General features: G+C 38.2%; 2 protein-coding genes across 2 annotated transcripts; both read right to left on the reverse strand.

The window, feature by feature from the left end:
• Positions 1-7,915: 7,915 nt before the first annotated feature.
• On the reverse strand, positions 7,916-14,167 carry LOC149817708 (glycosylinositol phosphorylceramide mannosyl transferase 1-like). The gene is made up of 5 exons (XM_089985645.1): positions 13,683-14,167; positions 11,882-12,278; positions 8,938-9,098; positions 8,781-8,851; positions 7,916-8,280 (listed from the first exon to the last, which is right to left on the reverse strand). Exons 1-5 carry the CDS (start codon positions 13,973-13,975, stop codon positions 8,120-8,122), a joined length of 1,083 nt encoding a protein of 360 aa, XP_089841771.1. The 5' UTR covers positions 13,976-14,167; the 3' UTR covers positions 7,916-8,119.
• An 18,287-nt stretch (positions 14,168-32,454) lies between these two features.
• LOC149817709 (agamous-like MADS-box protein MADS3) lies at positions 32,455-53,349 on the reverse strand. Its single transcript, XM_089984721.1, has 8 exons — positions 53,168-53,349; positions 47,392-47,470; positions 35,686-35,747; positions 35,504-35,603; positions 34,185-34,226; positions 33,861-33,902; positions 33,614-33,744; positions 32,455-32,542 (listed from the first exon to the last, which is right to left on the reverse strand). The coding sequence occupies exons 1-8, from the start codon at positions 53,347-53,349 to the stop codon at positions 32,455-32,457; spliced, it is 726 nt and encodes a 241-aa protein (XP_089840847.1).
• Positions 53,350-72,089: the final 18,740 nt, after the last annotated feature.

The following is a 72,089-nucleotide window of genomic DNA, read 5'->3' on the forward strand; positions in this document are numbered from 1 at the left end:
TCCAACCCAGCACCTTTTGTTTTGAAAAGAATTGCTCTTTGAAGAGCACAGTGGGATGAAAGTTCAATCAATCTGACCTCATCGATGTTTTCAATGCAGTTTCTTCGCTAGGAACCACATTTTTTAATGTAAAAGTATGATTTTTTGAGTCATGATATATTAATGCATTTGACACTATTGATTTTTGAAGTCCTTGAGAAACTTGCTTGAACACATATCTGCATGGTCACAAGAAAATTGAGGACAAAAAGCTTATAACAAATTTGAAGCTTTTACTAGATTGCAGTGCAGGTACAGTTGATTGTAGCAATATATAGAATGGGGTGCGGTGGACTACACCCCAAAACAGGTGAACGCTAATGGGCACTCACTTCAGTACTAAAATAGGTATTTAATGGTAGTCATGACCACTGTTAAATGCAATTTTAGTGGTGTCATATTTAGTGTTTCAGGCATATTGATTTTTCAAAATTCTAGAGCAGTGTTGTGAAAAGCGTTGAGGCGTAGCGAGGCGCTCCACCAAAATCTGAGGCGTAAGCCTCGAGGCGCAAAGCGTAAGCCTCAAAAAAAAAAAAATTTTAAACTTAAAAAAAAACTAAAAAAATGATCTAAAATTATAAATAAATAAGAAATGCTTTATTGATGAAGCGCCAACCAACACGAGTTTCAGGTAGAGTTTCCATCAGATTGGGAGCCTCCCGACATTTTGCAGTTAGAGTTTCAGGTAGCGTAGTCTGTTCGGGTGCATTCGGGTTGCTTATGCCCTTCATGATGCTGCCGGTTTTATCAGGGTGGCTGGTGTAATGCAGAGCCCATTTGATATCATTCTGCCTGAGACTGATGTGTTGTCTGATATGCTAAATGATGAGGATCCGGCTGGTTCATTTGTCGGTGTTGTCCAACAATTCTATTTGGCTTGCCTATATGGAGGAAGCAATGAATGGACACGGGTGCTCTTAGAAGTGAGATCGTTCAAAAACTCTTAATGCTGCACTGTTGTTTAAGGAAGAAGCGGCCTGATTTGATGCTGTGTAAATTGTTGGATACTATTTCTGTAGATGGAGATAAAAAAAAAGAAAACCAAAAAGATTTGAACGCTAAAACTTATTACTTGCAAGCCAAACACTTTAATCATCGCTATGATACAAATTATAACTTGGAATATGGTTATCTCAGTGATGTCTTGGCCAGATATTTGAAACATGGCTCAGTTGGCTTGCATAAAAATAGGCAAGACAATTCAAAGAAGGAAAATATTTAAGTGGGGATCCACAGAAATCCATAAAAGCTTTTAGATTGTGGATATACAATTGAACAAAGGGAAAATCTAACCAAACTGCGATTAAACAGGACGCGAGCTCTTATTTCATAGCATATACGAAACATAAATCCTGAATCTCATTAACCATCAATGCTGTGTTTGGGATCCTTGAACTAGAGATGTGTTGCGGTTTCCCCAACATCCTCTGCACACCATTCAGCAATTCTATTCCCAACACCACATTTGAAAAACATATTTTAGCAACGACAATTTGGCAGAACCATCTCTCTCTCTCTCTCTCTTCAGTTTCAACAAACAATTTAATTATAAGTTCATGTTAGACTACATAGCTTTCACTAAACTTACTGGAGGGTTTTGCAATCCTTTTTTAAGAGTTTAGACATTTCTTTATTTGTGTTAATACAGTGATAAAAAGGTGGTACTTTCAAATAAGAGATGTATGTAAATATCATTTTTTTCGACATATATTCTTTCAAAATATCATGATAAAAGCGTATCTCAGATAGGTGAAAACCAATAATAAAGTAAGCAGCAAAACAAAGAATTTATAGGAACAACTCGCAACACTTTGCCTGTGGTTTCTCTCATAAGAGTTGGAACTACACAATAAAAAATACATATTGGAGCACCACTATTTCTTCTCTGATCTTCCCCACAGCGACTGCCAGAAAACGGGCCAGTTCCTCTGAGCTTCGTTCCATCCCAAAAGGGACCCTTCCCTCAAAGGGTCCCAACTAGAGGACACAATCCCATAACTCACCCCCAACAGAGCAGAACCAAAGAAGAAAAAGGAGACGGTGAAGGGCAACCACGTGGGCACATCCAACTTCTGCACAACCTTCGGATAATAGAAGAAAGGGAAGAAGGGGAGTCCCAATACCAGAGGGATTCCAACAGAGAAACCCATTCTTCTCATCATTAGATTGGTTACGATCCCTTCTCAGCAGAGGCGATGATCGGCGAGTGGTGGCCGGCGGCGAGCAGTGGCGGTGGACGAGAGGGGACGGAGTGGAGAGAGAAGGGGCAAGGGCTTTCCCTCGCCCCGAAGCGCTTGTGTCTTTTTTAGAGACACAGGTTCTCGATTTTTCGAGAATACGGACCCGGATCCGGGTCGAACTCGGGTCCGGGCCATCCGATGTTTAATGCGCGCCTCGCCTCAAGGCGTACGCCTCAAGGCGCATGAGGCGTACGCCTTGAGGCTGTTGCGCTTTTTAAGTGCACCTCAAGGCGAAAAGGGCCTCGCCTCGAGACGAGGCGCGCTTTTAACAACACTGTTTTAGAGTTTTCAAAAATTTTGAGTTTTTTTGTTGATCAGACCTTATAGATGTGAACTACATTAATTTTTAATCATAAAACAAGTTTAAAATCATGTGATTGTTATACAGGTTTTTTAAGACCTTAAAAAATCAACTCATAAGGTACTAAAGTTTCATGATTAATTTTTTTTTTTTACTTTATGTCAAAAACATGTTTTAACACATTACTATCAAATAAACTATGTTGAACACATCCATGAAGCTTGATTGAAAAGACACAACCTACAACTGTGATTTCTGCTACGTGGGGGTAGGTGCTCCTAGAACACTGTAGCATTACTTATATAGAAAGTGTTACAATGTACAACCATTGGTGCATTGTAATATCCTACACAAAAAAGGTTTCAAGACATAATATGCCCCTAAAAGGCATGATTCTTAATTTTGACATTAGTTTTTTTTGTCATTTCATTAAAATCTATAATTTAATTGATGTATTTAAAATGACCATGCTACCCCACCAAACCTCGCTCACCTTTCCTAATCTATCCTCTTTCATTTACCCAGCCCATATCTCTTACCCACTCAAAAGAATCACAGAAATTGTTGGAACTTGCTAGAAATTATGCTATTAAGGTATGTTGAGCCCGTATCAATCAAAGTCCTTGCTCTCTTTCTAGTCATTGTTCCTCTCCTTATTTCCCAAAATCTCCAAACCAATGTATGCACTTTCTTCTACCTCTCATTGCTGGCCTTCATCTTCATTTACCATTTAAGCTCAACCTCATCCACCACCATCAAGCCTTCTCCTTCTTCACCTCCAAACAGAAGCCACTAGAATGTTCTCTCTCTTCTCAGATCTGCAGCCTACCCTGTCACATATTATTGCCTGACTGCTTCTCTGTTAAAGCAGAGGAAGATGAAAGAAAGTCTACTGTTGGCACTTCAAACTACTCCCTCTTCTGAAGTCAAGAATGCAAAACTTCAAAGTCATTTTTTCATTTAATAATGAGAGCCCCCATATCTCAATTAGTTATGATTTTTGGGAATTTTTATATGCAATTAGATTAAATGTGACAAACTGAGCATGAGAGGATTTTATGAATTACAAAAAATTCATCCAAAGAGGCTCATTTTGTTTATGCAACAGAATATGAGGGTTGCTCCTTCATAGGCATTAGAACATTGATGCAGGGGCCATCGGTTCCATGATATATGATGACATTTTTTCGATAGCAGGAGGGTGGGCAATGCGTGAGTGGATCATAAAAAATAAAGTTAAATGACTAAAAACCTATTGTCAAAATTGTAGAAAGGTGATTTTTCTTTACTTTGATGGGCATATTATGTCTTTGAACCATTTGTGAACCATGTTAACACTTTATTGAATCGCTAGAATATGAGAAACTGAAATATGAGAACCAAAATATGAGAACTAAAAATATGGACATTTCCAAGACTTTTTTTGCAAATCCAACCGTGTGGATGTGCTTGGCATGATGAATTTGCTAGAAATCAACAATTGGATAGTGTAGTTTCGATGAAAAATATGATTTTTGAATGCTTGAATATTTATGAAGAATATAAGCCAATGATTTTGAAGCCCTAAAAAATCTCATTGATGCATTAAAGTCGGATGATTCAAGAGCGTGTTCTTATGAAACTAAGCATGTAGATCACATATGTACAAAAGAGAAAAAAAATAAAAAATTCATAAAAATTGCAGTTAACACATTAATTCTCATATTTTGTTCTCATATTCTAGTGACTATATATATATATATATATATATATATATATATATATATATATATATATATATATATATATATATATATATAGAGAGAGAGAGAGAGAGAGAGAGAGAGAGAGAGAGAGTAGGTGCCTGACATTTTTTTGTGTCTGCCGCGTGCCTACTAAGCTTTGAAAAGATTGTTTCTATTTTTTTCTAAAATCTGACCATACATTTGTGATCTACATGCTTGATTTTATGAGAATTGACTTTTGGATTGTCCGATTCCAACACCAAGTTAGGTTTTTATAAGATTAAAAAATCAACTGTCTACATTTTCAAAAAACAATCAATAATTTTTTTTCTCAAAAAAATATGATCCAAAGTATGATTTCTTAGTAAATCGCCAGAACACATGGGTCTGATTTAAATAAAAACCTGAAAACTCCTATCCAAGCTCGGTAGGCATGAGATAGGCACAAAAAGGGTCAGACACCTACTCTTTTTCTTATATATATATATATATATATATATATATATATATATATTGGGAAGGGGGACAATCCAATCAAAAGAAAGACCAAAATTTACAACCAAACATGATCCTACTGTTTTCCTTCTCCAATGCTTGAGCATCTAATAGATTGGGCCTCATATATTTGTTATTTATAATTTATTTAGTAAAAAATATCTTTTTCATGAAGACTTAACGACATATAGGCATGTTTTTCGAAACATGAAAAATGGACGGCTCACAATGCATTTAAAACTTTACAATACAAAATATTGTGGAATTGTTGAATTTTAGCACTTTAAAACACACATTTAAACATTGAAAAATTCATAATCCAAAACATGTCACTCACTAAATTAATGATAAAAATCCAATATGTAAAGTCCCATTAATGAAAACTCATTGTTAGAGAAAAGAACACCGTCAACTATTTTCAGTTGTGGATTTTGGACCTTTCTTTGGTTGGATAGTCTCTCTTTCCTATATATATATATATATAGCCATATTTGTTGTAGTCGTTTACATGTACAAATCCTTTGTATTTTTTTTCATGAAATTAACCTTAATATGTGATCTATAAGCTTTTCTTAGTGGGAATAAGCTCTTATATCGTGAGGATATGATAAGGGGCAGGCTTTTATAAGGCTCCAAAGATCAAGGGCCTACAACATGTGATACTTTTCTGAGATATAAAATCATGCTTTTTCATTGAAAAATATGTTGATGCATTTGCTTGCCAATTTTATGTTGGCAGGATTCAAAATGATATTAATATATGGATACGTGCTATGTTCACTATGCTTCTAACCTATCGTTCCGAGCATAAATTCCGAGTGGCAAGACCGATTTTCCCTCTTAGACATGCCATCATCATGCAAATGCACAGGAGCACTGTTGTCAGTATCGGTATCCGCCCTGAAACGTTTAAAATAAAAAAAATTATTACGTGTCAATCATAACGTGACACGTTAAAATCATTAAAATAATAATATTTTTTTGGGTAAATTTTTATATTTTATGAAAAATTAGCCAAATCAACCCTGCGGTGAATGGAAATTCTCCCGATCCGTATCGGCACCCATACTGATAAATTTTTATATATATATATAGGTATTACACAACGCATGGCATGAGTTGGATTTTTTTTTTTTGAAAAAATAGGACATGCTAACACATATTTTTTAATTTTTTAATAAATATAAAAGAACGCTTTGATATTTTAATTTATAAAGATGTATTGTTATTGAAATGTATAAGCATTTATTTAAAATACTAAAAATTATTAGTAATGTTTGTATGTGTCCGGGTCATGTCAACGTGTCATATCGTGATCTACTTGTACCACCAATGACACGCGGCAAAAATGGCACCCCATGACACAGATGCACATCCCCTCAAACACCCCCCAAATAATTTCTGATTAGGGATGGCAGTGGACACAGCCCTGTCTCAAAATTCCACTCTCCATCTCTGCACATGTTTTGATTTTAACGGCCCTCTCTGTTTTATGTCCTCCATCCCCGGTTCAAACTAGGCGAGGGCGGGTGGCGCCCCATTTTCCCTCAGTCACCTCTAAAAAGTATTTTAGCATTTTACTAGTGGGGATCGAGGGCGGGGCACACGGGGAAAGCGTAAGTCCATCCCCACACAGATTTTGATTTTAACCTCCATCCCCGTTTCATGTCCTCAATCCCCGGTCCAAACGGGGTCAGGCAGGACAGGCCCTGTCCACTGCCATTCCTATTTTTAATCCAACAAAATTTTGTATTTTTAAGACATCCTTTTCTTTTCCCAGGAGTTGTGAGTGCACGTTTCCTTGTGGTGGGAAGTTAAAGGTTCAAAACCCAGTGATACACTGAATAATATCTGGTGGGGGTCGGCCTAACCCAGCTGGGCTTAAAACATGTCCTGCTGACTGACATGCATGGAAAGGGTGACTTATTTAGACCTCTTAGGATGGTTCACAAAGGTCCTAGGATGTGGGACTTTGATGTTGCCCTAATTCACATGCATGTGAGCTATGGTCATCTCCCAACCTGGAGTGGGCCCCCACACAGTGGTGGCAATGCCCTTCACATGGTGTACAAATGGCGTTGTGCCACATGGAAGAACTTAATTGGGCCATAACTCATTCGTGACCCGATCCATTCCTAGCAAAAGGTTTTATATTAACCAATCCAATGAGCATGTTGCTGCCATAATCCAAAGTTACAAATACTCTCACGGTTAGGGTTGCAAATGGGTTGGATCTAGGTAGAGGAATTTGCAAAATTTGGCTGTTCTGGATCCAAACTGATCTGACTTCTCAATGTATTTTGGGATCCGAAACCCAACCCGTTTGCATCCCTACGCACGGTTTCCCATCTCTTGGTCTATGATGGTTGGTGCAGTCACAGGCGGAGCTGGGGGGGGGGGACAGGACTGGGCTTTAGCCCAGTCCTGCCTCCCGAAACAGTTATTTTTTTTTTTTAAAAGCCCAGTCCTAGCCCAGCCCTGACTGCAGCAAATAGTTTGATTTGTCCATATGAAATAGATTTTTATTAATAATTGTAGCCATTTTTTTATTTTATCTCAACAAAAACAAAAATTGGGGGCGCTGCCCCCGAACCTCCGAACCCCCAACTATCACACCCATTTTTTTTTTGCTACACCCCTGTTGAAAAGGAGAGGGTACAACGGGCACCCTTGGAAGCACGATGAACTTTGAAAAAAACGTTTGGGCCTGATTCTCAAACATTTATAGCTTTTCATATGTTGCTGGTCTTTAGCTTTTTAAATTTCCCTTCTTGAACAAGCTTAAACTCATAAAAATCCAAAATCATGATTTTAAAGCTTCATACCCAGATTCAATTAGACTGATATTAATCATATTATAAAAAGGTGGTCACCATTGTAAAACGGTTAAGCACAAAATAGGAAAATAAAGAAAAGTTCAAAAGAATGCGAATCTGATTTCCTGCAAAAGAAAAATGATTTGTAAAGCAGCCAAAAGGGGTGAGTCCACCATATCAATACAACCTTTATAATTAATGCATCCATTAATGGACTTCACCTTAGCAAGTGCTTCACAGTACTGGTTGATCAATAGAGAAAATACATCACTTACATGTAGCAGTTACAAACAATAAAGACAGCTAAAAGAATGGATTGAAAACCATCTGTTTGTGTTCAATGGCCCAAACAAAAGATCTGGCAGATTTCATTACGAGCTCTAATATTAGCAGTTTAGTAAATTCTGACTATTTCAATAAAGATGAAAGCAGATAACCATGCTGTGAGCTCCGCCCATGGCAGAGAGATAATTAAACAGCAGCCCATACTAAAATATGCCTCATTCACCAAAACCATTCATCCTGGGCATCTACTACTTTAACATTGGTGGGAATAAGAGGCATGGTGCCATACAGTGCAATGAAGTCATTGAGACACTTATTTCTTGCCTTGCTGTGCCCTTTCAACCTGCTGATCCCAGATGAACCAATCTCATAAATCTTTCCTGCAACAAAATATGAAGATCATTCTATTGTATGCCATTAAACATCCACTGCACTTTAAATATCTAATGGCAACAAAGAATAACAGCATACTATAACGATGGGCATTCACAAACATGTCAATGATTAAGATTATTTTTATCTTCACTTCTATTGAGTGGTATTGCTTGATTTTCTGAATGAGAATGCACAATCCAATGGAAGTTATATTCTTTCGAAGAAAAATATGTTATCAATCAGTTCAATATACAAGTCCTAACTAGGGCTATACCTCAATGCCTTTTTCTTGCATGTAACACATATAAATCTTTCCTATAAAAAAAACACAAATATAAATCTTCCAGAGAAAGTTTGTGCTCAATCAGTGCTCTCACATTCAGTGTGAAATTTATAAGAGTGAGTGCTATAGTTTTTCAAGCCATAATATCATTATAAACTAAAGATAGGTAAAATCCAGGAAAAGAAAAAAATTCAACAAGACCATAAAATGTTCCCCTATTACCTTTGACCCAGATTGGAGCAGCACCAGTGGCATTTGCAACAAGCAGAGACATTGCAATATCTTCACAGTTCCTGCAAGTGGGAACATGTCCTAAGTCAGCTAAGTATAAAGTTAATAAACTGAAATATGAACAGGGAAAAAGAGATTTGATACCCGCCTTTCTCGAGTCACATAATCATGAATGGATGAGGGCATCTGGTACGTGTACAAGTCCAAGTAATTTCTATGAAAAAATGCAGCTTTAGTGAGAACCATACTATAAGTGCCCATCCACCAAACTGACCACCAACCTCCATATTTGTAATAAGTTGTATCCTTCTGAACATAGGACAAGGCTTATCTCAGAAAAGATACTTGCGACCGCAATAAGAAAGATGAAATTTCTTGTAAATGGAACAAAATAATTTCAGGAATGGAATTGACTTCAAAAGCTTAACATGAACAATTTTAGTATCTTTATGGTGAAATCCAAAGCCTTCCTACCAGTGATAGCTGAGGCAATGTTTTTACTTGTTCATCCATCCAGTCAAGAGACTGGATATTTCATTCCCTTCTTACAAGATCCAGCAATTTTCAACCCCAAACTAGTCCATAATTTCTCCTTAGAAGTGGTAGTGATCCAGGTTCAGAGCACCCCTTCTAAAGATGCATATCCATTGCTTTTTAGAAATTGAGGGTCACCTATTAATACTAGAACCATAATAAAGGAACATGTCATTTATTGTTTCTAATCTCTTAAAGGAAATGCCACCAATTATTCAAGTCATCCCCAAAACCTTGAAAGTTCTAAGTTCTAAATAAATTTCCTATGTCTCTAGTTATAATTATGTTATTTGTTAGTAGCAAAGTGCCAGTCTTTTAATTTCCACATTGTTCCTGCTCCAGCATTTTGGTATGTATAGAACAGCTAGCATCATAAATATCCATGTGTGTACAGAAATTGAAAACATCAATATTGTTCGTAAAGTAGGAGCAATCTAAGAATAGCTTCCTGAAATACTTGTTTTTTATCTTGTGAAAAAGAATCACAAAAGTTCTTTACAAACTTGGCTTTATCAATAGGTGAGCATGAACCATGTTTTTATTTTCACTTTTCATAAAAGTGAAACTGAATTGTACGTGTCCACAGTGTGCTGATTATTGGAATGACAGATCTATTATTTACAAGTAATATTCCAAAGACTATCCACACTCCAAGTTTCAAGTTGAAAACATTTTACGTCCATTAGATTTGAGTTACTGAATAGCAATGGTGTTAGATTGACTCGAAACAACTCGCACCTATGAGTTCCAACTCATTGACACCTGTGTTAACTTGACACTTCTGTCAAGGTGTATGTGTATGACACTTCTGGACACAACACCAACAACAAGACTCCTAGACACTTCATGGACAGTTCATTTTTTAACGTAGAAGTTTTCAAGAAAGTTGGACCACTTTTGAGTGTCTTAGACACAAAATGTCTGATGTCAGACACTTCGTGTCTACCTTAATTAAATCCTATTTTCTCTCATTTCATACTTGAAAGTGTCAAAGAGTCAAACCTAATCATGAATCTTGCCAATGATCAGCCCCATTTAAAAGGTCGTCTCTCCTCCCTTTTCATAACTTTGATGCATTTTAAATTGCGTGGCGTCACACACAAGAAGGGGGAATGGAGACTAGATCCCTTTCATTTTCTTTTAAAACAGTTCATTAACTTCATTTACTTAATTACTTCTCCCTCCCTCTCCTCCACACACACACACATCTATATATATATATACACACACACACACACACACACACACACACACACACACACACACGGGTTCCAAACCCCCCTACTTGGAACTCATGAGCAGGTTGTGTCTTGGATTCCAGAGCTCAATTCACTAGACTAAACAAGCTTTTGGTTAGTTGAGCCAAGCCGAGTAACATACCCCTCTTCTCAATTCCTAGCACTGGATAGCACTAATTCTGGGCAGCCAAATTTGCTTGGTGATAAAAAGATCAAAGAGAAGCAGCACAGAGGCTAAATCTAGTGGGATATTTTATGTTGTCCAAAGAGGGTTGTATGGAGTTCTATACTGTTTCCTACATAGTCATTTTAAATATTACAAAAAGAAGATTTACAAGTGGAAGTAGTATATTCTTCCATAGCTGGTGTCAGCCAAGGAGATCTTAAACTAATAATTCAAGCCTCTGAGACTGTGCCAAGGCAAGCATATTGATGAATATATTTGCTTCAAGAATATTTGAATCATATAACAGTTAAAAGTTTCTGAGTAAATATATGTTTAGGAAGAACAGAATTTGTAGAAATGTAGATACATCATAATCATAATAAATTTTTTTCTCATCAAACATTAGGACAGTAATTTATAAACATTATCAGGTTTATGTGCATGTAAAAAGAACAATCTCTCGATTTCTCTCTTTCATATTTAATGGCGAAGTTCTGAAGTTTTAATGCACTACCTTAGCGGACATCTTTTCCTTAAAATTTCCAAAATTTCTTCATCTCTAATTTGCATTTGATTCCAGAAGAATCCTATATTTAAATTCAGTATCTTTCCATTTGTTACTGTTGCTCTGAATTCTGCACGCTACAATGCTAAAACAGATGTACTAAAAAAATAACCGTGATCAAACAACAAGAAGCTCTGGTTTAGCAATTAAGCAACAAGGAGAAAAGTAAGGACACATGAAGATGCATGCATGAACTCTAATGTAGACACACAAAATGAGAATTAGAAAATAAAATAAAAAATAAAGTGTTCAGCATGGGATGGAAAGCATAAATCAGACAGCTTAATTACCGCAATATCTAGAAAAGTAATTTTATTCAATAAGAAAGTAGTGACATAGGTGAAAAAATCCATGTATACATATATTAAACAAAAAAATGATTGTCTTTCATCTTTACACAACAAATACTTTCAATAATAATTTACGCACAAACATCGTCAAGATACTAGCATGAGTCTCTCTTTAAGGAATTGAAAATTATCCTGCCACATTATTTTAAAATGAAATAAATGGTACATATCTATAAATGCCAAAGATGCGACAAAAATAAATGAAAAAAGAAACACAACATAAAGGAAGTACAGTGCACCTCTTCATCCAGCCAATGCATGCGGGGGACAAATCCAACCATTGTGTTCGAAGCACTTTGCCACACTGTGAATGCAAAATCCAAAGTCCCACAAGGAACAATTACATCATCATCGACTGAAAAAATTGCTTCAGTTCGGAGGTTCTTGATAGGCTTAAATCTGTTATTCAGATTATCTTCTTCATTCAGGTCAAACTTGAAATTTGGTTTGTGAGCAGTCTGAGACTTTGCCTGCACAATTTCACTAAGATACATTTTAAGACTTTCTGATGGAGGATCACTCTCACTCCATACAACATGGATTGCATCTGTAAAACTGCAGGATGCATAATGTTCGACAGATTTCTTGAGAAGTGAATTACGTTTCCAAGTGTTTATAAGTACTGTATATCCACCCCTGCAGCAAGACCAACAGACAATAAAACTTTTGCAGGATATAGTATAATAATATGATGAATAGTGGAAGAAAAAAGGCACTGGAAAAACTAATTTGGTATGATGATAATCAAAAGGCAATACTGGCAACGGTAAGAATCCCGACATTTCATCTCATAACCATACTATTACCGTAAATTCTAGACCAGTGAGGAGGAATAGCCATTTTTTGCCATCAGTCACACTCCAGAGAGACAGTGGGGCAACATTTTGGTGAAAACCATTAATTGATAATGATAGCTCAATTATTTACAAATACAAAATTGAACCTTGCTATAAATTTTATAAACCGTTTACCTAGTTTCCATTATAATTCATCCCGGCCACTGAATCATGTAAATAATCAGGAAGTTACAAAATAAATGGCCATTATAAACCAATACCAATCAACAATTCCATAATCCTAGAAGCTGAATACATAATCAAATATATATGTTCCGATGGTTCTCTATCACATTTACAATTACTGGTTAGGCAAGTTTGGCATCGTTTTCAATGAGAAACTATAATCAGCTCTCTCCTGTGAGTTAGCATCGACATCACCCCACACCTCTGTAATTTCCTAATCACTAAAAATTTCATGACCCCAACTTCAACTAATAAATGCAGGTTCAATCACTTAACTGAACAAATTAAGCATAGGGATGGAAGTGGACCGGGGGATAACGGGGCCCTGCCCCGCCTCACCCCGTTTGGACCGGGGATGAAGGGCATGAAACGGGGATGGAGGCGGGGATGAAGGTTAAAATCTATCCCAGTGCGAAGATGGAGGCGGGGATGGACTTACGCTTCCCCCCACCCCACCCCACCCCCGTCCCAATCCCCGCCTTACCCCTCCCCGTCGCTTCTCCAATCCTTCAAGGGATGACTATAGATCGAGAGGAAAGGGGGCCCACCCCGCCTCGCCCCCGTTTGGACTGGGGATGGAGGTGGGGGTGGAGGTTAAAATTCATCCCCGTGACCGGATGGAGGCTGGGATGGAGGTTCAATTTTGAGACGGGGCTGGGGTGGAGACCTTGTTCCCCGCCCCCACCCCGGTCCACTGCCATCCCTAATTAAGCATCTGCAACATCCTAACATGCAATATGGATGCAAGCAACAGTAAACACCCATCATCATACAAGTTACAGTTGTGACGAATAATCATCATCATTACAATTACAATGAAAAAACTAATAATGGCAATTGGAATACCATCCTCAAACCAATATACATCGATCAACAGGACACCCATACGCCAACAAAAAGAAAAAAATCTCTAAAACATGGCAGACAGACTAATCTAGGATACACTCCCACAGCCACCAAATTGAAGGGGGCTATCAAACACAACAAATAAGGGGGGAACACGGCGCGAAAGGCGTACATTGCAGGAGAGATGGCATGAGAGCGCCACCCCATCAGAGAGGCCGTCCTGCCGGCCAAGAGGAAAGTGGCGAAGAACATACAAATGGGAAGGAGAAACTTGACCCTCGCGGCGGGCGCGGAGCAGAGGTTCTGACGGATCCGGCGGAGAGGCTGCCACCAACGGCCATTGTGGCTGTAGGCTCCCCGGTTGGCCGCCTTCTCCTTGGCCGGGGAGTACAGAGCCCCACCAATTTCGATTCCGACGCCACCACCATTGCAGGCATTGCTATTCCCGACGTTCAAACCCATCATGGAAGACGTGGAGCATCTCCATCAAGAGTGCCCATAAACACCATCAACCGACATGCGCAAGATATCGATGATTCCTCTCTCTCTACAAAGATGAAATGGTGGGTTTTCTTCGGGTTCTTCTCCCTTTGATTCGTTTTGGGTATTTAAATTCAAGGAAGGATCCGGTGAAGAAAAGGAGAGAGAGGTGGTTTCCCTCCCTTCCCATCTGATTCTTAACCACCTATGTTTATGAATATATAGAATTGGTACGAAGTACCCATGTCACTGGAGCCCACAAATAGACTTATCATGCATCGTTTTTAATGTTTTGGAAATTTTTATTAAGTAATTAATAAGAGAACATTTGATACTGATGAAAACATGGAATTATCTTTACGATGAGGAACAACCTTAGCCAAGAAGCGTGCCACTTGATGGATCTGCCCTTAAGCAAGGCAAATCCGGCTGATGATCAAGATCATCCTACCTTACGTGTACCAGTAGAGTTTGATCCGACACCTTCATCTCAACGCCTTCACAACTATTGTAAGTTGTAAAGATTTAATCGGACTACGTAGATGCGATTTCTTTCCTAACTTTTGATCTTGTTTTTGTAGAGGTAAGCATACAATTGTTTAATCTCAGAGTTTCTGCATTAATTGAGCTGTGAATTTTCAAGCCCTTGAAAAATATGCGTATATGTTATGATTTAACACTCACTTTTACTAAAATAATAATATAGATCACATTGTTGGATAAAATTGTGTGGCTTACGTATGTTTACATTATAAAGGTTAAAGCCCATATAAAAGATACGGTTGGGTCAAATGATTTCTGATATGGTATGGTTATATTACGTGAGAGATCTCATGTGCTCTTATTTATTAATTTTTTATTTTACTATGACTTAAATTAGAAATAGACTTTAAGTGGTTATAATTAGGTTATGATTTTCAAAATCATGTATAGTGGCCGTTCATTTTGTTTTCTCTTCAAGAAAGAAAATTGTCACTTTTTTTTTCATTAAGTTTTAAAAAAAAAAGAATGCAAAGTAATTACATATAAAATATTCATAAAAGATCTATCAAAGCACCAATGAATTCAGTGCTAAACAAATTAACACTCATATAAAGTGTTTTTTCAAATTTATGAATTCATCACAACTCCTTTGGGTTTGATTTATAAAAAGAAAATCAATAAAATATATAAAAAGTGTTTTTTTACTAATTAATAATTTGCATCTTCGTCGTTGGTCACTAATATTTAAGTGGCGAGTAAGATTATTATATTTTAAAAGATGGTTGTCGTGTTGAAAAAATCTTGATTAATTTTCAAATGGTGTGGCGTTCACGATTAATACAAATTTTGTTTTTTATTACTTTGACCCATGTGGGTGATGGGATTGATGGAATCATGTATTTTTTTTCGGACGCAACCTTTTAAGTTCGCTTATTGTGCTTTACTTTATAATATAATATATTATGCAGCATGGAGTCTCCTCGTTCCTTGATGACACTTTAATTCTACGATCGTAGAAACCAGTCCCTTGTTTGGAATTTCCTGATAAGTTATAAACTTTAAAGAAAGCTATGCCATTTTTTTTCCCACCCCATTAATCCATGGACCCGAGTATAGTTTGTGAAATTTTATACCAGACCTGGACCCGGCCCCAGTTTAGACTAAGATCCTTGAATTTTGAATGTAAAAATAATCAAAAACAAGATTTTATCGAGTATGGTCCGGGTTTGGTTTATATAGTTCTTATCAAGTCTTAGTATAGTTTTTCTTATAGTGGACCTGATTAAACTCGAATCTGAACCTGATATCATACTCAAAAATCTAGTTCAAGTCTTGTTTTACTTGGGTCAGAACCAAACCCGACCCATTGACACTCCTAGTACCGTGATGTTGATGGGAGTTGGGCCAAAGAAAAGAAAAGAAAAGAAAAGAAAAGAAGTGCTTATCCTTCTCAACCATCCTGAAGATCCACATGAAATAACTGAGGACCAGAAAATGACGTCGATAGAGGGTTCAAATTGAGCAGAAAAACTTCGCTTTTGCTCTCGTGTGCACGTTATATGTTCAACACTCACTTTTTGAAATATTAAAAAATCATTTGCTAACTGTAGTAGGCCAAAATTTACACCATGAACATAGCTCATTGGTGTAAGAAAATCAGTTTTTTTTTTTTCATCAAAGCCGCTATATTAAGTTCAAACTTTTTCTAGGACCAGGAGATGGACTCGAAGGCCTTAGTCAGGTCGAGCTTTAGCATGAAGTGAGGTTTGCCGGATGCCTCAATGTTGTGGATTGCCTCACAATCTTGGACCTCCCCTCATAGAATAAATGCTCTTTGAGATTGATCGACCAAGTAGCCAATCACCCGCTTCAACTTTAGTGAGGATTCGGTACGTGGCTCCAAGAATCGAAATAGGTGTCAATGATGCAATATGCCATCTGTAGCGAATGTGCTTTGGTATCAAAATGATCTCCGATCCGATCTGCCAAAAGCATTAAGAAGAGAACAATTAGCATCGGATTCTATAAAGAATAAACCAATGTCAATTCGGACATGATCCCAGAGCCACTTGTAAAAATCTACAGGAAATGATCCGTCCAAACCTGGAGCTTAATTTAAGCTTGGATAATTCCCAAACGGCTACCCGGATCTCCTCATAAGAAAAGATCATGCTGTAAAAGCTCTTACCCAATTCTCTCTCTCAATCTCACTGCATCTACAGGGACGAGCCTTTAAGGCTCTACAGTGGTATTAGAGCCGGAGCGGGAGTTCTTACTGTTGTGCGCAGCCGGTCCGATCAGCTGCTCGTCACCATTGATAGTCGTTCATTGTCGATCACAAAAAAAAAAAAAAATAGGAATAACAGTGGTCATTATTATTATTTTTTCATTCACAGTGCTGGGTAATCTTTTTGTCTTAAGGGCACTACAGAGGAGGCATAATCAAGGCCCTTTATTGTTAAACCCTGCTCGACAACCCTACCCGGCAAAAGGCTATCCTTTTTTTTTTCTGTGCGTGTTTAAGGCTGTAGCCGGATATCCTATCACATAGTCGCCAAAAATCCGGCCACTGAAAAAAAGAGTAAAATAGATAAAATAAACAAAAAAAAAAATAGACAGTAGGTTGCTAGATTCCGACGACTCTTGTTTTCTGCAAAAAAAAAAGAGAGGAGGAGGTTGACGTCAGACCTCAGGCCACAGGAAATCTCCTTCTCCATTTTTATTGGCTGGCGTCAGGGGTGCACTGCCCTTCCTCTACTTGTTTCTGGCATCGAGAGTGGTGGTATCCCCCTTCTCCAGCAGAAAAAAGGCATCATCAAGGTTGGTGGTGGTGGTCCTCCACTACCAAGCCTCTGATCCACAGGAGCTGTAGGGGAAGTGATGGATTCAGCGACAGAAAAGGGAAAAACAGAAGAAGAAACAAAAAAAAAAATGGATTATTGTTTTTGAAACCTAATTTTTCATTTTTATACGATTTTAGAGGAAAAATTATCAATATACCCTATACATTGTTAGTAATCCTAGTCACATCCCTCCTTTATAGTTGATTTATAAAAGTGCCCTTCCATTTTTGTTTAATTATGAAACTACCCCTGATTTTAATTTCACTTTTATTGTTAAGATTTATTTACATAATTACCCTTGAGCTTTCTGTTAATTCTATATATTAGATTAAATTATTATTCTGCCCTTGAACTTTTCTAAAAGTACCTATTATTATCTCCTTCCTGCTGCATAAATTTATGAGATTCTTTTTGGGTTTCTTTTTATTTACGTTCATGTCCTTTATTTTTACAAAACAAAGGCTTTTATTTTTGGTAAATTTTAGAAAGAGACCTATACTTTGGAAAATACCAATGACCGACTCTTAATTTTTTGAAAATTATAGAAAGACCCTTGAACTTTTTGATTTAACTCAAAAAGTTATGTTTATTACTTTTCAATGTTCTATTTTTTTTTCACAAAACCGACCTTTAACTTTTCTAAAATTGAAAAAAAATGATTAGTTTATGCAATTTGCTTCATAAAGTATTATTTTGATAGAAATGAGTTGAAATTTAATTATCTTCTATATTTTTTGATAATTGCATAATAGAATATACCTATCACATACTTTTTTATTATAAATATGATATCTAGCATGAACATTACTTATATTGTGTCATTTATTTTTTTGTTGGATGTTCGACTCCTATTTATTGTTATTTGCCAACATAAAATAATTAAAATAAAAAATATCTAGTAGGGTATGTTCTACCAACCTAGCCAAGATTGATAAATTAACTGACATAAATTTTCATTTTTGAAAGAGGAGAATTCCTCTTGTTTTGCCCTTAGAGGGCATCGAGAATGCTCTGAGTATAGAAATGAAAAACCCTGGTTAACTACTTCTGAACAAGATAAAACTGCATAACTTAAATATAAAAATAATAATATGTTGGACAGGACTATCATGCTTATATTTATAAAGGATGATCTGATTAGAGTATTCGAACTTTTGCAAAATCGATGTTTGAGGTAATTTCTACAAAATATGATACTACTTCAAAAACCCATATACACTTGCTCTTAGAGCAATACAATTCATGTAAAAATGCAACAAACTGATAATATAGTTGACCATGTAAATAAAATGATGGTAATGGTGAAGGATTAAGCCATAGCTGAAAATGTAATCCCAAATCATATACAAATATCTACTATTCTGCATAGCTTCCCATCTTAGTGGAGGATAGTCACCACTGCCCTTAGGCTGAACTTCAAGAACCTGTTAGTGGAAGAGCTGCCTGCTTAATTGAAAATTGAGAAACAATATATGTAGCAAGATAAAAAGAGTGAATTACATTTCGCTAAAGATGCTTCTAATAGTAGTCATGGTCCTCCTAGACATCCACAATTTAAAATAAAGTCATTTAAAAATATTGGTAAATTTGGTAAGAAAAGGGTTTCAATATTTGGCAAGTCACAAGGAGCCGCTTCCCAGGTGAAGTGTTTCAAGTGAGAAAAACTTGGACACTTCAAGAGAGATTGTTAGAGTCGTCAAAACCAAAATAATAACAACAGAAATAACAGATCTGGCAGGCAACAAGAGAGGTGCAATATAGTTTGTGTGATATCGAAGTGTTCATATGCAGACTAGAAACTTTCTGGTTAGTGGGTGAATTCTGGAGCAACATGTCATATTGCCAAGAGCAAAGAAGAGATAGTGGACGTACAATTGCTTTTAGAGCAATACAACACTTACTCTGATATTATGGGTGTTAGGACTTATCATATTGAAACCCTAAAAAATAATATTTTGTTGAATGATGTATTGTTTATATCGTTTATGAGACAAAACCTTGTGTCTGTTCTAGCCTTGATTAATAAGGGCTTTGAAGTTAGGTTTTTTTCAGGAAAGGTCTTTATGAAAAAATATAGTTGAGTTATGTTTGCAAGGGTCTTTGACAAAGATCATGTGTTGTTTAAACTTAATATTTCTAATTTGAATAAAATTGCATCAACTTCTACTTATATTGATAATGTCTTTAATATGGATGTGAATGCATGATACCAGAAGTTAGGACATATTAGTTTAAAGAAAATGAAGAAACTTGTCACATAAAATTTAATACCTAACTTTGAAAAAATATTTTTTCATCGATATGGATCCTGTATCCATGAAAAAATGACAAGAAAACCATTTTCAACTAATGTAATTAGGGTATCCAAATTGTTAAAAATCATCCATTTAGACATTTATGGGCATTTCAGGACTTAAACTCATAAAGAAATACAATAATTTTATATCATTTATTGATGACTATTCAAGATATATATATATATATATATATATATATATATATATATATATATATATATATATATATATATATATATATAATACATTAGACAAATTTAAAGAATATCGTAAAAAAGTTGAAACCTAACTTGGAAGAAGAATTAAGGTCTTACTATCTGACCGAGGGGAGAAAATACACCTTAAATGAATTTTTTAAATATTGTAAGTTGAATGAAATCAAATCCCAAACAACAACACTTACAATACCATAATAAAATGATGTGATTGAAAGATATAATATGACTCTTATTGACATGGTTGGGTGCATGTTGTCTCATGCTTCATTACCTAAGGTATTTTGGAGAGAAGAGATTTATACAACAACATATATCCTAAATACAGTTCTATGTAAGGTCGTTGTCTCTACATCTTATGAGATATGGATTGGAAGAAAACCTGACCTTAACCATCTTCATAGATTGGGTTCAATAGCTCACATAAAGGTAATAAATCGATCAAGAGATAAACTTGATAGCAGATCTATAAGATATATATTTATTGGATATCCTAAAGAAACTGAAGGTTATAGATTATACTATCCTGATATGGGTCTAATTGAAAGTAGAGACGTTATATTCTTAGAGGATCAAAATGTGGAACCAGTTATTCTCGAGATAAATGGAGATGACCTCATCTATGATTTTGACGATTTACGAGAACAATTAGGTAATGATGAACCAACTATTAGCGAATAAGAACAATTAGGTAACAATGAACCAATTGTTAGTGATCTTTCTACTTCACATCAGACTCATGTTAATCACAAAAGGTCAAGAACTCCTCATTTATACCTAGATAACTATTATGTCTATTTGTCGAAGACACTATGTTATTCGATGGACCTTGATGACATGAGAGATAACCTGTTATATAATGAAGAAATAGAATTACTTGAATCAACAAACTTAGTAAAAACCATGAATGAGAAAATTGAGTTTATAAAGAAAAACTAAGTCTGGGAATTGACTGATTTACCTAAGAAAAAAAAAGTCATTGGATGCAAATAGATATTAAAGAAAAAATTCAAGTCCAATGAAAGTATAGATAAATTTAAAGTTAGATCGGTAGCTAAAGGATTTTGGTGTAGACCAAACTACGACAGTCAGTCTCGTGAGTATGCATACACGCAAAATGAACAATGTAGAAGCGACTATACCTAAATGAGAAATAAATTTTGAAAACAATATTTTTTTGTTATTTTCAAAAATATAAAAAAGACTACATTAAGTACTTTAAAGGACTACAATAACTAGATAGGGATATACGAGTACTTATTATAAGCCTCGAGATATTTAATATAATTTTTACTATTTTCTTTTTCCTTAATTTTTTTCAAAAACACAGTGAAAGACTGTTCTTATCTTAAAACTACCTTTTAAAAGCGGGTTTCAAACCAAGATCCAAATTCGCAGAACAATTTGCACACTTTTGCAAAAACATGAAGATCATTTATTTCACAATATATGAGTTTACAAAATACATCTTGTTTGTACATGATAGAGTTCAAAAATTCAGACAATTCACCTAAAAGCAGTCCCAGGTTCATCGTCTAAAAGTCCACGGAGCTCAGTGCTCCTCATAGATCCGTTTTGCCAAGACATCACCTAAAAAACAATTCAAGTAGTGGGATGAGACAACAACATGTCACAACATAATCTAACATTCAACACGGATCACGTGACTACCGTAACAAGCATCTAAGATTGGAAATCCTATCATAGCCAAAACTCAAGCCCTAACACGAAAAAGGTCGATCCTTTATATAAAAAACATAACCTTCAAGTTATCATACCCTCAAGAAAAGAAACTCAAAGAAGTCGACCTCATCTACATAGGAGTCAACCCTCAAAACTGAGCCAACAATGTTGAGCAAAGGGGAGTCAACCCATTTCACACCGGGGTCGACTCACAGGCCAAAGAGAAAACCTAGGAAAAAGAACTCAAGAGAAGTTGACCCTGTTGAATCAATGGTCGACACTCGACTGGAGCAAACTCACTCTAAATGAACAAGTAGTTGACCCTACAAATCCTAAGGGTCGATCCTTAGTGCAACTAAGCCACTGTCTGACACAAACAGAAGTCGACCCTCCCAACTCAGGAGTCGACCTTCGGTTTAACTGAACCACTAACTAATACAAGGAGGAGTAAACTCTCGGACCAACAAAACCACCAACTGAACAAAAAAAAGATCATCCAATTCAAGGATCAACCCTCCCGCCAAACAAAACATACTAGTTGTCGACCCTCACAAAAGTTTCGACCTCCGATTTCAGCAACCACCACACACAAGGTAAACCAGCAAGGTATCAACTCCTAACTTAGGACAAGTCGACCCTTAGGTGCCTATGCACCAAGGCCACGAACTTATGACATGTCTACCTATATACATGAATATTTTATTAAATCTTTTCATTTAATTGTTATTGCATTATATGATATGCTTTACACACATTTATTATTATGATTCTAATTACCTCTATGAGGGAAACACTTCTTGGAAACTTGGGCATCACCGAGCCATTCAAGGGATGTTCATTCATCCGTTTCATTTATAAAATTCTGGATAGTTACTGTGATGTTTGCACTGCAGTCCAAGACTCTTCATCAAGGCATTTCTTCCCCTTGGACCTAGAGTTCGAAATATTACTAGGCATACTGCAGCAGCTCCACCTCTGCCTCGAGTATCGAAATCCAGTATCCTCTAAGCATCGTGGTGGAGAACAGATCCCTTAGATCCACATGACAGGAGCTCGCTCAACTATCCCAATAATTCTTTCATGAGGTTGGTGCGTACTTGTTCATATCTAATAAGCTCACTCAAACTATAAGAAAACCAAGCGAGCGTAACACATATGATAAGCTAACTTAAACCATAAGAAAATCAGGTGGATATAACATATCTGAGAAGTTGATTCAAACCATAAGAAAACCAAGCAAACATAACATATCTGATAAGTTGGCTTAAACCATAAGAAAATCAGCCGAGCATAACACATCTGACAAGCTGACTCAAAATATAAGAAAACCAGACGAGCATAACATATTTAATAAGCTGACTCAAACCATAAGAAAACTCGACGAACATAACAATCATCCTGTGTAGCTTGTTATTAAATATTAATTAATTATGAATCATATAATACCCTCTTGGTACCATGAGCCAATGCCCACACAATCCACAAAGGCTCACTCTATCTAATGATACAAACCAATCACTATAAGCTCATAACTAGAGTATAATATGCATCATTGCATCATACCCTCGTGGTTACGACAACTCAAGACAACACTTCATGCTTCGTACCATCACAATACTAGTATCTAAACCAAGACACAACTACCGCAAAAAAAATAACATACAACTGAAAAAACATAGTTACTGACACCCAAGGCCAAAGCTCATAGTACCCCTTTGGTACGAGCCACAAGAACAACACGTCCACGTACACTCAAGTACGAACAACAAAGTGCCATACTGGTACTTGGGTCTAGGCCAAGATGAGGCACACACAACGACAATGAACACAAAGACCAACTCAAAATACATGTTTAGTACCATGGATCGATATCCAAATGAAGATGAGTCGACTCACCTGAGCATAGGGGTCGTCTCTCCTTAAACAAAACTAAAACAACACAACAAATAGTCAACTCTTTATTGTAAGAGTTGACTCACAACCTACAAGAGTCTATTCACAACACAGAAGAGTCAACTCACAACATAGAAGAATCAATCCCTAACTTCCATGAATCGATCCTCAGCCAAAAATACCTAATACGTAGGTCAAACTTGTGCATATAACCTCTATCATCAACCAGGTAGAGTCCCACAAACCGCACCACATCATACTGGTTTGGATCCCTTAGATCCCAAGCTCAACCACATCAATCTGCAAATAAAACATCAAAAGAAGCCCATTCACAAGCATTAAATTCGATTCAATCGACTCAGGCATTGCTGGGGTTGACTCTTTAAACATCATAAGTCAACTCTCATAACTCAGAGGTCAACTCTTCAAACAACTTAAGTCGACTCTCTACTGTAGGGGTCGACTCTTCAAACAACATGAGTCTACTCTTCACTGCAGGGGTTGACTCTTCAAACAACATGAGTCGACTCAACCCCATGAGAGTTGACTCCTAAAGAAGCAAGGCTAACCCTCGGGTCTAACCAAAACAACACCAACAATAGGGGTTGACTTCAGACAACACAAATTTAGGTTTTTCACTTTTAAAAATCCCAAAATATCAAAAATTACACATATAAAGCATCCAAAAATCTTCCCCAACATTCCTAGGAGTGTCCCAATCTGATCTATATAAATTTTCCCAAATTTTTAAGGATCTAAAATCAAATATAACTTCATAACATGCAAGATCATACTAAAAGCCAAAATATTAAATCATATAACCATTGATCTTATGCCATCTCCCTAACCAACATAATTCTATGCATAAAATAGTCATAAGCATGCTTCACTAAAAATTCTAAGCATAAATACATCCAAAACAAACTATAAACTCGAAGAACAAGATCATCTAAACATGGTTTAACATGCTAACATCTCAAAATACATAGAAATTCATATATTCTCCTATTCCAAACACCTACTTTCCTACGCACATGCTGCACAATAGCAAGCAAAATGAGGAGTACGAGACCATACCTTTTAATTGCCCAAAACAATGCACAATACACCCAATTCGCAGTCCATGACATGCCTTAAGCTCGAAATCCACCATGAATGTGTCTCTTCCTTCGGAAAGATCTAACACCCCAAGAAAAACTCCTCCTCCGGTCTAGCTTAACCAATGGAAGAGAGAAAATGTAAGGAAGATGAGGGAGGAGAGAGAGAGTGTGCGGGTGAGGTTGAGAGAGAAGAGAGTAAGAGAGAAAGGGTTTAGTTGATTGAAAATGGAGATTAAGGAAGAAAATCTTATAAAAAATTAAGATTAAGGATGGGTGTGAGGTGGCATGAGGAGAGGAGGTGTGGGGCCACCTATCCTTCCCCTCCACTAGTTGTCCTTAGAAAAAGGATAGAAATGCCCTCACAACAAAACATATTACCAATCATGCTTCACCTATACTAATTTTACTCTTATTTATAAATCTTATTACAAAACTACCATTCTTCGTAAAAACCCACAGTCTTTTTATAAATTTCATACATATCCCCTATGCCAAAAATACCTTTGGTCTTTCTTCAAAATACCAGACATGCCCCTTGCCCAAAAAACCATGATATTTCTCACCCATGATGACTATGTCCCCAAAGACCAAATGGGTCTAATCCAAACCCATATTCAACAATTTTCCGATCTGATTTCAATGAGAAAGCCTTATTCATAATTGTAAAACACAGATCCCAATGCAAAGTCCCATATAATATTAAATAAACCCTCTTAAAAAGGGTGAAAAAAATCTGGGGCGTTACACTTATATATATATATATATATATATATATATATATATATATATATAGGTGACTCTAGATATATATATTGATTGTTTAAATATGAATGTGATCTTTCAGCACATAACAGTTTGGGCACTTGAGTGATTAGTTCTGGCATGAATTCAGTTCAGATAAACAACAATGAGCACAACAAATAAACTCAGGAAAATTCAGATTTGGAACTTCATCAAAAGAACAGCAATGCAATTTCATAAGTTTAGAAATGAATTTTCTTTTAATGATTAACGTTCAGTCCAGAACCAAGATCTACGTAGGGCTGAAACGAGGTGGACTGACGCTGAGCTGTTTCAATGGCCAAAAAGCTCTTGTTATTGATTTGTTTGACAAAAGAATAAGATGTCATTTACCAACTTGGGGGCTCCGCTTGTATGGTAGGAGCAGCTACTGCACGTCACTTTGTGTTGGGATGTTGCAGGTTCAAAACCCACTGGTATAGTTGTATAGGGTCTGCCTAACCCCAGCTTGCCTTTCAAAATAAAAGAGAATAAGATGTCATTTATTTGAAATGAATTCAAATAAAAGGGAAGTCAATTGCAATAATTATAGTTGTATAACTCGTAAGGGTCTGCCTAACCCCAACATGCCTTTCAAAATAAAAGACAATAAGATGTCATTTATTCAAAATGGATTCAAATAAAAGGGAAGTCAACTGCAATAATTAAAATGTTAGGTGTCTTTTATTAATATTGTTTTAAAAATCTTTCAGGCACATGGGCTTTGCCGTACGCAAGCTGGATGATTGTAAGGGGTGTGAAAGGGTCAGATCTGGTTCAGATTCAGGTGAGTCCAAACCTGAATATGTGTTTGAAATGCTGGTATCAGGTTCTGTCCTAGACCTTATGGGGTGTGTTCCTGTAAGGATTACATGAACCAGACCCGGTTTATACTTGATAAAACAATAATCATGTTATCTTTTTTATATTAAAAAATCACAGGTTTTAATTGGAACTCGAGTCATACCTGGGTCCGATATGTAAAATCTCACAAATCATACCCAACTCTATATACTAATCCAACCCTTTGACTCTAACCCCGTTTTTACGAACCTCTTATTTTATCACCAATCCCTGACCCGATAGGGTTTGGTTTGGGTTTTGGTAGTTGTCAAACCTGACCCATTGACACCCCTACGTATCGTGTTCTCAATCTAGAGTTTTACTTGCAGAAAAGGCCCAGACCCGGTTATCCTTGAGGGTTTTCTTTGTTATATATATATATATATATATATATATATATATATATATATATATATATATATATATATATATATATATATATATAATTGTTTTGAGAATTGTGTGTGGATGATGACAAAGGCAAGATCTCTCTCTCTGTATGTTTGTCGCTACTGATGCCTTTCAAGCAGTCTCTTTTTTCATGTACCCAGGGTTCATGTATTAATGGAACCTCGGAGTCCGAACCTGGGTCTTAATAAGTCTTCTTATTTATCATTATACCCGGATCCTATACAGTTTAGTTCGGGTTGGGTCCAGGTAAACCAGGCCCGTTAACACCCCTAATAATGGATGCAGATACGTCTCAAAATCTCATGAATAGGGATGGCAGTGGACCCGGGGAAAGCGGGGCCCTGCCCCGCCTCACCCTGTTTGGACCGGGGATGAACGGGGATGGAGGCGGGGACGAAGGTTAAAATCCATCCCCGTCCGGGGGTGGAGGCGGGGATGGACATACACTTTTCCTTGCCTGGCCACGATCCCCGCCCCCGACCACTTTTCCCCGCAATATCCCCGCCCGCCTCATCCCCGTTTGAACTAGGGATGGAGGACATGAAACGGGGATGAAGGCGGGGATGGAGGATAAAATCCATTCCCCGCCGGGGATGGAGGATAAAATCTTGAGGCGGGGCGGGGGTGGAGACCTTGTCCCCCGCCCCCACTGCCATCCCTACTTATGAAGACAGAACATGGCCACCATGAATCCATGATTATGAGAAACTGTCCAACATCAACATCATGACCATGTTCACCATCTGAACAGGAACACATCCAACATCAGGACCATCATCAGTTGAGCGACTTCTGGTGATCAAGGTGGTCCTGGTCGTGCTTTAACATGGAAAGTGCACCGTTGTAAAATAGCGTACGATCTAAGCGACCTTCTTTCTGCGGTTTTTTAGACCTTTTCCAAAAGCATCCTTTACCTTACAGTCTAATCTCAAAAGCATCCCTGCCTTACTACACAAATCTGTTAACCACCGAGGTGGTATCCCATGTGGTAAGCTGTGGGCCCAGGATCGAATCTCTCTGCCACATGGGGTGGCTGTTGGTCTGGTAGGGGTCCGCCTGACCCCAGCTTGACTTAAAAAAAAAAAGATAAATAAATAAATTTATTTTGTTTAAAACTTACCCACATGCCATTTCATCAAACTTAACACTTCTGTCGCCCTCTCGTGGACCCTGTCTATGCCAGATTCCCCTAGATGTTAGTTGCAATCACTTCTTTTTTGTGGGAGCAGGGGTCCTAGTCTCGGAGTTTCTAGCTGCTGGTACGACGATTGTAGGGATGTCTGGCTGAGCCAGCATGATCACGTCTTCGTGCCGGGTGGTGCGATTTCTTAGGGTTGTAAATCTAAAAAAAAATCACCTCTCATTTCTTTTGGAACAAATCTCAAAGTTTTACTTCTTCGACAGTACCCAAGATGGAGAAACCAATTTGTTTCGGTTCAAATTGTCAGGGGAATAGGAGAATTGCAAATAGGGATGGCAGTGGACCGGGGGAAAGCGGAGCCCTGCCCCACCTCGCCCCGTTTGGACCGGGGATGAAAGGCATGAAACGGGGATGAAGGTCCGTGCGGGGATGGAGGCGAGGATGGACTCACACTTTCCCCCGCCCCGCCCCGCCCCATCTCATCCCCTTTAATAAAATTACTAAAATATTTAAACCTAACTATAAAATTACAAAAAAATCATGTTAATATATACCAACTTACTAACCCGAATACTAACCCTAAATCGTTTGCAGAGATTCATCGGCCCCTCAACCCTCTCTCTCTCTCTGTCCACCATCGACGACCATCATCGTTGGTGCCAAATTGGTTGTCTCTGGTTCGCAGCACTCTGAAGCCAGAGAACTATGTCCCCCAGTCATGGTCAGCAGAAAGCGCGACGCCCTCTTTGCGTCTCAGTCGGAGGTCGTGAAACCCAGTCGAAGCATCGCGGCAGCGACGATGATGACAACTTCGAAGGGGGTGATGAATCCTGATGGAGTTGCCGTGGAAGAAGCAGAGCGCGGCCGCGACGATGATGACAACTTCGAAGGGGGTGATGAATCCTGATGGAGTTGCCGTGGAAGAAGCAGAGCGCGGCCGCGACGAACTTCCTGCATAGGATGAAGAGGACTAGTGGCGGCCAGACGACAAAGATGATCGTGATTCTTATGGCGATGAACTTGATGGAGAAGTTGAGGATTTCGGGTGGTGGTGAGATCCACCGTGGGGCGGGATGGGGCTGAACGGGGCGGGGATGGGGATAATTTGTTTGAGACGGGGCCGGGGTGGAGGTCCAAAGTCCCCCCTGCCACGGGGATGGAGGTTGAATTTTTGAGACGGGGCGGGGGCGGGGGTGGAGACCTTGTCTCCCGTCCCCGCCCCGGTCCACTGCCATCCCGAGTTGCAAACTCCAATCTTTTCCAGATCTAAACGAATTAACGAAGAATTTCGGTCTTTAAAATACACAACTAATTGATAGGTTAGTTCCTGTATATGAATGATTTGCTTATTGCATGGTCACTAAATGTCTCACAACTGTAAGAGATTTTCCTCATGAAAAAAAATTGTAAGAGATGGGCGCAATCTTGGGTGCAGAATGTAGGGAGTGGGATTTAGGCCTTGTTTGGGATCTCCTGACCAGAATCCATAGTTTTCTCTCTGTTTGGGAAGAGAGAAAAGCGTCGAATCGTGAAACTGGCATGGGAAAAGCCAAAGTCAGTTTCACGATTCGACTGCCACCACAGATAGGTGGTAGTCGACAACACCCACGCCGACGCTGATCTCCTCGTTTTCTAGTGGCGGAGAGCTCAAAGATTGGGGAAGAGGACCAACGTCACCGGCACCACCTCCCATCATATCATCTGCTTCATCATCCACCTCTCACAATCTCTTCTCCTCATTCGCCCCAGAGGAGATCGGGACAAGACCCTTCTTGCCCTTGTTGAGCTCTCCCGACGAGAACACCGCAGGCATTGTGGATGCTGTGGAAGAGGGGAGCGGTGTCGGCGAAGAAAAACACATCTTTGGTGGTGGTGGTGGTGGTGGTGATGGTAATGATGGTGGGGACGAATTCTCCGAGTGGAAGCCACCCGCCGGTGGAAGGAGTTGGGGGAGCATCACGGAGGGGAGGGCGGCGAAGAGCGGATTTAATGTCGCGAGGCTGAACACGGCGAGGTTCAGGATGGTGAGCCCCCTGTTGTTGATGGTGGCTCACTCTCCGTACCTTACGATCCCGCCAGGGCTTAGCCCAACCACATTGCTCGATTCCCCTGTCATGTTTCTCAATTCCCTCTCCAGAGCTCCCAATTGTTTTGAATGATAATCTTTTATCCGTGGCTTTGTTGTTGATGAGGAGTGGCTTTCATTTTTGTTTTTCTACTTTATTTTATTGGCTACTTTTTACATATTATCTTTTTATAAATTGTATTATATACATTATATTATATAATATACCTATTATATATATTTGATGTATGTATTATATATATTATATATTTTTATATATTATCAAGCTTTAAAAAATACTTTTAAATTTTTTTTTTTAAAATGAGCTTAAAGAGACAATTATAAAATCCACATTCTCCCAAACAACTTCAAAATAAATTTGATAAGTGCTTGCCAGAATTTTGATGGTGCTCCCAAACAAGCAGGTGGAAAGTACCAAATCCATTGGATTCTACTTTCCACCCTAGCTACCGTGAAAGTTAAGATTCTAAACATGACCTTAGAAAACCCGAAAAGACAATAATCATCCTTATCATAAAAGATCATAATGATTGGAAGGAGTCATTCAATAGTTGATCTTAAATGAGTTTTCCCAAAAATCATCTTTAGCTTTTTTTTTTTTTTTTAAATTTTTTTCAAAATCATCCCTCCATAATGGGCAAAAGTGTTATTTACTCATGCCTAAATGATTACTCGAGTTAAGCAGAAGGGTGGATTTAGAATGATTCAGCAAAAGGCAGTGACAAGTTTGAGATTGAATTTAGGATCAGCCTATAAGGTAAGGATATATATAGAAAAAGACTGTCTCCACTACGTACATGTATTCAACAAGGTTTATTTGCTAAGAATCAAACCTTTGATTGCCTTGTTTCTATCTAAAGTATAATTTTTTGAATCATGAAATTTTAGTAGATTGTGAATACAAACCTTGTAAATCACATCTATGAGGTCCAATCCACCAAAAATCATAAAATATGAAAAGAAGATTATTTATACTCTAACCATTCTGTCTTTAATAGCATATATATATATATATATATATATATATATATATATATATATATATATATATATATATATATATATATATATATATATATATATATATATATATGTGTGTGTGTGTGTGTGTGTTAAGATTGGCTACAGCTGTTTGTAGGTGCAAACGATGTAGCAAATGAGACAGAACGAATTAGTGAGAACCAGTGTTTGGATCATGGAAATTTGACTTGTATACAGTTTTTCTAGTAATCCAAAAATCAACATTTATGAATGCATCATTTTTTCTCAACTCATAAAAACATACCATGCTTTTTTGTCAAAAAACATGATCAAAGAGTAGAATCCTACTGAATCAAGTATACTGGACACATCTATGAGGTTACATTGTGTCAAAACAGCTCAAATTATGAGAATGCTATGGTGCTCCCTGAGTACCCACTCCCACATACTAAAAATCATGGTTGTAAGTTGTATCTTTTCAATTAAATCTTATGGACTTACTCATCATAGTTTATTTGAGGGAATCATGCTTTGGATCATGTTTTTTGAACATAAAAATGAGATTTTTTAAGTCATGAAAATTTGATATAATCACATGATCCAAAACTTGTTTTCTACTAAATAATGATTATACATCATATTTATGGGGGTCTGGTCAACAAAAAAAAATTAATAAATTTAAAAGTCTAAAGCTTCTGTTAGGTGGGATTAGTTACTTTGGGAGCACCCTATCATTACCACATATATATATATATATATATATATATATATATATATATATATATATATAGAGAGAGAGAGAGAGAGAGAGAGAGAGAGAGAGAGAGAGAGACGAAAGTAATTCAACATTACCACTCATGAAGATCAACAAAATGTTGAACCATGAACTGAACAAGAACAAAAGCCAAAACAAATAAAGAAAGCACAAGAGAAAAGAACATTAGACAGATAAAATGGGCTCACGCCGGAGCCGCTTGCCCAGATTGCGACAAAGGATAGGTAGCATCAGCAGGAGGAAGTGGAAGATCACGCAAGATGCATACGCAAGATCGCATAAACAACTGTGGAAGGGTTGTTTGGATACATCAGAAAACTGGGGAAAGTCATGACATTGGATTCTACCCACTGGCTTTTTGCATACCAAACAAGATATGAATCACGTTGGGCAGGTTTGCTTGCATCTCATGTGATTCAGAATCACGTGAGAAAGTAAAAAATAACAGCACGTGTGATTTCAAATCCCACTGCCCCATTTTCTCACGTTTGTTTGCTCGCACACGATAAATGAAGGCAATCGGTTTCTCACCATTGTGAAAAAAAAAAACAATTCATATATGGGTCCAATCAAACTGGCCTGTTTCGTGTTGTTTTACAATAACATTATAAAACACGATTTTACCTGATCCGCTCTCCTCTTGAATAGCTACTAAGAATATGAAAAACATAATAACTCCACAAATTCTAATGCACATCTGCATATCCACAAGTTGACAAAGAGATGGAAATGAGGGGATAGTGATTGCTTCTAGTCACCATGAAAGCTCAATCAATTTACAAAAGAGGCAGCATCTTTCTTTATTATAGTGGTTACCATGGTTAACAATCCACCAGTAATCTATACCTAGAACCCTTAGAGAAAAGTTATGCATTATATATATATATATAGCTTTACATATTCAACCCTAAGCCTTTCATTTGTATATATGGATTAAAGGACCCAACCCTGAATGAAGTTATTCTCGGTAGCCACATTCCTAGCCATGCTTGCATTCTCAGGAGGAACAAATTGGTGGTACCTGTTTGAACAAGTAAATGCATTGTGTCAGATTTCTTATCAATGGCTGAACCACAAATTAAGGCCAAGATTATAAAGCAAAATTCTCCATAATGGAACATCTAGTTCAAGAGTGAATGTTCCAACAACTTAGCTGGCCAACAATGGTGAGGGCCATTGAGACGATGGGCCTTTTAATCATAAGATTAGTAGTTTTCATGGATGGCTTAATTCAGTCTCGGATATGCATGTGGCTCGGTGAGTTAACTCGGTGGTTCGCGTGGGCCATAGATTTTATTTAATTTGTTAAATAGTAAAAAAGTAAAATTTAAATAATCTTAATAAATCATAAACATAAAAGAACAAATTTTTGCCAAGTATCACTTTTTTTTTTCACAGAGAAAGATGGGGTTAGGCAAACCCCTGCCAGTTATACAACCATATCATTTGGTGAAAAGATCAGGTGCAATATGATTGCACAAATATTTGTGCATTAAGCACCTGATCACCTTCCATCTTGAGGACAGGGCCTGTCAGGTGTGGGGCCCAAGACCTGATGGAGGGCGATAGGATGCTTAATGCATAATTTTTGTGCAATCATATTGCAGCTGAACCCAACTCTCTAACATTTGGGGTTCCAACTTGCAATGTTCCAACACAAGGTGACGTGCACTAAGTATCACTTATATATAGCTAAATTCATCATCTAACATCATAGATTCATGATAATCAAGAAATCATAACTGACTTATTGCACTCATAATGATTTAAAACATGCAATAATAAGATTATTAACTATCAATGCCTTAAGAATTAAAGAGAGAGAGAGAGAGAGAGAGAGAGAGAGAGAGAGAGAGAGAGAGAGAGAGAGAGAGAGAGAGACCATGAAACTCTACCAACTCGATCGAGTCAACCATGAAACTCGACCGAATCTATACCATTATTGAGTCAACCCTGTTTTTCGACATGGAAAGTCTGAACTAGGACAACTTGACCGAGCCACGGTATGGTTAGCCGAGTTTGCCAATCGTGCCTACTTTTACTTATTCTGTGAACACAAATTAAACTAAAGCATAAGGAGAAAAAGATTGACCCAATTTGCAAGGTTGGTTGGCAGTCAATTTGGTTGGCATTCACGTTGAACGAGTTGTTTCCAACCACTACACAAGATTCCCATAAAGAAGATCCCTGGATGCCCCTGAAAACTTGTCCTTCTGATTCTAGCTGAAATACAGGACAAAAACCAAACTTTTTTGAGACTGATCACTTGACTTCGATGAGAGAACAGCCAACTAATTAAAATACAACATATTGCAAACTAATGGGATTATTCAACAAACCTGGCTTTTTAGCTGCTTGTTAACATCTCCAAGTTGGCGTTCCTAGCCGATTAAGTTACACAAGACTTCCAAGTCAGTCAAAAAAATTTAGTATATATCCACGAGAACAAAGCTTCACTAGTGAAGAAGGCATTCTTCTAGAGCGTGCTTGACCACCCAGCCTTACGTGCCCAAACAGTGATAAAGCAATGGCAGCTCCCATGTGCTGGCGGGATTTGATCCTGGGCCTTGAGCTTGACACAGGACTCCGCTGTCCACATGGGCAACCACTGCAGATTAAAGCAAACTTTTTTAACTCTATCATATCAGGATTCAAATGCATACCTTTTTCCTTAGCTCATCCATTTGTTCCATCATTATCTGTGTCTGCATTGGTAACAAAATGAATGCTCTTAAACCTTGTTATAGTGTCTTTTTTTTTTTAATTTAAGAGAAAATTCAATCTCGCGTGTTTTTCTTATATTTATGTGGATTGTATTAAAAATATATTTGGAAGGGGGGTGGTGGCGGACTTGCTTCCAAGATCGGCACCCTTTAAGGGGTGACTTGCCTCCAAGATTGGCGCTCTTAGGATGGGTGGTGATGCATGAAATTAAGAACAACAATTGACTCCAACCTCTAGAGATGAAGCATTCACTTTGGCTAGCAGGTGCCGACTATGACAGCATGCTATTGAGACTACTACACACTGATGAGTTGTGGAGCCTAATTCACTGTTTTTGCCCTTGCAGGAAGGGGGGTCCGGGGGTTCCCCTCGGCGCGGGTCCCGAGCGGGCGGGGGTCCACCCCTGGCGGGGGGTTATAGGGGGGCAGCGCCCCCTCCCCCCCCCCGCCCCCCCCCCGAAGAATTTTTTTTGGGACTTATGTTTGGGACCCAGTTTTCAGTGGATCCGACCCGATTTGGTTAGGGTTAGGGTTGTCGCCCTTGCCTTGTTTATATTCTCGCTTTTCTTTCCCCAGCTTGTAACTGTCAGTTAAGAGTAACAATATTTCTCTCTGGGCAGCCGTGGTTTTTTACTCTCTCTCGGATTTGAGGAGAGGTTTTTTCATGTAAATCTGTGTTCTTCTTGTGTTTTGTTTGATCGTTCTTGTTCTTTGTTTCCTTTTGGTTGTCTCTTGCTCGTGGTTTTCCTAACACACACCTCATCTTTGTTGAGTGTGAATGGACAGTGTTTTTTGGGACATAACTGTGCCTATACACATTTGCAGCCCACACGAGGGTGCGGGAAAGAATGACTGACTGGAAGTGTTGGGTAGTTACCATGTGAAAGCATGTCTGGGCACACATAAACGAGGTTATATTCTAAGGTGCAACCACTAACAAGAAGCTGATCCAACTCCGCATTAACAGGCTAAACCAGTGTAGCGTGAGACCTTGCAGCATTAGCAGGAACAACAGGCCACCCTCATGGACCGGGGGTGTTATCTCATCATCCATTGATGGCCCGGGGTTCCTTAATCTGTCCTGAACTTTGTAAGATTGATATGATAGTGAATAAATAAAACTGAATTTCCTTTCGTCCAAAAAAAAAAAATTTAAAATACATTATCTAAATAAAATATGCTGCGAGAATTCTTAGTGAATATAAAGGGAAAGAATAAATTGGAAACACATACAATGACACAATTGAAACAACAACTACCTTTCTTTGCCTGGCCTGAGATAGTGAAGTTTCAAGCTGCCTCTCCAGTTGTTGCAGTTCCTTGACACTCAATGGCCCAAGGTCCTCTCCCAGTAGATGCCTGCAAAAGTGTCATGAATATTTAACTATTGCAAGAATGCACAACAACGATAATAATACCTGCGCTACCTCTTATCATATACCTCTGTGAACGCTGTAAAGCTTCGTATCTTGCCTTCAGCTTCACTACTTCTTGGTACCAGTTCTGTTGTCAAAGTTGATGTGGAAATTAGATTAAGATGGTTGCAATAAATTGGAAGCATTTAGTACCATGAAACTAGAGGTGGCAGACTGGCCTGAACGGGCCCGGCACTTGGCCCTCAGGCCCATTAACAGGCCGGTTCATGAACTTGATCAGTTGAGACGGGCCGGTTCATTGAATCGAACCGTTTGTAAGAAGGCCAAACTGCACCGGCCCGGTTGGGCAGGGCTTAGGCGGGCCGGTTCATGGGATGAACCGAACCGGCAGAATTGACAAAATTCAGAAAAATTGAAAAAATAAAAAATGGACACCATGATTTTACATGAAAAACCCCAAAGAGAAAAAAGCACGGGACCAAAGTCCGAATTTCACTATGAGAAAAAAAATTACAAGTAGATTACAAATTAAAATTAGAAAGAAAAAAATCTAAAACTATAAATATTATAACTAAAATAACCCCTCAAATTAGCCGTTTATAGCTGTTGGGAGGTTTTTTTTTGAAAAAAACCGAAACTAACCATTTTATAACCGATACGGTTCACTGGATGGGTTGTTAGACAGGTTTATGGGTTGGTCCGGTCCGGTTCACAGGTTAAACATGTCTAGGTCAGTAACGGGTTTTTGGGCCGGGAGAGGGGGGGGGGCGAAACGGGCACGTCCCACTACATGGTTCACGGGTTGAGCCCGGACCGTTATTGTAGCTCTTGGGCCGTGCCAGTCCGGGTTCCAACGAGCCAGTTCCGGTCTGGTTAACGGGTCGAACCAGCCCATTAACCACCTCTACATGAAACCTTCAAAAACAACAAATGAGGAACCAGAAGGAAGATGATATTTCAGCCATGCTAAATAAGGAAAATGAATGTTTATTGATGCTTGAAATGGAATATTCTCAATTATTTCAAGAAAATAGACGTATGGCGAAAAAGTTCTATTGAACCTAACATCGAAAAAGACGTGTCAATTATGTAAAATTTATAAAGTTATTATTTTAAGATCATTATTTCAAGAAACCTCAAAGGGAGCTCTCAAGTACAGCAATATATCAATATGTAAGCACTAGCAAAAGATCACGAAACACTTAACAGGGGCCTTTAGCAACAACAGTGAATCACTTCACACTACTACTAACATTCTTACAAGTGTTAGGGGCAGATGGTCAGATGATCTGAGAAATCAGAGGGGGAATGCTCTAACATCCCCAACGTCCATTGTGGTGATCAACGGCCACCATTATGGCTTCCAATCATGATGCCATCAGCACTTTTATAATGAGCCTCACCACAAGAACTATTCAACTCTAGAGAGATGCCATTATGTAAGATTATATCTTTAAACAGACTCTTGGATCCCTTAACTTAAAAAAAAAAGTTAGATCCATATGAATACGGGCAATATATCCATTCATGATGCATAAGAGGCCCCGATCTAGACTATTTTAAAGGGTTTTTTCTGATAAAATTTTCTCTTTTTTATTTTTCATCTTTTTTCATGGAACTAGATAGTTTATTAGTTTAATTTTTCACATGCTCATATAAATTATTTATTGTTTTTGGGGCTTTGAGTTGAATCTATCGATGGAGGGAGGAAAGGATTTGGCATGGTAATATTGTGAACTGGACTTAAAAAATATGAAAAAGTATGGTCTCCACTGGATGGGTATAGGTGAAAAAATAAATATAAATATATATTTATATATTGCTGCAATTGGAGAATTGGCCTTTGCAGCTTTAATGTTTTTTTTTTGTTTATTTCCATTATCACAAAGCTGTTCCAAATTTTCCTTGGCTCCAATACGTAGAATCCATGTTGAATCACTTAGCAGGGTTATTAGGACTTGGATCACTTTCTTGGGCAGGGCATCAAAGTACATCTCTCTTCAATGATTAGCCAATTTCTGAATGCTGCGCTGGATCCTAAAGAAATACCACTTCCTCATGATATCTTGAATCGAAATATTTTTTGTTCAATTTTATCCCAATTTGTAGAGGGAGCGCAAGGAAAGAGACTACTAAAGTGTCATTTTTGTGGACTTCATGAACAATCGTAGCTCTTTTAATATTTCAGCCAATGTTTGTCTTGGGATTGATAATGACTTAGGATAAATGGATGGAAGGACGGCACAATTACTGCCACAACCCATCTTGAGTACTAATTAAAGATGAAATGTTCGATAAAGACTCATTGTTAACTTCATAAATTGAATCAAGTTTTTGAACTTCTGAAGAAGCAATAAGGAGAACTAAAAATGAAAAATAAAAAATTTACATTCAAAATTTTGAAAATAATCTATTGGCTCTATCCCTAATATGTTTCATGCAATCATAAACTATGATATGACTATAATTGTGTATATTTTTGGTTTAGTAATTTATAATTATGTTTCTTTACATATTTATTCATGTATATTTCATGTTGAGTTCTTTGGTTGTTTGCTTTTATATATCTATTGTTTTGTTAGTTGTCTTCTATTAATTACTATTATTTAGCAGTTTATAGTCGATATCTAGGTACATTTGATGTTCTAAACATCTATATGTACAGTGTTTTGATATTTCCACTTTTTAAATTTTCTTGGTATTTAATTTTTACAACTTTAAATCTTTTGTTAACATATCTCGTGATACAATGGGATACACTCATATCTTAGAACCTTTTGATATGATTTTTACAACATTGATGCATTATTCAAGTGCACACTCTAAGAACTTACAAGTAGAAATTTAGAGATCATGATCATGTTAATTTTTAAAGGATCACAGTTAATCAACTTACACTGTTTTCGTGTGTCTAACAAAAACAAATTTTTGTCGAAAGATAAGCTGGAACATCCAAGAAGTATAATTCAATCCACAGTTCAATGGAAATGCAATTGACACCTATCTTGGAACCCATCAAAATTCTACGAACTAGATAGCATATGGGCTGCGTGGGAACTTGTTTGCTTGCATTGACAGAAAATTTCCACAAGAACAGTTTTTGCATAGTCTAGATGCAGTCTTAGAGGCTATAGAGAGCATATTCCAAGCTATAGACATTAGAGAGTCAAGGAAGACAGAAAATATGCATTAGTTCATGCACTTCAGACAAAAGTTACACTTAAGGACTAGATGGAATAAAAAAGCTGGTTGGGTTAAAAATCTTACATATGGTTATAAGCATGAAAAAAGAGGAAGAGGAGGAAAAATATCGTTTAAGGCATTTACATAGACAAGGTAATTTGCATTATTAACTACAGAGCTCATTTTGCAAACATTTTCTCTATGATTTTCACTGTTTCATTGACTTGCATATTGTTAAAACTGCTACAATTTAAGATATCATGACGATATCAAGCATCATAATGACTAGTCCACCTTTATTAATCGGTAAATGACAAACTTAGCACAATTCACCATCTACAGCATGTTCACTGAACGTTACAAATACACAACTAATATAAAAGGAAAAGAAAAAGCACACTGTATGATCTACATTGTTAACCAAGATATAGTGGCCCTCAGCCTGTCATTTGCTATAGCCTTTGCGAGTTTCAGAAATAGGCTTTAAAAATGAATTGATTTTCTTGATGAATAATATGTGAACTACTAAATACATTTGGTTATCAGTATTAACTAGACATCTTTGTGCCTATGCTTGAATAAAGTGCATATGCACGCAGACATATATATATATATATATATATATATATATAAAGAAATTAAAACCTACAAAATGTGCACTGTAGTAAATGAAACATGCTATTGGATTTTCAGTGTTTTTTTTTAAATTTGACTGCACAAATGTGATCTATATGTTTGTTTTTCTAGGAATCATGTCTTGGAGCATTTGATTCTGATGCATGAATAAGTTTCTATAAGGTTTCAAAAATCAATGGCTTACAATTTTCATAAATTTTTGAGCCTCCAAATACCATTTTTTCATCCAAAATCCATGATCCAAGTATCGATTTCTAATAAATCAATCACTCTGAACACATCTATGAGGTTAGAATTTTGAAAAAAACACCAAAAATCCATTAGCATGTTTCATTTAGTATTGTGCCCATTTTGTAGGTTTCTATTTCCTATATATAACACAAAAAGAAAAAAAAAATTAGGGGACAAAAAGAGAATTTTTAGCATCAATTTAAGCTGTTTATTGAGATTTTTTTTTTCTTTTGAAAGAAAATAAGGATAACATAATCTCGCCCTTAACCATGGAAGAGGCCTAAGCTACAACCGCCAATCATCCTTCATCAAACCCATGCTAAATTAACATCTAGCCATTTGAAATGAAGCTTGAGCTTTAACTCACCTTTAATGAGAGCAACCGGAACCAAGATGGGTTTATACTAAACCCTAAACCGACGCAAGTTTCTTTCCAGCCAAATATGCCCCAAGGTGATGCGAATAGAGCACCTCCATACAAAGAGCTATTTGGACCCCATCCTATTAAAATTCCCAACTATAATAACCTCCCAGAGGTTAGAGAGGCTAATCCAATCATTCATTCTATCGCCCCATAACTGAAGCATCCCTTCTCTAAACACACTACATTCCCAAAAGATATGAAAAGTAGATTCCTCCTCTATTGCACATAGATCACACCTGATTGCAAGGTGCCAACCGTTCTTCCTTAAGTTTTCGTCAGTTATGATCTTGTGTAGCAAGATGAGTTATGCCATGAATGATGCTCTTGGGGGAAGACCACCACCGCAAAGAGATTTTCAAGGCAGCCATGGAGCCGAAGAAGACGATAACATAGAATAACTTCTAGCAGAAATTTCACCATTGGACGTGAATTTCCAAAGTAGCCAATCCGAACTTGCATTGAGTGTTCTAGACAACTCATGCAGGATATTCCATTCATGAAACACAACTTCTGTAGGTTGCCTCCTCAATGTAATATTCCAAGAGCCACTGCAAAAAGACAAGAAAACTATCCTGTTCTGCCCACTAGCTACAACATACAATGAAGGGTGGGAAATCATATTCAGCTCCTCACCCCTCCAATGATCCTTCCAAAACCGGGTAAGCCAGACATTACAAACCTTGATTTTCACTTCCTGTAAGAAAGTCTCCAGGTTTGAAATAATTCCTTTCCATAAGCTCGAATCTGATCTCCACTTTGAGTTTGTGTCCCAAGACCATGGCCACCGTTAATTGCATATTTCACCGTTAGGAGCTCTACCCACAGTGTGTTGGGTGCAGATTAGCCACAACCATTTGATGAGAAAGGCTTATGTTCTAAGATTCTTCACTCCCAGGCCACCTAAATTTCAGTGCAGTCACTAAATTTCAGTTCATCAGTCCTATGAAACCCCCCACATGAAGTGAAGACCCAGGTAAATGATAGGTAGATAACCCCTCTTGCAATAGAAAATAATTGTTACCATTAACTTTCTTTTGCATTTTATGCTATGCTTGTAAACACCGAACCTTAAATTTTGTGTTCATTTACATAAATTATATTTGTTATATTTTAATCTCCAACAGAATAATAGACTAGGACCAGAGTCTAAAATACATCATCATGTCATAGGCACACTACTATTGGCATACAGTTGTATCTCAAACTCTGCCACGTGTATCAGAGTACAAAGTCCCCTTAAACCATCATGGTAGGGGAATGATTCATATTTAACCCGATAGGACTGCCATAGTCCACATCCGACGGGACTGCAATTTTCATGGAGTTGGTGCAGACACAGATTCATATTTGGCCCAATTGTTCGACCTTAATAACACAAACCAATGTCACCCCATCTTTCAAAGTGATGCGTAGTGTAACTTTTCTATTTTTTTATAACAATTTCTCAATGCGTATCATTTCACACAATAAATATACATGCTAGGCAATATCATAACAGTTGCACTTGGGTCAATACCTATAAATTTCATGTTATTTAATCATGCATTACATATGCCAGGATTATAAATTAAATTATAAATAATAGACACTTAACAAATAATCGATAAGTTGGGTCAACACCCACAAATTTATGTCATTCATCTATGCACTTCATGCATCACATCATATTCGACATACATGAATAGTTAAACTTGAATGACATAAATTGCAACACACAAACAAACACTTGGGTCAATACCCATCAAATTCATGCTATTCAATCACTCACCTCGTGCATAAATCATATTTGCCATACTTGCAAGATTTAAAACATAAATCATAGTTTCAGTATATGAAACAAATATTTAGGTCAATACCTGATATGAAACATTCAAAACATTCTAGATCAACCCAGTTTTACAATTATAATTTCACGTTCACCAATCTTTAACTCCAATTAGTTTAATAAAATATTCTAACAAATATACGAACCCAAAAAAGATAATTTTTAGGTTCTAAAAGCATCAACATATAACTATTTATGCACCCCTTGCATAATTAGAAAATAGTAAGCATAGGAGAATCATACCCCGGGGATTTCTCAAACTTTTCAAATACACACATATTCTAGTGGTGGATCAACAAGTCGAGGGGGCACACTACAGAGAGGGTGACTGTGCAGACCACGAGGCAATGCATGCATAGGGTGACAATAGTGTGATTCTCGAGGCAACATGCACAAGTCTCGAGGTAGTGTGCATGGGTCATGAGATAGTGGCAACATGGCTGTGATGGCAACACCAATACAATAGTGATGGGTCTACTACCCAATGTCAATGGGGTCCATGCAGCCTGGTGGTGGTGCACCCAAACCTAGAGAGAGAATGAGACGAGAGGAAAAGGGGTGGGTTGTACAGGTTCCACCTTCTTTTTTCTCTTTTCCTCTTCTTTCTTTTTCATTCCTCCTCTTCTTCTTTTTTTCTCTTTTTCTTCTTCCTCTTCCTTTCTTCTCTTTCTCTTCTTCTTTTCATTTCCCTTTCTTCCTCCCATTCCCCTTCACGACACAACTGAGGAGAAAGGGAGACCCGGTGGGAGAGATAGAGGCGACAGGGGAAAAGAGACAAGATAGGGAGAGAGGCAAAGGTGACAGTGGTAATGGCGACCTAAGTTGGTGATTCGACAAACAAAAAAGAGAGGGGTGGGGGGGGGGGGGGGGGAGGAGGACAGTGGCAGTAGGGGGATGTGGCTGATAACAGGGGCTCCCCAGTGGCAACATCTAGTGATGAACAGGTGGCTGGAGGGTGATGGTTCCAACGACGTGTGATGGGCCACTAATGGAGTTTGTGAAAGGAAGAGGGGGAGTGTATGGTGAGGGAGAAGATGAGAGAGACAAGGAGGGGTTTTGTGAGAATAAAAACAAGGAGAGAGAGTGAGAGATAAGAGAGAGAGAGAGAATCAGTGCGAGGAGAGAGAGAGGGAGAACACATCATGAAAAAGGGGGGTTGGTTTATGGAAAGAGAGGAGAGAGAGAAAAAGAGGTAAGGGAGAGAGGAAGGGGCAGCCATATGGCATCTCTCCATGGGGTATGGGGTATTTCCCCTAAAAAATAACCCTTTTACCCCTTCGCTTCTTTGTATTTTCTTAAAAAAACTAAATCTTTTCTCATTTTTTCCTTCTCTCTTACTTTTCATAAATGCCCTTTGGGGCTCAGATCATTTGGATCGAGATCCAAATCTTGCATATGTATCCAACCTGCTTTGATTAACCATGTTTTTTGGATTCTCGATTGATCTGAATCCTGTATGGATCAGTCCTCTAGACTTTGAATCACTCCATCTACGGTTTAAACCGGATATGGGGTTTGGTTCTTTACAACATGCATCTAACCCAAAATCGACGGGTTTGGGTCACTCCTGCATGTTGGCAAAAATTACATAATCTTACATAAAAATTATGAATTTATCATTAACTTTTTTTTAGTAATACACTTGGCCTCATTAATTCACAAGCTTGAGACCACTATAAAGAATTGTAAGACAAGCCAAACCACCTGCATGTTAGCAATATCAGCCTCTCCAAAGATTAACATGCCATATGCAAAAAGTAGATGTGTGATTGGTTGGATCCCAAGCATACATAACCCCCTCACAATGCCCCCACTAGACGCCTAATCGAGAATGCAACTAAGCCCTTCCATGACTAGATTAAAGAAGAGGGGTGATATAGGGTAGCTCTACCTCAACTCTCTAGAAGGCTTGAGGAAGCCCCCTTTATCCCATTGACAAAAACAATAATAGATGTATAATTTAAGAACGCTTGTATCCATCAAATTTATTTATCCACAAAAATCATCTTTTTCAAAGAGAAAAGTAAGAAGTCTCAATAAACAGAGTCAAAGGCCTTTTCAAGAGACTTTAAGAACAAAAGCCCTTGTCATTAAGGTGTGGATAGAGTGAATGATTTCACGTGCAAAAACACAACATTCATGACTCTTCCTTCCTAGTATAAACGCTAATTGTTTGTCTGAAATCACACACCAAATTACCTTTTTCGGTCTTTTCACCAATGTTTCAGATATGATTTTGTATACTCATGGTAACAAGGAAATGGGTTGAAATTGATTAATCTCTCTCACCAGTTCCCCTTTAGGAGTAAGAATCATGATTGTCTTACCCAACTTTTTTTGGATTTTACAATTAGAGTGAAAAGTCAAGAAAAATCTATAGGATGCCATCCTGGCCCCAAGAACAACGAAAAAATTCAATGGGTGAACCCATCAACGTAGGGAGCCTTACCTGATGTCACGACCCAAACCATGTTTTTGATTTCTTTTATAGTAAAAGGCTCACACATTAATTCACTCCAGTCGGTGTCCAATTGTTTGAAGCAATCCCATGTGCAGAAAGGCATTTAGCAGCCCCCAAAAAATCTATCCATAAAGAAAAGCACCTACACCTAACAAGATTAAGTGAATACCCAAAATTGTGTTGCGCGTATTGATCCGTAAATGATGGATACTACTCTTGAAGAATCCTTTACATTTTTTGGTTATGCATGAAAAGATATAAATAAAACGACCACAATTTTGAGTATTCACTTAATCTTGTTCGGTCTAGGTACTTTTCTATAGTGTTCAAGGCTCTTTATTTTGGAGGTGTATATGATATCTGAGCGCCTAGCGGAGGAGATATAAGAAGAATTACCAACTTGACCCTTAGATCAAGTATTATATTTGGTTATTTACTAAAGTCTCCCTTTGAGAGAGAAGGATGGATTGTTAGTGTGGACAATTTAGATAAGAAAAATCATACGGATTTTATGAAACCATGTGCTATGGCTCGAATCTGTAGTCTTTCAATAGGATCAATTGACAATGGAATATGATTTTCCCATTATTTTTGTATCCGTAATAGTGCAAAAAGAAGGTCGTGCTCTGGGTTGTTCAGGAATAGTGGAATAGTGGCATTGAGTTTCTTGATCCTTTGACTTAGGATTAGCCAGTTCTATTTCTCGATAGGGGCAAAAAAGGGATATAACTCTGCGATAGTGTCACCTTGACATGGTGGAAGTCATCAGTTTGAGCCTGATTATCCCTAAACCCAATGTCTACTTTTTTATTTTGACTTGCTCCCTCACCATGATCGAATGAGATAAGAGGCTCATAGGATTAAGGTGAGAGGGTAGGGATAGCTATATTGTTGGGAGTGAACTCCATGCTAATAGAAAGCACATGGATACAAGTTATGCCTTGGGATGAAAAACAATTCAAAATCAGCTCTGTTCACAAAGAAGGAAGCTATAAGTAATGCAAATATGAATTATATAGAGAGTTTGATCCTAGCTCAGGATAAACGCTGGTAGCATGCTTAACACATGCAAGTCAGACAGAAAGTGGTGTTTCTAGTGGCAGATGAGTGAGTAACGCGTAAGAACTTATCCTTTAGAGGGGGACAACAACTGAAAACTTCTGCTAATACCCCGTAGGTTGAGGAGCAAAAGAAGGGATCTCCCGAGGAGGGGTGCACGTCTGACTAGCTAGTTGGTGACACAATAGCTTACCAAGGCGATGATTAGTAGCTAGTATGAGAGGATGATCAACCACACTAGTACTTAGACATGGCCTAGACTCTTATGGGAGGCAGCAGTGGAGAATTTTTCGTAATGGGCGAAAGCCTGACGGAGCAATGCCACGTGGAGGTAGAAGGCCTACGGGTCGTGAACTTCTTTTCTCAGAGAAGAAGCAATAACAATTTTTGAGAAATAAACATCGACTAACTCTGTGCCAGTAGCTGCGTAAGACAGAGGATGCAAGCGTTATCTAGAATGATTGGACGTAAAGCGTCTGTAGGTGGCTTTTCAAGTCTGTCGTCAAATCCCAAGGCTCAACCCTACACAAGCGGTGAAAACTACCAAGCTGGAGTGTGGTAGGGCAAGAGAGATTTTTTGGTGAAGCGGTGAAATGCATAGAGATCGAAAAGAACACCAACGATGAAAGCACTCTGCTGGGCCAACACTGACACTGAGAGACAAAAGCTAGAAGAGCGAATAGGATTAGATACCCCAGCAGTCCTAGCCATAAATGATGGATATTAGGCACTGTGCGTATCGACCCGTGCAATGTCGTAGCTTTGTCCCTTAAACCGTCTTCCTTTCACAGTGATTGCCGAAATGAAGCTAAACCTTCTCCGAGCATAGGCATACATATGAAAGAAATGGGCTATTTGAGTTACCCTCTTTGAACCATTGTACCCTAGCTGTTTGCCTCTATCGAATCTCCTCCTATATCTCCATTCAAAAATGTCATTTATTAGGTCCTCCATTTAATTTGGGAGAATTTGGCTGCCCCTTGCGTCCTACTCCATTTAATGCAAAGATCAATGAAATCCAACTTATGAAGAAACTTCAATGTTGCCCATCTCCCCTGTTGATGTACGTGTCACCGTTCGATCATCTTATTGTGACACTCTTAACTCGCATCCACTTTAAATGATATGTTCCCAGCTCTCCACCCTTCGCCCCATAACACCCTAATGATGGAATGATCTGATACAGAAATGGGATGTGAACCTCCCCACATATCATGGAATTCCTTAAGCAGATTTTTTGATTCGAGGATCCTGTGCAAGTAGCCTCATGCATGGGGATGTTCTCTTGTTAGACCAGGTATAGGAACTGCCCAACATCGGTAAATCTACAAGCTCCCAATGATAAATGAAGTCTCTAAATTTCCGCATGCCCCCCCCCCCCCCCCCCCCCCACCCCACATGGGGCGCCCATTAGGCTCATGGGCTTAATTGGGCTGGGTCAGGTCTCTCTCTCTCTCTCTCTCTCTCTCTCTATCTATCTATATATATATATATATATATATATATATATATATATATATACACACACACACACGGGCCGAGCCAGGCCAAAAGCACGGTTCGAGCAGACTTGGACATAACTTATAGGCTCAAGCCCGTCCCGTGGTGGGGTGGGCCGGTTCGCAGGCAGCCCATTGCCCACCCAACACAGTCTCGTCTTCCTCTTGTGAACTCAAAACACTATATTCTTAGTAGACTAAGTGAGGGATACGCTACCGAATCCAACCACGAGGAGGCCCTCTGGTCAGACCCCACACAACCGCCCTGATCGTAGCATGCATAGCGGCAATGAAGAAATTTGAAATGGCATATTCTAATCATTGGTTTAATATAGATTCAATGACAAAAATGGCAGTAGAAAAGCATTGTATAATAAATAAACAAGCATTCTTATATACATGTGTCACTGGAAGATATGGGACAATCTACAAGTGAGAGTTGGATAAACATACTTGTGTTTCTCGAGCAGCAGTACTATTGTCCAATGGATTGTAGTTGCACCTTTGGTACCTTTCAAGCGTTTTGCTCATACTGTGACAATTGTAAAAGAACAAAAAGATGAAAGTTGCATCATTATACCTTTGTCTCCAGAAAGCATAAGTACACACTTACTTGAATCATGAAGGTTAAAAATGACAAAAAGGAACTTTTTATTTACTTTTCTTGAAGAACAATCATTTTCATCAATATACAGTAAAAGGTACAAAGAACAATGAAAGTTCAGTGAATAGTGTTTTTCTTATTTTTTTTGAAAAAAAACAGAATCTCTATATTATCCAAAGAGGAACAAGGGACAATTGAAAAACAGAAAACATAAGTCACAAGGTATCACCCTAGCAACTACATGATAAGAAGAACAGAGAGCAAGTCCGATTCGGCCATCCATTGTTGCTTAGCCATGAAGAATTTGACTTTAGCAATTTAAAGATCTACTTGTAGACGGATGTAAATGATTGTGCACTCTCATTTTTAGTTAAAAGAGTAGCAAATGCTTAAAGATTATGCCATGCACTATATTCATCATGCATTTTGTCCTAGTGGGGTCTCTTTTCTTATGCACTAATACAAGAAATTGTGGGGGTTTATGAGTACACTAGTTCTAATGCACAAATTTTTTATCCTTCCTATCTGAATTTCCTTTTATTTGAGAAAAGTAACAATATGGTGCTTCTCTTTCACGATTTTAATGCAAATAATTAATTCCACTTAATTTCTTATGTTTTATATGTGTTGGTCTACAGCCATCCTAATCTGGAAGGATAACTTTTGAGATGGAGACACTACGATTGACCCACACTCTGTACCAATTCTTCCTACTTCAATGGAATTTCGTTCTCTAAAAAAAAGGAGATACTGCAATTGATGCAGGTTGATTATGTCTCATCGTTAGGAAACCATTAACGGTGATGTTAAGCCAACATATCGTCATCCTCATGTCACATGGCTAAGTCCTCAATGTTTCATGTGGCCTGACTGAGAAATGAGGTAGTCTCGTGTCAGCAGTTTGCCTTTGAGATTGGACCTCATCCTAACATGACCATAACGAAAGTTGCAACTTCTTGGATGATTTCTGTTTTCTATTTTATAAAGAGGATTACATCATTAGTTTCTAGCAAATGGGGACAGCAGTATATTTAATTGCTTGTCTAGAATATTTTGTGCTAATTCAAGTAAGTCATGTTGGGAATGGGTGCATGATGCTATCTATCGTTTATTTCTTTCCCCACTTTTTTTCCTTCTCAATTGGATGCAAAGATTGAGTCAGGCAAACCTAGCTAGATGATTCATAAATTAGATAGAAAGCAAAGAATTAAGCTATTAAGACCAGGAAGTTGATTAGTTAGAGCATTTTTTACTGTTTTTTTACATGCAGGCTTTTCAAAAGCTTCCAAAATCAATGGCTCACAAAATGTACCAAAATTTTGACTCAAAAGATCATGTTTTTACATTTAAAAATACAATCCAAGGTATGATCCCTAACCGCCCCAAAGGGGTTTGTGTTAGAAAAGTTTTAAAATATAAAATCTTTTTAAGTTTTGTTTCCCACCAAAAGTGCTTTGAAAATGTTTAGTCCCATATCTAAGAGAGAAAAGTTTTTCAAGTGGTTTAAATAGAGGGTTTGCTATCTATTCTTTACTTTGGTAAGCCTTGAGTCTTTAGGTGCCTTGCGGACAGCAACGAACATGCCGTTTGTGCGTGCGCGAGGGCGCTTGAGGCACAATGTGGCGTTTTGATGGCGCACTTTGCACTTCGCACTTCGCACTCTGGCAGCGGTGCAAGGTGCATATGAGGCACAAATGTCCATTTTGTCTTTTCGGTTTTGAGATGTCTGACAATTTGAAAGGTTTTAATTGTATTTATATTGAGTTTATGGTGCATTGTGGTTGTTCGACGATTTTGAAGGCCTTTAATCTACAGTTAAATGTGGGTGACTGTTCAGGACCTTTTCAAATCGCTAGATTTATGACATTTAATCTCATTTATCGCAAAACATTTTAGCCTTACTAGAAGTCTATAAATCTCTTCGTTTTCTCATATTTTGAGATACAAATTTTTGACTCACCAGTTTTCTCCTTTCTTTCTTCCTGATTTGGCTTGCAGAGTTCAAGTGTGGGGAGAGGTCATATGTTCTTGCGAAGCAGTGACTCTCCAAGGTTCAAGCCTAGTTGTATCCTAGGAACTCAGTCGCAACAAACCCCTTTTTCGCATCTTCAAAATTCTCGGAGTGGGGCGATTGAAGTTCTAAAGATAGCGATCTTAAGAACGTGCCTCTAGGCTTGAGCTTTCTATTTCTTTAAATCCTTTTTGTCACCTGTTTGCACTAACAGTTTGGTGTAGTAGGATGGGACCTAGGCCGCTAGGCAGGTGGTCTAGGTTCAAATCCTATGGACACCATCTCTTGCACAAGCCTAAACATGGCAACTCCCTAGGAGGCAAGCCCATGAAGTTTTACACTGTCAGGACAGCGACCGTAGGTACTGCAAAGCCAGCGCGGCTAGGTTTCTGATCTTGTGGTGGTTTCTCTGTATAAATATAAAAGAAAATGTATGATTCCTAACATGCGATGTTGAATACATCTACGGGAACATACACCCAATTTCCACATAGTTGTAGGTGCAACCTATATATATATATATATATAAAAAGAAAATATTTGCTACTAATGAAGGTAAGAAACTAATGATCTAGACATAATAGGTATAAGTTGTATCGACTCCATGTAACCACATAGATATGTTCAACATGGTTTGTTTGCTAAAGACCAAGCCTTAGATTGTGATTTTCTGATGTAAAGATGTGATCTTTTGAGTTATGAAATTTTGAGATATTGTGGACGCTTGATTTTTGGTATTCTTTTAAAACCTAATTAGTTATCATAATTACATGATTCAAAACAAGTTTTCTACTAAACAAACCATGTAGATCACATTTGTAGAATTTTTTAAAGAGAAAAGTGATTTCTATCTTCTTAACAGCCAATATTTACCCTATATATATAATGCTGCTTCTGCCCACTTTCTCGAAATCATAATTTTTTTGTATTTTTTCTCATATCTAATACCATAGATTTGATCTATAGATTTTGTTTAGTAAAAACTGGATTTTGGATCACCAGAATCTGACCTCTATGCAGGTTTTTCCGGTGATCCAAAATCAATGGCTGTGAAGTCATCAATTTTTCAGGCTCATAAAAATAAATTTTGTTTTGAAAAAAATATGATCCAAGCTTTGATTCTCATTAAATTGGGCATGCTAAATACATCTAACGGTTCAGATCTATCATAAAACACTTTAAACTATGTGGCAGAACAAGAAAATGGAGCCTAATATGTTCAGTTCTCTCTCTCTCTCTCTCTCTCTCTATATATATATATATATATATATATATATATATATATATATATATATATATATATATATATATATATATATATATATACAAGAGCAGTCAAGTCTGTGTTGCTGCTCATTGTTGAGTTAGAGATTTTCTCAAATTAATTCTCTGTTACTGCGTTAAATAAAATATCAATTCACTTTCTTCCTTTTTTTTCAAATAAGTGGAGTAAGCTGATCATAGCCTAACAGACAAAAAAAAAGAGCAAGAAGAATCAAAATTATTGTCTTACCAGTTAATTTTTGAAGAAAAAATAGTCTTACCAGTTACTGAAAGCCTGGAATTCGATAATAAAGAATATTAATTTGTAGCATATCCCCAGAATTTTTAATTTTCCAGAAAAGCAGGAAAAAAAAAAGATTATGCCATACAGCTCGGTGGAAAACAAGAACGAGAATGGAACAGAAGAAGAAATATGAAGCTATTGCCAAGAATCGACCGCAAGAAGTTCTTAGTGACTTGAGTTCTTTAAGATCCCTGCCTTGAATAGGATACACTTCTGCAAAATCCATAAGTAAATCTGTTGTCCATGCATTAAGGATAGCCCTATCACATGTGTCAGTAACTGAGGACACGCTCAAAGAGAAGGTTAAAAAATGATTGCCTAGCTAGTATAGAAAAAGAAAAAAAATGCATGGTTTGACAAATAAATATCGAGCTGTTCACATCATACTGAAAAAATACTCTTTGTTTAAAAAAAAAAATCCTTTGTTGCTTCATAGAGAACACGAACATGAGATCAGTAGTTTAGGCGGTTGAAATAGAAGTAATAGAAGAAGTAATACAAACAGAAATTGTGTCCTCCATTAATACTGGAAAAGCAAAATCTAGCTCATATATGATGGTTTTCAAAAAGACAAAAAAACAAACAATACATTCACACAAGCTTCTTTTTTAGTTTCTTGATAAATATTCTGGATTTCTTACAAGAAACCCCGACCACAAAAAGAGAAAAAAAGAAAAAGGAAACTATATACTGTTTTGAGGATATAGTGCCTTCACAAAACGCATCAAGAACAAGGCTGCCTCTCTTGACTTCTCTTATTCTAGTTTTTTTATGAAATCTTCCCATATACGTAAAAATTATCCATATATACAGGAAAAATTAATTTTGAGGATGATATCAAGTGACAAATGCATAAGATGATGACAATGGAGATCATTAGTCATTCTATGCATATCTGGATAGATTAGATGGAAAAAATTTCTTTTGCAATAATTTTTTTCCTTTTGTGGGGAATAAACGTTAAAACCCTAATCCAAGTATAATATCGGATAACCTGCCTTAGGTCAGTTTTATTCATTGCACCAATAGTCGAGGAGAGGAGTTCTGAAGGAGAAGTCATGCACAAAAGCATAAAGGAAGGGGTACGTTATCGTGTCGAGTTCCCATTGGCCAGCAACTGGCTTCAGAAATAAACCTCTCAGTCCCTTCTGCACCTCGTCCGGTGCGTCACTTCCTAGACTGAAACCATAAACATGCACCACATATTCGATCCGTTTTTTTTTTTCTGAAAGAAACATATTCGATCTTTTGGTTTCAAGAGTTTTTTTTTGTTGGTGTAATGCATCAAGACCCTTGTTACCAACTAGTGGTTACAAAAGAATAAGACACAACACCGTAATGAAGTTGTGTTCGAAGGAGCAGCCCCCAACATGCAGCTGGTCCGATACAGAATCAGCAGAAAGCTCAGGGAAGTGGATAAATCTGGGCTGGCGCCCTCTACAGGGTAACAACGGCATGCTGAAAGTTTCAGGTTGCCACCAGCGCAACCAAAGAGTCGGTTTTGAGCAAGGTTTTATCTGTGTTAGGGGGTTTTGTGCGCTTTCCCTAATGCTTTGTAAATATAATTGTAACATGTGAACAGGTTGAACTATACGATCAATACAGAAGAAATTTGCCTTTTCCCTAAAAAAAAAAAAAAAACTCTCTCTCTCTCTCTCTCGTTATTCTTTTGGTTTCTGTTTTTCCTTTGCATTAAGATTCTTATTACCCTCATCACTTCGTTCATTGATTCAGTTTTTTTTTCTCTATTGATTAAACTCTCTCTCTCTCTCTCTCTCTCTCTCTCTCTCTCTCTCTCCCTCTCTCTACTAGTTTCTGTTTTTTTTTTTTGTTTTCTGTTCTTGTCAACGTATCTTGCATCATCTTGGTTCACATTATGAACAGAGATGAGATGCAGTTTCCTTTCAAAACAAGAAAAGATTAAACTCATATCTCTCTCTCAGAATACACTAGTGGAGAAAACCAAAAAGATCAAACGAGAGGGAAGCCAAAGATTCCCTCAACCACAAAAGAAAAAAAAAACAAGAAAGCAAAATGGAAAACTCACCCAGCACTCCCGAATTCATAAAGCTTCCCACGGCTTGAGAAGATGATGAGTGCAACCTCAGCATCACACAACACAGAGAGCTCGTATGCCTTCTTCAGCAGACCGTTCCTTCTCTTTGAGAAGGTCACCTGACGGTTTATCTTGTTCTCTATCCTCTTCAACTCCACTCTCCCTCTCCCCATTTTGCAGAAAACCAAAGACCAACCTTTCTCCTCTTCTCTGACTTCCTCTTCCTTCTACTCAAATTTAAAGCAAAAAGAAAAAAGCTTTTTGATGGTGAAGATTTAAAGGTAAATTCCTAAAACCTTTTTCTTTTTTTTTGTAACTGTAAATAGTGGAAATAGTAGGGACTATATAATGCCTCTGATAATTCTCTCTCCTAAAATAGGGAACATGGCTAACACGTCCTCTAAATTAAGATTGTCTACACACAGTCTCCTCTCGACTCAAGTTCAGTTGTCCATTTCGTGGCATCACCATTTTGTTTGCTTACTTTCCCACCCATCTGTTCCTTGCAGACGCCTCCTTTTCTTCTTTCTAAATGCAAACACATGTCATTAGTTTATTCTAATTGTTGATGTTTCATCCTTGGCTTCTTTTTTTCATTTTCCTTTTCCTATCCCAATCAATTCGATAGCTCCACTCACCCTCTCTTTTCTACCACCAAGTACTGTTCATCATGAATACAACAAGCTACGTGTCGACCATCGTACACCCCCTCACATTGCCTAATTACACATCTATCCGTCCATTTTCAGATCCTTTTTTCCCATTGCAATCCCTGCAGCAATTCCTTTCTTTTTCCCGCTTAGGCAACTCCTACTTTTTACTCATGTACCCCTTTGTCACATCAAGAATGACATGCTCCCACCTTAACAGTTTTTCTTTTTTTTTCTTTTTTTTCTTTTTTTAAGGGAAGTAAAGAAGAAAAAGGAAAAATAGAACATGGCGCATGGGGATGGTGCTTGTCTAGGGATGGCAGTGGACCGGGGCGGGGGACAAAGTCTCCGTCCCCCGCCCCGTTTCAAAATCCGAACCTTCATCCTCACACTGGAATGGATTATAACCTGCTCCCCCGCCTCCATCCCCGGTTCAAACGGGGGCGAGGTGGGGTGGGATTGGGGATGGGGCGGGGCGGGAAAAAGAGTAAGTCCATCCCGGCATGGGGATAGGTTTTAACCTTCATCCCCTGTCCAACCGGGGCGAGGCAGGGCTGAGCCCTGTTGTCTCCCAGTCCATGAAGTAAGAAAATCCGTCACTTTTTCTTAACTTTTACAAAATGTGGGGTTCCTTACTGGTCACGTGAAGGTGCCTATGTTTAGGCTTTAAAGTGCAAGAAGTATAAATTTCTAGAGCCAGGTTCAGGTGCCATCACATGGCACACTTTGAGTGTGCCGCTCCACATGTTGCGCACCATCTTTGGCTGACAGTGTGTCAGTTGTGGGCCCCAAAAACAGATGGAAAACAGCCGGGTGGAGAGGCAAACTCAAAGTATCCTGGCTCAATTTTCTTAGAGGCTCTAGTCTAGAGTGCAAAGGACCCCTCGTGGTGACACACCCCCACAACCCTATTTTAGAAATAGGCTACTTTTTTTATCTTTTTTGTTTTGAATCAAATTTTGGAAAGAGAATATCAATGAGTCCCTAGACGTTTCAATCAAGGGTGGTCTCGCCATTTGAGAAAATTGGTACTGGAATTTATGGACAATTGTCAGGGGGGATGAAAATAGTAGGTGCCATCGTCCTGCAGTTGGCCATAGCTGTATGGACTTTGTATGTACCATGTATGAGCCTTGTAATGATGATCATGGTGTTCTCTGCTTCTGAATTGTTACAGACTTGCAGCCTTGGTGATGAAAACAGTTGCCATGTAGAGACAAGCGTGGCTATAAATGGACCACAGGCAAGTCTGAGCCTGTTATTAATTAGATATTACCCCAAGGGAAACCACGGACAGTAAAAAAAAAGAAAGATAAATCGGAGTTCATTTGAAGAATCTAAGTCTCATATCAAGATCTTTGTAGGATTTCTCTTCCGTTGGTGTACTACACTAAGTACCAACGTCGTTTTTTCATGTTCCTTGTTTTCGTACTCTTTATTATATTCCTTGAGGAAGGATGTGCAACTTACTACCAAATTGGAAAAAGATGTGACATTTTGGAAGTAACAAAATTTAAGTTACCATGTAATATATGAGGGGGATTTGGGGTCCCATATTTATGGCGGTTTTGGATTGATCCATAAAAACAAAAGGGACCATCTTACTAACTTCATTGTGAAACATGGTACATCACAGAGATGTCTCGGAGATTTAGTATTGTCCTCTTGTAACTGCAATATGCTATCACATTCAGCCAATGAGGAAATGGACAAGGGATTGTGATTTGGGATTAGAAATTAGCATTTTACATGACTTACCAAATCCTTGCTATATGATTCTTATTCTTTCAGGGCAACTATGACGTAATTCTATTGATTAACGAAATTTTAGAAAAAATGTTTGCACGGACTTTTTTATTAGGATATTAAAAATCAAATTAAGAAAAATACAATCAAACAAGGGTCATCGTCTTCATCATCATATCATTTCTCTATTCCTGTCTATCTAGAGCTAAAATTTGGGTAAGACAGACAAATACAAAACAATGAAGATGAAACATAATAAGTCTAAGCCAAACAGAATGAACGCCCGCAGAAAACAGAATCCCATCAAAACAGATTTCCCGTCCCTCCATTGAACATCTGAATTGGAAGATCTATACCTAATTTCAAATTTAGATCTAGAATCATAAAAAAGTAACAAACTCTTGTGGCCTTCATGACCCTCCACCCAGCTCCTATAAAATGAGCCAGACTGGAGGAAATGCCAATTACCAAACACAGCAGGGTACGCATAACCTGCCTGTCCCCACAACATTTCAGAACATGTTCTGCCATTACTGGCAACATATAATGCTGGTTCTTAGCGTACCATAAAAACATAGCATGCGTGCCTCATACCTAGCTCGTTTTTTTCTTCTATGAAATAGCGGACACAACTTTTGAGGCGAGAGTATATGACTGATTCCTTCATATTATAGTCCCATTTCCATTCTTACATGGCGACGTCTGCTCTTGGTTTCTTTCAAAAAAAAAAAAGACGTCTGCTCTTGGTTATTTTGTTTTTAGTAATCCTTAATAAATTTGTTTTTATTGTTAATAGGCATTAAAATCATTAATAATGTAAAATCATGCATAGACAAACCTGTCCTATAGAACTCCATGCCAAAAAAGAAAAAGAAAATCAGCAGTACTGAAGGGGGAAAAGTATCAAAGGAACACAATAAAATATCTTGAGGAATTAGTTTCCTATCACATCCACCACCCTTGTTTAGCAATATCACAGCTTCATAGGCTCAAATACTTAGTTCCAGCCAATCCATCTGCGAATACCAGTCTTGCAACAATGACAATGACTCTCTCTCTCTCTTTCATATTTATTATTTTAAGTAACAGCCAGTGTAGGGTAGTATGGCAAGAGTTCCAAAAATCTTGTAATCTTTTATGCTAGCTCATAGAAATGAGAACAATGTCATAGAAACAAATGCAACGCCAGTCGTTCTCCAAACGATTAGAGACACTTGCCTCCATTACTCATCAACACCCAACATGGAATCCTAAACGTTCAATTGCTAAAATCTGCACCATATCTTCATTAATAAGCAGTGATTATATATATAACGTAGACGGGAAGGCCGGCAGTTAAGTTTGTTATAGCTCAAAATGAACACCACCATCTTCCCTTAGTCGTTGGATTACAGTAGTTCTAATCAATTTGTGTGTGCTCCAAATGCCAGCAGTAGCTGTACCTTTTTTTTTTTTTAGAGTGAGAGTCCAAAGACTAAAACTCTTAGATTCTGGGATTAAGTGCTTCCTAGACTACTGAATTAACAATGGTGCCGGTGACACAAATATAGTACAGAGGGGCTTCTTTGAAAGTACCATGAAGCATAAATTCTGGGGTTCATTCAATTAGTGGACTGTCATTGTTTCCATCTTTACTGATGCCCACCACCGTACCTCTGTTTGTTTCATCGTTTGTCTCCTTTCATGGGCGCCTTCAAAGTTTAAATATAATCCGTGAAACGCCGTTGCCTTTAACAAGTAACAGCAAGATTTCCTTCAAAAAAAAAAAAACCGGCAAGATTAAACAGAAACAAAAAAAAACAGAAAGTCGAATAAGCTGTCAACGTACAACAGATATAAGGATACTTAGACAAACTTTATTTTCTTGCAAAAAAAAGAAAAGGTATGTGAAGAAACAACGACTCATTAAATTATCTAATTCATGGTGATATGACACGAGATGGGCTGTCTGGGATTTAAACCAACGTTTAGCTATGGTGGTCAAGATTTTTCTTTTATTTTTTTTAAGCAAAACGATTAATGTAAACCAAGATTTTTGTGAGCCTGAATTAGCGGTGGGCAACCCGGCCGGGCCCACACAGGCCGGCTAGCGGCCCGGCTCCCAGATGCCACCCTCATCCCCCAGAATCACTTGCACCGGCACCAAGGCCCTCCTTGCGCTCTGCCTCGCTCGGTGTCACCCTCATCCCCAACCACACCCTCTGCCTCAACCGATCACATCCTCCTGCCGTACTCCGCTACCACTACCCCAGAACCTACACCGGCTTCCTGACCACCAGATCAGACCTCTGCTTCTTGAGGCTCTAGTGGAGTTCGCGAGGAATGCCGGAGCCGACGCGGTGTTCTTACACCGGGAGGCATCGCACGAGGAGGTGAGGGTGGAGGCTGCCGTGGAGGCAGCGCTGGCCGAGGAAGGGGTGGAGACTAAGTGGTTCTGGGTGGCATCGGGGAGGGGGAGGCAGGTTCATTCGATAAGGGTTCGATAAATAATAGTCCTGGCCCGGCCCAATTAAGCCCACAGGCATAACAGGTGGGCTGTGGGCCAGGGTTTTCCGAAGCAGGCTTTTGGCCTCGCCACATTGACCAGCTGGGCCAGCCCGTTGCCCACCCCTAGCCTGAGTTTTGATGAATTGCTACTGTATAAGATCCTCATTGATATGATCTAGACAGCCCCATTCGTCCAAATGTGAACAGAACTTCATGTTCGAAGTGTTTGTGAGTATCAACCTGTAAAAAAGACCCATCCCTTGATTAAGTACTTAACACTAGAAAAAAAAAGAAAAATATTTCTAATATTTCAGTTGTTCACAAACCTACAATTCACACACACACACAGCCGCATATATATATATATATATATATATATATATATTGTGTCCATTCTATATACTTCTAGCATTATTATAATGACTTTTGGCCTTCTTCTCGTAGGCTTCAATGCTAGCTATCAAAATCCATTTTAATTACCCATTAATAACTCGTTACCTATTAATGCATTTATTCTTTATAGCCTACTATATGCATAACTTACGCAACTCATGACCTCTTCATATAGCTATAACTTCCACATGGACGTTTCACAGTTAGGGTTGCAAATTGGTCGGATCTAGAAAAATGAATTTGCAAAATTTGGGTTGTTCTGAATCTGAACTGATCCAACTCCCCAATGCATTTTGGAATCCTAAACCTGACCCGTTTGCATTCCTAGTTTCACGTACCAACTACTTGCACAAACCCCATTACAATAATTACACAATAAATAAATTAGTATGCCCATGCTGCCCATACATTATTATACAAATACCAACCTTACCTCTAAAATCTTTCACACAAGACATGACCAAAATGGTATTCTCACATTAGTCTTCCCTTCTTCCTTCATTGTTTACCCTTCTCCCCTCCCTCTAATCCTCCTCTTTCCTCTCGCTCCCCTAGACCACCTCTACACTCCTCGGACTGTTGATTTGTGACGTCTTCGCTAACTACTACTACTACCCTTTCACTCCTGCACAACATACCACCCCCCCCCCCCCCCCCCCACACACACACACACACGCACACACAAATTGACACTCACACCTTCATCTTGTTTCTGTCTGACCCCCTTTTTGAAGTTTCTCCCCCCCAAGACCTGGTAGTTGGTCAAGGCTTGATGTGGGGTATCACACCTCTTCTCCCTGCTAGCATGAACCAAATTCGGTTAGATGACCTATGCAAATCATTGAGAGTCCTTGCATCTTGCCAATCAACACAAAAACACACCAAAACTCCCCGTTTGGTTTTCTCGTGACCTCTTCGTTACTCTCCACCACCTTCTCTTTTGTTTTCTCTGGTGCCCTTACCATGTGTTGGTAACAGAATGCTTTTACCTGCAAGCAAGGCAACAAAGCAAAAGAATAGAGCACACAAAATAACAGAGGCAACAACACAGGTAAAAATTACTAATACCTTAAAACATATTCTTCTACAATACGAGAACCAAAACATTACCCCTTTTAAAGCAAAAGACTAACTAACCACTAACACAACTCTCAATCATGAGAGAAACTGACGCTACACGTTTCCCTAATTTCTAGTTCACGAAAGAAACACTAATAACAAAAAAAAACTGAAATGAAAACCATTCCTAAAAATTAGCATCCATCTTCTGGCACATTTCTGAAACTTACTGCACGTTCCTGAAACCATGTTTGTTGCAGCAATCTACATTTCTCCCCCTTGCTGCAGAGATTCTGAAATTCCTAAGGCTGCCCTGAACTTAATAAACTTCAGATATGATAGAGCCTTAGTTGAGCTCTGCTTCTTTGAACTCCATGAAATTGCACCTGATCCAATATTAAAAATAAAACCACTTGTGCTCCTTCAATCATCTATAAAACCTGCTCAGTCACTATCAGTGAATCCAATTAAACCAAATTTAGAGCAGGGTTTATACCAAATTCCATAATTAAATGTTCCCTTGATATAGCGTAGAATACGCTTGGCTGCTCCAAGATGATGAACAAAAGCTGAGTGCATAAATCGAGAGACAAGACTAACTGGAAATAAGATATCTGGTCTGCTATGTGTCAGATACATAAGACCTCCAACCATACTTCTAAAATATTTCTCATTTGCTTTAGTTGTTCCATCATTTATTGACAACTTCTCTGTTGTGTTCATGGGAGTTGAACACAATTTGCAATTTATCATACCAAATCTTTTTAGCAGTGTTAGTGCATACCTCTCTTGAGTGATGAAGTTTCCTTTGCTGGTTTGATAAATCTGTAAACCAAGAAAAAATTATGCTGGACCTAAATCTGTCATCTCAAACTCACTCATCATACAATTTTTGAATCTTTTAATTAATACTTCAGAGGAACTAGTGTAAATGATGTCATCAACATAGACACTAACAAACAAAATATCATTATTTTCTTGAATCACATAGAGTGTAGGCTCATTTAAACTTCTACGAAAACCATTCTGAAGAAGATAAGTGTCTAAACGACTGTACCACACTCTTGCTGCATGTTTAAGACCATACAAGGCCTTTTTTAGTTTACACACTTTCTTTTCTTTACCTTCTATAATAAACCCCTGTGGTTGTTTAATATAAACATCCTCATCTAAATAGCCATTTAGAAATGCAGATTTCACATCAAAATGAAAAACACACCACTTCATTTGAGCTGCAATTGCTAAAAATATTCTAATGGTTTCAAATCTGGCCACTGGTGAAAATGTCTCAAAAAAATCCTCCTCATCCTTTTGTGCATACCCTTTGACAACTAGTCTTGATTTACATTTTTGTTCATTTCCATTGGCATAATGTTTTATTCGATACACCCATTTTACACCAATAGTTTTTTTTTTCAGGTAAATCAACTAGATTCCATGTATTATTTCTTTGAATTGCATGTATTTCTTCCTTCATAGACTTTTGCCATTTTTCTTCTTTACATGCCTCTTCAAAAGATGTGGGTTTAACAACCATAAGAACAAAGGTACATCTTTCATAAATTTCACTTATGGATCATACCTTTTTGGGAGGGTTATCAATATCTAGCATTTGTTCATCTAGATCATCAATGTTGGAACCCATTGAGTGCCTTGGTGACTTCTGTGCAAATGATCTCTCTTGAGTTGTTGTTACTTGTTCTTTTGTCTTTGAAGACTCCCCTTCATCATGAGGAAAAGGAATAGCCTGCACTTCAGTGTTACTCCATTCCCAAAAACCTTCTTCATAAAAAATTACATCTCGCCTTATAATCAACCTTTTAGTGACAGAATTATATAATCTATAGCCTTTTGTTTCTTCACTATACCCAACAAAAATACATTTTTCACTTTTTTTATCCAATTTTGATCTTTCACTAGGATCAATTAGAGCATAGGCTATATAACCAAAAATACGTAAGTTACTTACATTTGGCTTCCGGTTCCACCATGCTTCATATGGTGTTTTATTTCTCACAGCTTTTGTGGGAGACATATTAAGAAGATATACAGATGTAGCTACCGCTACAGCCCAAAAATCATTAGGTAGTTTTTTCTCACTTAGCATACTTCGAGCCATCTCAATAATAGTTCGATTTTTCCTTTCGGCCACACCATTCTGTTGTGGTGTCTTCCTCACTGTAAGTTGTCTGCGAATCCCATTTTCTTTATAATATAAACCAAAATCATTAGATAGAAATTCTCCCCCTCTATCTGTACGAAGAATTTTCAAGGCTCTTCCACATTCTTTTTCTACAAAACCTCTAAATTCCTTAAATTTGTCAAGTGCTTTAGATTTTTGAGATAAGAAATACACCCAACTCATATGTGTATAGTCATCTGTGAACAAAAGAAGATACTTACTTCCATTCAATGACAAGGTGTTCATCGGACCACAGATGTCTGCATGAACAAGTTCAAGAGGAACTCTAGCTCTCCAACATTTTCTGACTGGAAATGGGATTCGATGTTGCTTTCCATAAATGCATCCTTCACATACATCTCCTGGATCATCAATAGAAGGTAAACCAAATACCAGTTTTCTATGATTGAGAAATTTGAGACCATTAAAATGCAAATGTGCATAACGTAGATGCCAAAGGCGAGATTGGTTTTCAGTTTTATCTAGTAAGGCACTACTATTAAGATCTGAAAACTCAAGTGGGAACATTTTGTTTTTGGACATACATATTGCAACAATTAGAAAACCTGACTTCTTGCTTCTGATCTCACACAAATCATTATGAAATAACACTTCATAACCCTTTTGAATCAATTGACCAACACTCAACAGGTTATGTGCAAGGTTAGGCACATAATATACATCATGAATTAATCTGCTAGTACCTGAATTAGTTTTAACTGAGATTGTTCCTTTACCTTCAACCTTCACATGCTTGTCATCACCAAGCCAAACTTGCAACTTAACCGATTCATCAAGATTTTGAAAAAAGCTTTTCTTTCCTGTCATATGATTACTGCATCCACTATCAAGAATCCATATATTATCTTTATCATTTTTTGCATCAATACATGTGAGAAATAAATTTCCTTCTTCTTCAGCAACATGTGCTTGTTGTTTATTTTTCTCAAAGCAATTTGCCTCAACATGGCCATACTTCTTACAGAAATAACATTGCTTACCTTTGTAATTCTGTTGATACAATGTTTTCTCATTGTTTTGATGCCTTTGATGCCATTGATCAGATCTGCCTCTTCCTCTACCTCGGCCACAAAAGTTTCCACGAAATCCGCCATGGTGTCTTCCACGAGCTTGCCCATTCTGTCTAATATCTATCTTGTCAACTTTCTCTTTGTAATTAGCATCTACTTTAGAATGAAATGCGTGCTCTGTAGGTTTCTCCGTCACTCTGTTCATCCTCTCTTCATGAGCTAAAAGAGAACCCATGAGTTCATTAACAGAATAAACTGATAAGTCTTTAGATTCAATAATGGCTGTAACTACGCGATCAAATTTAGATGGCAGACTTCTTAAAACTTTTTCAGTAATTTTTTGATCACTAATGTCTTTATTGAAAGTCCTCATTTGATTGACAATAACAAATAGACGAGAAAAAAAACTTTGGATAGATTCACCTGATTTCATGATAAAAGTTTCAAACTCTCTACGTAGAGTCTGTAATTTTACCACAATTATCTTCTTGTCACCATGGAACTCTTGTTTAAGAATTTTCCATGCTTCACTTGACTTTGTAGCATTTGCTATTCGAGAAAAGATTGATTCAAATACTGCTTGCTGTAACACAAGAAGTGCCTTTGCATCTTTTTTCTGGACATCTTTCATATCCACCTTTTCTTTAGTCTTGTCATTATTCTTACTGCCATCTGTTTCTGCATATCCAGATTCAACTAATTCCCAAAGATATTGAGAAATAAAGAAAGTACGTATCTTAATACTCCAGAATTCATATTTTTTTCAATTAAAAATGAGAACCAATGATAATGAGAGATTAAGCATACTTGAGTTAGCCATCTTGACTTACCTATTCACGTAGTCTGATTTATGTATTAGTTTTCTCTCACCAAAATACATATTTCATGCTTCAGCATAAACTCTTTCAGAGTATCAACTTGGATAGATCAGAACCTGTGCTCTGATACCATAAATGTTGGTAACATAATGCTTTTACTTGCAAGCAAGGCAACAAAGCAAAAGAACAGAGCACATAAAATAACAGAGGCAACAACACAGGTAAAAATTACTAATACCTTAAAACATATTCTTCTACAATACGAGAATCAGAACATTACCCCTTTTAAAGCAAAAGACTAACTAACCACTAACACAACTCTCAATCATGAGAGAAACTGACGCTACACGTTTCCCTAATTTCTAGTTCATGAAAGAAACACTAATAACAAAAAAAAAACTGAAATGAAAACCATTCCTAAAAATTAGCATCCATCTTCTGGCACATTTCTGAAACTTACTGCACGTTCCTGAAACCATGTTTGCTGCAGCAATCTATACCATGTTCATTTTATTAGCATCATTCTGAGACATGTTCTGGTTCACTGCTTCCCTTCGTCCATCCTTCTTCTGGGCCTCATTTTCAGATATGAGGATACACAAGATGGCTGGAGCACAATCGTCTTTTGGAAGAATGCCCAACTCATGAGGTTGCTCTGCCAAGCCTCTGATTCAGAATATGCTTGCTGCAGAGATTGGATCCATCAGAGTTGTGTCTTCCTCAACTTCAGACATTGCCAACATTGCCTCAAATGCATGAACGACGTCAACCAGAACAATCCCAACCTCACCATCTTCGGGAACCCTTCTCTTCGTTGTTCGACCGCTCATTAAAGACACACTAATCACATCTCTTTTCATCCAATTTCGTGGCATTTATTATCTTCTGGTTGCAAGGGTCATTTTATCAAATCTGACTCTATGTGGGCTGCGATTGAACCTAGTCCCCCTTTGCCTTGGTTTTTTGGTTGCGGCAATTCCCATTCGAGAGGTGAACTTCTCAACTGGACTGGTTTGTTGCCTGCTCTTTTGAATGGGGCCTCTCATCAGTCTGAATCAACTCCTACCGGCATTCCTGCTCCAATACAACTTCTTCTCCTTCAACGCATTTCTGTTAGCTCATCGTTCAGTCTTCTCATCATAAAAAATTTCTCCTATCGATGTCTCTGTTACACCTGATCACCATCTCCCTCTCGTTGAGCATGCACTGGATTACATGTTGAAGCCTCAAGAATCTTTAGTGTCAGACTTGTTAATTATCACATTACATATTAAGTCCTTGTTATGCGATAAGACCCATAATCCTTCACTTACCTCCCATCCAAACATATACATGCATGGGGAAACAATGAAGGACAACGGTTGAATCATCACACCAATCTCAGGTTTCACAATCGGGGCCTCCCAAACTTCTACCTCCAATATGATATGGGACCATCTCCACAACTTTAGAGGCAACTTTCGCTTCTCTGTCATGTGTTAGGCATCATATGACATGTCAACACTTTGGGATGATGGCATGTGGGATGACTCGATAACTATGCCATTTGTGCGCATCTTCTAACAAGCTATATATGTGGTTCATTATGTCATTCTCAAACTGAGATCAACATGAAGATTTGACAACAGCAGCAATTGCACTCCTTTGGCCCCCTATTTTTTCTCTGTGATACGATTAGTTGCTGGCAAGTTATATGTTCCCCTTAGGAACACACACTGTAGCTATAGTGCATGTTCCTGGGTCCCCAGTGAGCACCACGTGGTGCTCAGTGGGGTGTAGGGGGAGCCATACATCCTGCAGGCTGGTGTACGACTCTCCCGTACACCCCACTGAGCGCCACACGGTGCTCAGTGGAGACCCCGAAACATGCATTGTAGCTACAATGCGTGTTCTGGGGGTGCACAAGCAACACCCTTTCAGATCAGATTGTATCTCAACCACCACACTCTTCTTGAAAAATAGTTATTTTGATTGTTATGAGAGGGATTAAGCTTTATGCATCATGTTGATGTCAGCCACTTTCCTCTCCTCTCCATTGCTCCTCGTTGTGCCCCTCCTAACATGTTTCATCCCCACCCTTCACAAAGTCATCTTAGTATTTTTGAGGTGTTTTGAAGTTTTCAAAAAAAAATTCTTAAAAAAGGTATTTTGGTCATAAAACAATTTATGAAACATATTTTAATCAAATAATAATTATTATTTTGGGAAGTACAAAAACTATAAACTATTTAGTATTAGCATAGTTATCTAATGTAATAGGAGGTAAGAAACTATTTTGAAAAAAAAAATAATGATTTTAAAATGGACCCAAAATCCATTAGGGTTGAACCTTAACGGATCGACCCAAACTGAAGTTTTTTTTGTGGGTTTTAAATAACTAAATTATAAATATTACATGTAATTCTAATTAAAACTTCAAAACAATATTAGATAAATTTGACCATTTGTGTTTACTTAGTTTGGACAATATATATATATATATATATATATATATATATATATATATATTTAATTATTTTTAGAGTCTAGGTTGATTTGGATCCAAACTGAATCCAAATCAGACCCGATTTAATTAGGAGCTAAAGGGAGTCGAGCAGGGCCCACTAGGGCACTCAACCCCCTCTCTTTTCTCATTCCTTCTCAATGAAAGAAAAATGAAACCCTTGCTTTCATAGAGGCGCCCCACCTTTTGCCTCTTCTTCCTCCTATTCGGGCGTCAACCGGAGGCCGATCACCATCCTCTCCTTTCAACACCAACCACTAGAGGCCAGATGATGACACACAACGTTGTTGTCGCCTGGGCAGACCCAGCCAAATCTTTGTCGAAGACCACCCCCATCTCTTCCTTCTTCTCCCCTTGTCGAAAGCCTGTGCAACACAGAGCCGCTGCCCCTTGCATCTTCCCTCTTCTCTTATTTCCCTCACACCCTCTCCTTGTGTTTTCCTCATTCATGAGACCCTAGCCGATCACCATCGTCGGCAGTCAAGCCCTTTGTGTAGCCAAAAGCATTGTACGACATAGAGCTGTTTCTCTTTGCTCCTCCCCTCTTATGTTATTTTTTGGGTTTTGTGCATCATCACGCCTCCTACAAGAGTTTGTCAGCCTCCATTGACCCACGCCATAGGTAAGTTCATCGTCTTCCCTCCCCATTTACTTCTCCTCCATACTTTCTTTGTAGCATGGTTTCACGGTGGCACTGCCACCACCATGAATCTTATTCTCCTCTTTTGTTCCATTAAGGGTTCATGGTGGCAGCATCACCATGAATCCTCCATCTTTCTTTTTTATTTTATTCAGTGTGCAAGGCACCATCACAGTGAACTTTGCTCATGACTGATTTCTTATTTTTGTTTCTTTATTTTGATATTTTTGCAAAAACAACCACCATTGACACCCCTTATGGTAGAGACTTATGCGATTAGATCGATCCCACCACTTGGAGGTCTTTTTATCCTTAGTAGAACTCTTATCCGTAAGAACATATGGTTGATCATCTTGTAGTGCAAGATCCAGATCCATATATCCAAGCACAATCATAACATTTTTTTTTTCAGTTCTTGAAATTGGAATCGCTCAAAACAGAGATGGAATTAATGTTTGTAGATAGCATAGAAGCAGATGTATTAACTGAATAAAGAATAACCAAACTCACGATTAACATACATTTCTCACATATAATAACATAAAATAACATATTTAAACAGTGATAAATATCATTACAAGATACTCAACACAACATTGACACTTAGTCTTTAGACAGAAGTATCAACTTACAAGTGGTACTCTCAATACAGTAATCAAAACATGGGCAGTCAGTCCTATCAAACAATGAACCTTTCTTTGGACCGACTCGTTATTCACATGGAGAACCGAATGATTATCCCATATTTATTACTAAAAGTATGCATTTGGGTTCGATCAAATAGTAAATTTTCTTTAGGTAGATCACTATTCGTATGAACTGCAAATATATAAATATCATAATATTTCAAAATGAACTAACCTACACAACGGAGGCTACTTTGGCAATATATCGATTCAATTAATTCAATTTAAAATATTGGACCCAGAATAAAAAATTATAGCAACGTTTAAATATGTCAATAGATGCACATGAACAATAAGGCAAGCATAATAACATACATGGGCAAAAAAAAAAAACCGAATATCAACCCACCAAAGTGACCCATAATGCACGCCAAATAGCCTTATAAAAAAAAATTCAAGTTTTTTTTTTTATAAGGCTTGTGCATGGTTCAAAAAAAATTGGTCTGACCCGATAACCTAAAACCAGATGCAAGCCTGCGCAGTGGATTGGGTCTTCATCAGACCCAATCCACATACTGCCCATGTCTGACTCGGTTCAGCCCCTCAATCGAAAGGGGCTAACAGGGTCAACATGCCTCAATCTCAAAGACACACATGTCGATTTGGTCCCTAATAAGACACCAAATTGACTAGTGTGTAGGAAGAGTCTGAACCCGATAAGACACAAGACCGAACCGGTCTTGTGCTTGGTCGGATGGAGGCCGGACCGACCTCTAGTTCTGTAAAAAATGAAACCAGTTCCAAAAACTAAGTCGGCGTCCCATCTACTGAATAGGGACTGAACCAATTTGGTGCCCTCTATAGTCCCAGCCTGGCCACAACCGAAAGGCCTAATACAGTATGGCGCCCCCCTTCGAAAGGCCGAAAAATGAGACTGACGCTCTTTGATGGCCGAAATGGCCTAATGCCACCTGTGAGGGCTGACTAAGTCCACCACCACCGGAAGGTCAGAAAATTGGCCAGACACTCCCTGATGGCTGAAATAGCCTGATGCCTCCCATGAGGGTTGTTCTCAGTCTGGCACTCCTTTGGAAAGCCGAGCACTGCCCGATGCCATCTGTGACAATCGAATATGGCCTGACACCATCCGATGGTAACCGACCCTGGCTCAATGCCTACTATTGGTCGAACTAAGCATGGTTCGAAGGTGGAGGGCAAAACCCTCCCCTAATGACCATAAGATGTCTGGGCTTACCAGATGCCCAGACCCTCGGTGTTGAGAGCCGATCAACATCAGATAGCAGTCAATGGCTATCCGTCTAAAAGTGAAACAATGATAAGGGCTGAAACGACCCTTCCCCTTCAGTTCAACAACCATCAAGTGCAGACCAAGCATCATCGACTTAAAACCACCCGACGACAGTGGCTGGGCTAAACTAGATGCCCACCGCATCGTCGCCAAACGCGGTCGGCCCCAGATAGTTGCCGATGGTGGCTGGGATGAACCATATACCCACGACCACCATCAATTTCCGATTGGCCTACCGTGGCCTCCTAACCGGCGATTTTTTTTGCTGCCCCATGTTGTCCGACTAAACCAAGGTGAATCAAGGAAGGGCCGAACTACTCTTTAGTCCCATCATTAGCCTAACAAAGGACCTATTGGCCCTTCCTACCTCACAAATAGAATGAGGACAAAATCCCATGCCGCTCGGCGACGATCTGATGATCACAATGGATCATCACTGAAAAAAAATACAAAATACATGAAATCGTATATTTTCAACGATTCAATGGGAACATGCACTCTGATACCAATTGTTGAATTTATTAATCCACCGAAAACTAAAAGAGGATTGAATCCATGTTCTCGTTAAGCCGTTGAAATCAAATCTTAAATAAAACTTAATGCAGAAGCGTTAACTGGATCCATAGCGCTTCAGTCGATCATTGACAGGTATGATCTTCCAGAACCTGTATATCTGACCCTTTTCCTTTCTTTAAACCTAATGAGAGAGACTAAATTTCTTTTTAACTTATGGAGAGCCTGGAGAGATGGCCATTATATAAGGTTTGAGGACCATAACCTAATGTGTTTAAGAGTCTGTCTGCAATTCAACTCATTACAGAATTGTAAACAAGGCAGGTCTCTCCACATAGTGTACCATACTAGACCCATCCAGATTAGATCACATAAATTAGACCTGAACCTAAGACAGTTTTACAATGTGTGGTTCACCGTATGTAGGCCCACACAATTTTCTAACAGAGAATAGCTCATTCCAAGAGATATTGATATCACTCCAAGGTCTCTTAATGATGGGTTACTAGGCATTCCAAAAATAAATGTTGAATATTTTCCTCATTTGCCAAGCAAAGAGAGCATCGGTTGGCAAGTTGAAAACCCCGACACTTGAGTCTTTCCTCCGTTAGAACTTTCCCATGAATCATAAGTCAAGCTAGAAGAGAACCATGCACGTAAGGGTAGTCCTCCTCCCCATGGAGCTTTTTTTGGCATCCAGATGGGAGCATGTGATACCAATGCCATGTAAAAGGAGATGACGGAGAACTGACCGTTGTTAGTAAATAACCATTTAATCTCATCTTTAGAATTATCCAAGGAGAACGAACCGAGCTCTGAAGTTAGTGAAATCCACTGTTGTAGAGCTGCCTCCGAGGGGTTACTCTTAAGGATAATATTCCAAATGGGTAAAGATGGAGTACCAAACTCTTTGACCTAGCCGAATTTCTGACGTGCAACATAATATAGAGTTGAAAAAGTAGCCCTAAGTGGGTTATCTCCCCACCATGGGTCTTGCCAAAATATGGTCTGTGAGCCATTACCAACCTGAATTTTAATAAATTGACAAAAGGGAACAATGACTGTCATAATCCCTTTCCAAATCCCCTAACCAATGCACCATTTGTGGCTCTCTGTCCAATTCCAAGGCCACTCCCCCAATTTATATTTCTCTGTGAAAACTATTGATAGATAACCCTCTTTTTTACATATGAGCCATACCCACTTAGACAGTAATGCCATATTAAAAGATTAAAGATCTCGAATTATCAAACCTCCAAACTCCAATGGTTTAGATGTTTGCTTCCACCCCACAAGTGCCCTTGATTTACTTTCCAACTTTCTTTTCCAAATGAAACTTTGAAAGATCTTAATCAATATATTCTCCACCTTCCTTGGCATCTTAAAAGACTTGAATAAAATGAAGAATCATAGTGAAAATATTAAGTTTCACCAAGTTGATACAACCTACCCTAGATAATAAGAGAGCCACGCAAGATTGCATTCTAGCCCTCGCCGGGTTTTCCACCGCTCCCCAATGAACTTTGCAGGAAATGCCAAGATGGAGTAAAAAACACAAGTACGAAAATGGGAGAGCAGCAGCTGAACATTCCTACAAGCCATCCTTTGAAAGCTACCCGCATCATCATTGATAACCAAAACTTGACTTTTATCTGAGATCATTTTCAATGCTGATGCTTCCCCAAAACACCTTAGAAGCATCCATACTTCCAACATGTTTTCTTCATTCGCCTCCCCAAACACTAGTAAATCATCCACAAATAATGAATGTGTAATAGAGACCGAGTTAGATACTTTACACCCATGAAGCAACCCGGCTTGACCTGTAGGGTTAATCATGACACACAAAGCTTTCATGGCTAAAGTAAATAAAAGAGAAAAAAGAGGATCTCCTTGCCTTAAACCTCTAATCGGTTTGAAGGGAGGTCCCTTCTCCCCATTAATAGAGACAACATTAGAGGCTGCCCAGAGAAGTCCTTCCAACCAAGAAAGTCATTTAGGTTCAAAGTTCATGCAACTCAAACATTTAAACAAAAATACCCAATCAAGAGAGTCAAAAGCTTTCTCAAGATCAATTTTCATAATGAACGAGGGTTTACTTGAGAGCTTGATGTAATGAATGCATTTGTCTGCCATAATACACGCCTCGTGTAGCCTCTTTTCAGGAATAAAGACGCTTTGTACATGAGAGACAAGCTGACGGATTTGGCTCCTCAATCAAGAAGCCAATATTTTTGAAATAATTTTGTAACATGAGCCTATCAAAGAAATAGGCCAAAACCAAGAAATATCACCTTCATTGGTCTCCTTGGGAATAAGTATGAGCATCCATCTACACATAATGGCCGAGAGCTTAGCATTGTCATAAAAATCTTTCAACAATGCAACTACGTCGCCTTTAACACAGTCAGTTTTCTTTAAAAAACTCAGTAGGAAATTCGTCCAAACTTGGTGTCTTACCCTTGGGGAGAGACCAAACCACCGTTCTAACCTCCTCCATACTGAAAACTCCTTCCAAGAGGTCCCGGACAGCCACACTAAGCTTTTGGAATTGCATACATGATATGTCATAAGGTCCCATAGGCGTTTTTGCAAACCGGCTTTTGAAATAGTCTGAAGCCTTATTGATGATTTGAGAGCCTTCCATACTTGTCCTTCAATTGACAGGGACAAAATTTTATTTGTTCGTAGCCTTATTGATGCCCTCATATGGAAGTACTTTGTGTTCATCTCCTCATATTGTAGCCAATGTACTTTGGCCCTTTGTTTTCGTCTCAAATTCTTCATCATACGCCATTCACTGATTTGTCTGGTCAAGTGTTCCTTCTAAAATTTTTAGAGAGGACGCTGCAGAAGTATCCCTAATCCTCTCTTCCAATACTTGGAGATGTCAACTATTGCTCCCAATCTTTGAGATTGGCAATTTTTGCCGTTTTCAAGTTAGATGCCATCAACC

The sequence above is a fragment of the Nuphar pumila genome, chromosome 13, assembly GCF_984573655.1.
Source record: "Nuphar pumila chromosome 13, dmNupPumi1.hap1.1, whole genome shotgun sequence".
In the NCBI taxonomy this organism is placed as follows: Eukaryota; Viridiplantae; Streptophyta; class Magnoliopsida; order Nymphaeales; family Nymphaeaceae; genus Nuphar; species Nuphar pumila.

Bases quoted from the DNA above. Each gene is read 5' to 3' on its own strand.
- LOC149817708 (XM_089985645.1), bottom strand. From the start codon at position 13,975: ATGATGGGTTTGAACGTCGGGAATAGCAATGCCTGCAATGGTGGTGGC. The intron at 12,279-13,682 runs GTACGCCTTTCG...GTCTTGCTGCAG, and splicing joins CATGCCATCTCTCCTGCAAT to GGGTGGATATACAGTACTTA. The intron at 8,281-8,780 runs GTAATAGGGGAA...ATTTTGTTGCAG, and splicing joins TGCTCCAATCTGGGTCAAAG to GAAAGATTTATGAGATTGGT.
- LOC149817709 (XM_089984721.1), bottom strand. From the start codon at position 53,349: ATGGGGAGAGGGAGAGTGGAGTTGAAGAGGATAGAGAACAAGATAAAC. The intron at 35,604-35,685 runs GTATATGATAAG...ACACTTTTGCAG, and splicing joins GCTTTACAGCGTTCACAGAG to GCATCTACTGGGAGAGGACC. The intron at 32,543-33,613 runs GTCAATCTTTTT...TTGTTCAAACAG, and splicing joins CAACCAACCTTGCAAATTGG to GTACCACCAATTTGTTCCTC.